The sequence below is a fragment of the Caloenas nicobarica genome, chromosome 6, assembly GCF_036013445.1.
Source record: "Caloenas nicobarica isolate bCalNic1 chromosome 6, bCalNic1.hap1, whole genome shotgun sequence".
Classification (NCBI taxonomy): Eukaryota; Metazoa; Chordata; class Aves; order Columbiformes; family Columbidae; genus Caloenas; species Caloenas nicobarica.
Window position 1 is genome coordinate 30068798 of NC_088250.1, and position 71433 is coordinate 30140230.

Consider the following 71433-nt stretch of genomic DNA (forward strand, 5'->3'; position numbering starts at 1 on the left):
GAGACCAGGGAAGTGGCTTTGTACCTTAGTGTGATACAGTGACCAGCACATGGTGCAGAGAGAAGAGCAACTCTGGAAAGCTCTGGGTTTGAAGCTTTCAAGAGGTATCAAAAACATAGGGCAGCCAGTTTTATTTTCCCATTCTCTTGACAATGTTGCTTAAACAGTTGAAAAAAATAGAGATCTCACTGTGCTGAAGTTTCAAGGGCTCTAATGGCATGGAAATGCTTGCTGCTCCATATGACTCTGCTCCCAAGCTGCATTGTCTCAGGTAAGCAATGTGGTGGCAGCTCACACTCACATTGCTTCCAAGGGTGGAGCTTTTGTTTGTCCCGTTTTCTAGGTCCATCCAAAGGAGCCTGGGTCAGTCACAGCATGTCCTGCATGTGTCTCTCCGGAAACTCCGGGTGGATTTATGTTTGCAGTTGATTTGAGGATCACCACTTTACTTTTGTCAGGAGTGCAATTCCCATTGGCTTCTGGGAGAATCTGTTCAGCTGAACATCTAGACAGACATTATTATCATTTCTGCTTCTTTAATGTCTGGATAGTCCCTTGCCATCTTCTTCCAAAACAAGGCCACCCATGAATCAGTTTGAATGCTGCACGCACTGTGTTACTTCCACCTGACAGGGGACAGCTGTTCTGCGTGCACGGCTGCGTGTCAGAAAATGCTTGGAGTTGAGGTCCTGAGGCTGACCTGCCTCAAATAGGAGTCATTGCCCTGTATTTTTTTTCTGTCTGTAATCTTTCAAACCATTCTCCCATCTGACTGCTCTTTTGTAAAATCTCATGAAAGCTGGTTGCAAAGTGCTATCATTGCAATTTTCAAGCAAAAGGAGAGAAATGGTGGTGGCAGATTCAGTGCAGTGTAGCTGAAGGCAGTAACATGCATTACATTATAGTTGACCTTTCTATCTCTGGTCATATTTTCTTTTTTTATGAGTAGAAAGATGACAGTAAGTCAGCTTAGGTTAACTGTTCCTTTCCTGAAGAGCCATGCCAGTGTATCAAGAGATGGCAATGTGATGGACAAGTTAATTGTTAAGCATTGTATGTTCGCCAGTCTGAATCCCTCCTCATTAAAGCAGTTCACATCAGTGCAAGTTCAGATCCTAATGTAGAAACAGCGTCCTTCACAACCAACAGGGATGAGCTGGGCCGCAGCTTAGTTTCTAGGCCTGTTCCAGTTTGCAGAATAACCCATTTCCTTGGGCAGGAGCAGGCTGCACCTTCTTAAGTTGGTCAGTCAGTTTGGTCCACTTAGCAATAGTAGGATGGCTGTAGCAACCTGCCTTGCTTTGTCCTAGAAAGCTGTGTCTCCAGGGACTCTTAAGTCATCTTCTCTGCAGTCAGTGACAGATGGGCCTGGCTTTATCTGCTTGCTTTTTCCTTGGGGACGCAAATGGAATCAATAGCTCATTTTAGGTGGGCTTCTGGAGAGCTACTGAGTGGCAGTGCAATTGTATTTTTATACCAGTGTGGAAATCCAGGGCTGATTACCTTACCCATCAAGGCTAGAATGAGCACAGAGACTTCCACAACTGATGGAAAGGGAAAAGACCAGGGGTGGAGAGTTTGTGGATTAATGGCAATCCACATGTTGAAGAACACAGAGGCAAACCCATCTGTCAGTTGATAGTGATAGCTCATCACCATGGTTCTGGAGTGACTTGGAGGACAAGCATTCTCGGACTGCATGCTCGAAGCAGAAGGTTCAATGAAGTGAGCTTCTGTTACGTGCCCTGAAGCCAAAAAACATTTGTTTCAGGAACAACCCAGTGCTAGCAGTGACCTTCTGCGTCCTATCCTTTGGGCCAGGTGCTTGGCTCTCTTGCTCTGTGTAAGCCAATCCTTTGTCTTGGTTTTGGCTTTCCTTTGCCGCCTTGTTTTTGGCTCACCTTGGTTCATCACATATAAAATGACTTCCACCCATGCTGCCTGTTGGGGTGGGGCAAGAGCCAAAAATATGGCAGAGCAGAAGGTACCACATGCATAGCCTGCTTCCACTGGCCAGATACAGCTGTGCAGTCCAAGCCGGTGGTCCCAAAGCTCTTTCCTTAGCCTATGAGCAAGCAGGGAGCCTCTTGCCTTCAACAACTCTTTTGCCCAAGAAAGCACTTTGTTACTTGTTCTACAGCAAAGTGTTAAGCGATGCGGACTTGCCCCTCTCCAGGCCAACTGTCCAGCCTCTGATGGAGGAGAGGAGCTGCTTACTGTGCTATCTAAGATGTGTTTGGCCATCGTGCCATTTGGGCAGATCTGCTGCACTTTGCTGGCTTGTACATCAATATCAGCTGCCTCAGGCAACCACCCAGTGCATCTGCCACAGCTTTTATTGGCATGGTCAGAGTCATCTGTCCTGCATGAACGGGGCTGACCAGCATCTGGCAAAACTCTGCACCACTGGGATCTGTTGTAGAGAGTGAGGCAGTGACTACTTCAACAGCATGACTACAGAGCAGGATTTGGTCACTGTAAGCAATGGTTCTGCCCTGACATGGTTGCCTTTGAGATTTGAGCTGGAATGAGTCAGTCTCCTTCCCCATTTAAAACCATCTGGATCCACAGTGTTTGGTAGATCCACAAGATCTGTCTCATAGGCAGTTTTTTGGGTGCCCATGGCTTCGTTTTCAGTGGTGAGTGCTCTCTCCATGCAGAAGTTTGCTTTGGCAGCCACCACATAGCTGAGGTATCCCTGAGAGTCTGCCCCAGCAAGGGAGGGCTGGCTGGTACATGGGGCAGATCTGGTCCATGCTGGTGGCAGGTCTTCTTCACCCTGTGCAAGTAGCCATCCTTTTTGCTTTGCCCTTCCCTAACAGCAGACACAACTGCAGAGCTTGTCCTCCTTGACTGGCTGGTAAATGAGCTGCGCTTACTGGAGAGGCAGCTGAGGAGCTGTGAACATGTATTGCCACGCACTGGCAGTAACCTGCCCCATTGCATGAGCTTTGTCCATACCAGTGTACCATTAGCAAGGTGGAGAAGCCTCACAAAAGTGCACCAGCTATGCAGTTGTCTCTGACTCTAGAAGACCTGGGAATGTAATGGTCTTAGAGACTCAGATATGCATATTTACACCCTGCCAGAATGCCTGAGGTGTAGAAAATCTTCCTATCTTGAAGCAGAACAAGCTGCCTGCATTTTGAAAAATTGAAAAACATGGCCTGACTCAGTTTTTGCCATGTTTTATTTCAAATGCAATGTTTTATTACGTGTTTGCAGATCTTTAACTATAACAACTAAAATCTTTGCAATTACATATTTGAATAATTTTAAAACTTTATTCTCCCTCTCATTTCTTACACAAATACAATCTTCAGAATTACCCCTGCAAGCCCATGTTTTTTACCAGTCTAACTGAATCCCTACTTCTGCTCAAAAAAAAAACCCAAAACCACCCTCCCCATCCCCCCAAAAAGAAACCCAAACAACCAAAAAACAATCAGTTGATATAATCTAAATCTGCTTGATTCAATTAGAAAGAGCTTTTGTGGAGCTGCAAAGTCAGGGAGTTTATCTCTTGGATGCTAAGTGGTAGTGAAGAGGTTGCCACTGGACATAAAATTAACCCTAGGGCCAGTTTTTCCTAGCTTCTAGCTCAATTTTAAAAAGATGGTAATTCTCTCTTTGGTTTGAGTCAGGAAATCATAGTAAGAAACCTTGTGAAGCACATAGAAATTACTTGATAGTGAGACATCAAACAGATATGCACATCCACATGTTTTGTCGTCCTAACTGCAGGCAAAGACATTAGCTACTCATTCACTAGCAGTTGATTCCAAATCCCTATAAAGGGCTTGAAGAAAATGTATATTCTTGAGATTTACTCTCAGCTACATCTCCCCTCATACTGGATCTTGTAGCTGCTTGGCTAATAATGTGAGGCACGAGGGTACGAGCAACCTAACAGCTTAGCACCACAGTAAATCTATTCACTCCTTGCAGGACGTTTTGTTTTTTAACTGGACTTTGCTCCAGCTCCACATCCCTGGCATGCAGAACCATCTCGCTGGTGACAACCCACTGAAATCAGTGGAATTACACTCTTATACCCATGGGTCTGGTCCTATAGCTCCTCTTGGTTTTCTGCAGCCTTGAGTGCTATACCAGAGCTTCAGCCTGGTGTGTGACCTGCCATTGGGCAGGACGATGCCTCCTCCAAGGCCAGCGTATTAAAGTCTCTGGATCTATACATATTCATATGCATTTTGATGATATATGGTGCCTGCAATTTTTTAACAGTTCAGCCCAAGGAGGGTTGAACTGAGGTGCAAAGGAAGCACCCCTATCTGGCCAAGGTACAGCAGAGGAAATATTTGCTTTTACTAATGATAACAAACCACACCAATTACTCAATTAAAGCTAAACCCACCTCTACAAGACTGTCAATTTAAGAGGCCTTTGGGGTTTTTTGAAAAGGATGAACTCCTAAGCTTTGCAAAGAGGATTGCTCCTATTTATTCTGGGATTGAAATTGCCTCTAAATTTGCAGATGCTAATTTTGAAAAAGAGAATCAATCATTGGTTTTTAATAAAAAACTTGCTTCGTGTGAGGTGGAGGGAGGGACTGAAAGCATTCCCCCAGCTGGTTTGGAGTTCATTAGTGCACTGATCAAGGAAAGTGTACAAGAAAAGTGCAGTCAGATGAATATTCCCTATTTAACCCCTGAACCAGTAATTCAGAAAAAAAGCAATTTCTTCTAAATCTGAGTTCCAGGTGACTGCCTTTTATCTGAGCTCCATTAAATTACTCCCCTGCTAAATTCTTATGAAATAGGCCATTTTCTCCAGTAGCTGTTGACTCTCTGAGATGGTTTTGAAACAAAAACATTCTGGTTTTATTAGTAATGATCCATCTTTCACCCTGGTGGTGTGAGGGGCTTAAGGAAAGCGTTTGCTCCAGGGTGTCGGCTTTCCGCACCGAATCACTGTTTCTTCACTGGCACGGGGACAAGCTGGGCGAGCTGGTTCCTGCTTGTCTCCCTGGCTGAGGGTAGCACTGGGGTACAACAGAAAGATGTGAACACATCTGGTAGCGATGCTACCTCCAACCAAGTCCAGAGGCAGTGTTCTCAGCCTCACAGTCACCACACAACCTTGTAGCTAAATCCCTCTTACCCTCATGCCCACTACAGTGTCTCAGTGAGGTCTCCTCTTTTCAGTCTCAGTTATGATAATTTCTTCCTTCCTTGGTTGCCCCATGTGATTCATGCCCAGGGTTTATTTCTGTGTGGCAACAAACAGACATAGTTTTTCTACAGTCTCCTGTTTATTCTGGATTTGCACACTGCAAATTTCCTACATAGGCCTTTTTAAAAACACAGATTTATTTGTTTTTGCTGACTCTGGTCAAAGTAGCTCTTCTGAAATCCCATAGGGACAGAGTATTAGGGGCAGACAGATGTGGTGAGCTGGGGCTGCTCCACATACTGAGTGCAGCTGGCTGAAAATAGCCTTGACCTTTTTATAAACTGAAGTATTGTCCAGCCTTGTTTTCACTGACCCAACACGTTAACGTGCTGGGGACTCTGGGCAGGGAACTGTCTCAGCATTTCCCAGTTGGCATTTGCTTGGAGCACGTTTCCCTTGACAGATTTCTTTCTGTGCATGAACTCTGAGGAAGAATGAATATTTTATAAAGCTCTGTCTATGATTTTTTATGGCAATTTGAGCTTCACTCATGTTGTACTGCTTCTCTTCCTTTCTTTCCTTGGTGACCTTGCAGTCACCTCATCTTCTCTCTCTGCTGACTCTGAGGAGGGCTCCATATCCATGAGCCAGTGTATGTGGCTTTGACACTAGTTACTGAAGTCTCAAGGGCAATTCACGTGGCTTGAGCAGACTACCTATAACAGGTGTGTAGAAGACCCCAGAGGCCTGGGATTCCCTGCCAGGAGCAGCAGTGGGAACTGCACGCTTGTTGTGGGGTTTTCAGGCCCCTGCCTCCACACCAGGGAACCTGGAATCCCCCAGACACTGAGGGTTTGCAGGGTCCTCACCATGGAAACCAGCCTGGTTCCCCGGGCAGCAAAATAGAACCGAGGTCTGGGGCCCCAAACGTCCTCACTGCTGTGCGTTCTGCCAACACCCAAGGAGGTGATTTTTCTTTTCAAACCATTTTACTACAGGTTGAACTCCACAGACAAGGTAACTTCTCCTGCTTCTCACCAAAACACATGAGAGGAGAATCAGGCTCTTAATCTCAAGGGAGCCAATGGCATCTAATCTCATCCTCCGAATTATTCTGTCACAAGCATCCTGAAAGCCAGGTTTATTTCCTCTAAAATGATCAGTACAATGCTCCTCAGTCAACCTTATTTGACAACTAAAATGCCACAGGTGGTTCAGCAACCCGAGCACTGGGGCTGAAAAAATTGCATTGTCTGGAGCCCTGTGCCTGAACTGCGAGGGAGCTGCTGGTGCCTTTGAGATGCTGGGGTGCTCTGGGGATGGGGGCATGCGTGCCTGGCCAGCCGTATTAGGCTCTGTCCTTCTGTAGCATAACAACCATTGGGAGCAGCAAATTTGAGTTTTACAGCAGATTACGGAGGCAAAGCTGAAGAAATTGAAAACTTTTTTTCCTCTCTTGGGCAATTCAAGAACCCAGGTTATTTTGCCTACCAGGCTCTTCCTGCTTGGCTTGCTCCTAGTTCACTGCAAGCTGCATTTCAGTGGCAAAGTGATTCTTGCATGTGTAGAAAGTGGGGGTGCCTGAGAAGTGTTTGGTACTCATTTGGTAGGCATTAAGCTGAGTACGGACTCTTGAAAACATATGGTATCAATTCTGATTGCTGATCACTTTCGGTAATTTGGCTTGATACATCCATATCCTTTGAGTTACTTTCCACTCCCCAATAGGGAATGTGAAAAAAAGAGGAAGCTCTAGTGCTCAGACAAGCTAGTGCAACACAATCCCTGTTTTAGCTGTCTATCCTCCCTGTAGGACCAGCTGTTTCTACAGGACTCGTGCTCTGGAGCGTGTGCAAGTTTGAAAGAGACCCCACCAATAACTCTGCACTTACAAAAGGACTGAGTGGTACAGAAAATACAGAAGACTCCTCTGAAGTACATGACTGATGAATTAAAGAGTTAACGAATCCTCAAGAAGCTTTAAGTTTGCATACAGAAATTGGAGAGGGGAGGTTCACCAGTACATTCCTCTGGCCAAAACCACAGATGAAGATTAACTGAAAGCCTTCAGGGACAACAAACAGCACAACGTTACTGTGAAGCCAAGAGCTTATTTCGCCATTTGTTCTCTGTACATCACCATGGTATACAAGTGCTGCTGTGGGTACAAGAAGATATGATCTTATATTCATTCCCTGCATTCACCTCAGACACATCCTGAAGTATAAACAGTTCATACTGTTCTTTTTTTTTTCTTTGACCACTTCACTGCTTCCTCCATGGAAATCCCTTCATCTGAGGACACTCCGCCGACACGTTTCTTTGAGACTTGCTGCAAATATTTCCGTAAGTAATGTGCTTTGATTGTGTTCCTGTTCTTTCCGCGTTCCCTGGCTGGGAGTGCTTGAGCAGACAGACGTTGTGTGAGGAATGTTTGTGGGAGGGGGCTGTTTGGGGCAATCATCCAAAAAATCCATGAAAGAGCTTCAGAATGAGAGTTGTGCAAATGTGCACCGTGAACCTGTTTCTAAGATGATGTTCATTCAGGTGAAAAACTCTGTAGTGTATGATATAAACGATGTGTCCTGTTTGCTTGCTTATATTGCAGATCACTAACGCTGTCGAAGTACCTGAAATTGTTTGCAGAAACTACTTGACAAATTGTTCTGAAAAACAAATAAACCTAAGAAAAAACCACCTCTTTTCACAGGGGGATAAAAGCAAAAGGCAGAAAATGAGCAAGCTACTATTATTTTTTCCAAATTAATCACACATCTCCAGATCTGACAGAATAACTCCAAGGAGGCTGGAGTCTCTTTTTGCTGTATTTTCAGCCAATGCTGGAAGCAAAAGTGCCAGAAATCTCTCTGCAAAGCCTGTTCTGATGAGATTTCCAGCCAGTTTCATGGATCAGGTTGGTTTGGATTAACCATGAGTAAGCCCTTGGGCAGACCCACCAAATCATGGGTTCATTGATCGCAGACATGCCTGTGTGTGGGATCTGACCCACCGGTCAATAAAGGCAATGAGAAACCTACTGGGGCAGCTTACCTGATAGCTGCGGAGCCTCTTTGTGGTTCTCTCTAAGGCAGCTGGAGTCAGCTGTTCCCAGACACTGTGAGTGTGCATGCGAGTGAATTTTGCTTATATTCACCCAGTTTATGGGGGTTTGCATCAGGCCCAGGGACAAGTTCTGTCCACCATACGCTGCTCATTTAAAAAAAACTGGTGAGGCAGATGAGACCTAGTAAGAACCAAGGTTGTCTTTTCCTCTCATGGCTTTGATGCCTTGTTTCCCAGCAGTAATTAACAGGGACGGATGCCTGCTTCTTCTGGGATTGTTTAACTGTGGGACAGTTTCAGGCTGTCCCTGGAGGCTGTCTCCACAAGTAACATGTTTTTTAAGTCATGCTCCTCTATTGATCCCCTGTCTGAACAATTTCCAGTGGTGCTTGCACTGAGCCCAAAGGTGTCTGCAATCAACCCTGTAACGATATTTGAGGAGAGCACTATTTTAAAAGGCTGCCTCTCCTGAAGCAGCTGTGTTTTTTAAATGTGACAGGCCACACAAGAGCACCCAAAACAGAGACACACTTGATAAAGCTTGGGAACTTTTAATCCCTGAGCCTGAGCTCAGCCGTGCTTTCTGATTTTGATTTGGGAGCCTCTGATTCAAACACATACTTTTAACCTGGTATCCAAGCCTGGAGCTATGTCCTCTCTCCAATCCAGAGGAGGCTAGAAGTCTTAAAAAAATTCAAATTCTGTCAGAAGATTTTTGCCTCAAAATGAGTTCTCCAACACAGTAACAATGACTGATCTTGTGAGACTGTCCCCTACCTTCCTTTGAAATGTTGTCCCCCGTGCCTGGGTTCCTCCTGTGTACCCAAATCCCAACCTCAGTCTAAGCTAGGCAGAAAGTTGCAGCCACTGCTTCAAGACTGATAAAACCTTTCATACCCTTTTGTATCTTAAGAACATTTCAAAATAGGAAAGTAAAATATCGGAAGAACTCAAGCTGAGATAAGGAAGAGTGTGAGTTAATGAAGTTTGAGTCTTCACCAAGTAATTAAGGGATAAGTAATTTAATGAGCTATGCCTGTGGACCCAGCTGAGCTGTATTTGGGTGGTGATGGTGAGTTTAGAAGGCACCAAGTCCCACTAGTCTATTTGGGTAGTGTCATTGTGGGGCTTGGGTTTGCTGAATGCTCCTCAGGGGTGAAGCCTCAGCCTTATGGCAAAGGGACTGGTAGTTTTTCCTCAGGTTTGTGTGTAGCATAGCAGTGCTGTGGGAGTGTAATTGCAACATATATAAGAGCTGCTTGGTCTCTGGCTGTTTCTCGTCGTCCTGCAGCTCTCCTGGTTGTATTTGCTATGCTGCCCTCAATGTATGTTGCCCTTGAATGCAAATACTGTGAGTTCTTAGTAGACAGGGAATCCTGGTATCTTTGCTGTTTGTTTGGTTGGGTTTTTTTGGCTTATGAGCACAACTGGAGAATGTTTGAAGGAATGGTTTGTATTATAAAGAGGGAGGGGAATATAGGTTTCTATATTTCTTGTATTACAGCTTGGCAACGTATCCTTACCTTATGATCCTTCTGAGGAATTAAAGAGTTAATGTATTCCCCAGCATCTTTATCATTCCTGCAGAATAATCACTGTTTTAAAGATGCTTGCCTTGATATTACAATGTAATACTCTGCCTGACTAAACCCTAAAAATCTGGTGTCTGGTAGATAAAAATCATTGAGAATGATCGTTTCATTTGAGGCATCAATAACTTCAGTAGAGCTGTTAGGGCAACAGCTCAGCTGCTCAGAAAATGGCAAAGATCATTTTCTTGTGTTAAGTAGCTCTCTTTGCTTGCCCTGTAAACTCCAGCTGAGGCTCCTGGGGGTCAGATTTTCTGGAGGACATAATCCAGTATTGAATGTTTGGGGCATCAGGGCTACCAATTCTGCTCGTGAGGCTGTGCGAGGGGGTAATATGTGTGCTGAGAAGTAAAAGTACTGACTGAATGATCATTTTGGAGTTGTGGGCCTAGTTCTTGTTTCTGTGGCTGGTTTTCTGCACAGACGTAGGACGGTTGCTTTTAATCTTTGCCCTTACACCAGCTCAATTGCTGGGCCAGCCTTGCAATAGGTGGGAAAGGATAGGAGTGGTTGGAGCTTCCCATCTGCTTCTTCAAGCAGTCTGGACAGCCCCACAGCTGGCAGGGGTTCCGTCTGGAGTGACTTGAGTCAACCAACAGCTAAGGCAGCAAGGCATGATAATCCCTGTCTCTGCTTGGGCTGTCCCTGCGCTGCCGAGCAGCTGCAGCACCAAACTCTGCTTGTGGACCCAGATGCTCTGCTGGAGACGGGACTTGCAGGGAGCATCCTCAAGGCACTGGTTTTCCTTCAGAGCTTTTCTTTTAGAAAGTGGATAATCCCTTGTCACTTCTTCCCAGCCTGGTGGGAAAGTTCCTTGGGCTGACAGCCCCCAATTTGGGGCTGATGTAGGAAGACAAGTTGGAGTGAGCCTGTGTTTGAAGGGGTTTGTGTTGATTAGGGTCAGGGGCTATTACCATAGGACAGTTAATTGAGGGAGCATCAATAGACAGCAGGTCATCTCTTTCTCTTTTTCTCTCTCTCTCTAATTTTACTTTCCTGCCTGTTATTTAATAAAACTACTGAGAGGAAGACTGGTACTAACTTTTATCTTTAATTCTGTGACTGCAGTAAAAGCCAGTATTAGAGAAGTCACTGAATACAGGATAGAATTGGTTCTCTAATAATAGTCATCATCATCATCACTTGCTTTCCCTCTTTGAAAATAAATATGGTCCTTAGTAGAAAGATTTACCCATTGCTGTCAGTCAATCAACCAGGACAACTTGTGTTCCGAGTACTTGATTAGAATAACTTCAAGGAAAATTGCTTTCCTGAATCAAGTAAGGATCCATTAACCTGATGAAACAGGGTTTGCTTATCTGAGAGGTTAAGACTCAAAACATAGCCTGGGCTGCATTAGATGAGGCCTCTATTAGAATGGCATAAAGATGGAAAGTATTCAAAACACCATCTGTCATGTCTAGTCAATCAGATCTAGCATAAGAGAAGAATTATTCCTCTGACTTCACTGTGGTAAGATTGCCTGTTTGTTAACAATGGGAAGTCTCAGGAATGCTGAAAACTGGTTTTATCTCCTAAATTATTTCTAGCTGTCTTTATTTCAGAGAGAATGGATATTAATCTGATTTTATACAGCAAATAAATATTTGTAGATGAGTCCAATGCTAAGGCATTCCTTGTTCGATCTCCTTAGTGATTTATTGTTAGAGGTAAAAATGAATGAGACATGGAGAAAAAGTGTCTTTTTGTGTACACTTTGCTTCTGAGCGTGATTATTTCTATAAACAAATATCTTGCAAGTTGCTGAAGTTCTTTGAAGACAATTGAATATATACCGCTTGAGTGGCACTTTGTGTCTTAGAGGAGTGGCCTGGCTAGATCTTCTCATGTAGCCTAGGCATAGCTGGAGGTCATGACAAAGGTGATTGTAGGGTGTTTTGTGGTTTTTTGGTTTGTGGTTTGTTTTTGTGGGGTTTTTTTTTGGCATAGTTTGGTTTTTTTTAAGTTAATAAATGTCGATACTAATGGATTTCTCTGTCACCAAGTACCAATGTGCTCTCCTATGTTTACTGAGGAGCACTTGGAGACATCTAAAGGCTGAATGCCAAACAGCAAAGGCATGTTGAGCAGAGGGAAGTTAACACGTGCTGTGAGGGCAGCATCTGGGAAAGGCCAAGCACCCTTGGTTCCACTGGTGTCAGGTGAATCAGAGGCCACTGAGCTCCTAGGAAAAGTGAACGTCTTTGGGGGCATTACAACAAGGAGGAAGAGGCACAGATTAATTCTTCTTCCTACATGAGTATAACCTTTTTCCCCATCACACTCAGAGGGAATTTGCCAGGAGTGCTGGTGGAGAGCATACTGTCCTTGGCATGGGAGGGTCAGGACAAAATTAATTGTACTAGAAAGTGTCGTGATCCCTGGAGACCCAAAGGCTGTAGGTTTAGAGCAACCTTAAAAAAAAAAAAAAAAAAAAAAGGTGGGGCGTGCAAAAAAGATCTCTAGTTTTGTGCCTGTTCCTTTGGGACCTGATGCAGGGAAAACTCACATGACTGTGTTTCGTACTGGAGCTGGTGAGAGCTACTTGCCCTTACCATGTTAGCAGGTTGATCCCCTTGGTCGCTGCAGGGCAAAGCTGAAAAGAACAGATGGCACTGCAAGCTCGTTACGAAAATGCAGGAAACCAGAGTTAATGAATTTTGGATGAGCCCCTGATCTGACTGGCCATTGGTGTGGCAATGGAGGGAGCTGGCTTGGGAGGACCTGATTAACATCTCTGTGGAAATGACAGTCCCTAGAATGCAGAGGGTCGTGTAGTATCCGTCTGTGCTTGCATCTGGAAGAGGTCACTGTCAGAGAGCTGAGATCTCTCTAGATTAGATCTACAGTTTGCTGGTTTGTGTTTGTTTTTTGTTTTGTTTTGGATTTTTTTTGTTTGTGTGTTTTGTTTGGTTTTTGTTTTGTTTTTAATCTTTTATCAAAACAGAGGTATTTTAAGGATTTACATGTTCTCTGTCCCTGGCAGTTTGCCCTGATGAAACACTGATTACACAGTTGCAATCTAACTTAAGCTGTAGGCAAAAAATCAGCTGAGTGGTGAGATATGGTGAGAATACTCTCTCTGTGATGGCAAGGATTTGAAATTGTGCAGTGTGTTATGTCTCCTGACATAGAGGATCTCACAAAGAATAAAACAATCAGGCTGTTTACTGTGGGTGTATGGAAAAAATTGGGAAAGTTGTAATTAATGCCTTCCATGAGATTCTGCTAGTCCTGTAGCCGGATTAATGAATGAAACCATTTGACCCAGATGTACTGGAGATTAGTGCTGCTTGACTGTGGTTTTTTTATGGCCAGTAGAGTTAAGGCTGTGGAACCTGAAATATGTGCTCAAGGCATGTGACAAGTAGCATGGAGCTGAATGTCAGGGTCCTGCTGCCACATCCTGCAGCCCAGTCATCTCCTTCACTACCGAATAGACGCCCCCCGGGCACTGGGCATCCCTGTGAGCTGACTGGTTACGGGATTCCTGCTTTCTCATCACCAGCTGCCCCTCACGGAAAGAGAGGCTAGCAGTGAGTAAAAGCAGCTTTTTACTCCAGAGCCGGGTGGGACAGGGTGCGGGACTCATCACCAGAAAGGAGCTGCTGGCCAGCTGAGGAGTCAGTGCAAAAAGGGAAATTCTCAAGGCAGTCTCTGTCCCAGAGGCTGGAAATGGGCACGGAGAAGAGGGCAATGCACCCAAGGAATGACTGAGACACCAGATGCAACTGTCTTTCAGCGTTCCTCCAGACCCAAGGCTGCTTCAAGCTGCGATGTCTTCAGTAGCTGAGCTATCCCTCAGAGCCTGCGACAGAAAATCAGTAGCTGGTTTTTCTCTGCTGTGATGATTCTACAGGCAGGTCTGCTTGATGGATAGACTGCTGGGCTGACGTGCAAGAGGTTTCAGCGGAGTCTGCCTTCTTCGGCATGGTTTTTCTCTCTTTTGCTCTTCTCTGAAATGGAGATACTGATATCTTCCCAGTGAAATGCCCCAAGACCTGCACCTGAAAGGCTCTCTGTAAGATCCTGCTTCTGATACCACCAGGGAGAAAATGTTTTTGAGACACCAAAAAGTCCTCAAGTGCTTTTCCGAAGCCCTGCCACAGCACATCCATCTTGCTTCCAGCTGCAGGAACCTCCCACCTTCTTACTGCATGAAGGGGACAAGCCAGCCCCAGGCAAGTGGACTGGGTAAACCTTCAGATTCTTTGGTTTCCAGGCGCTCTCTGTTATTCAGAGGTTTTGAACAGAGAGCCTGGGTTATACCTGAGCTGGAGAGCTGTGGTGTTGGGTGTCTGAGGGACTAGCACACCTTCTTTGTTAGGGGCATAAAAAAGACATTCAGAATTGATTGCTTACACCCTTGCAAGTCGAACAGCACTGACTAGTGTGTTAGAAACTGAGCTCACATTCCCCTGTATACCTGTCTTAGCTCTCCTTTTTTTGATTTGTTTTTTTTTCAGGGCACTATATCTGTTGCTGACTTTAGATACCTATCTGAACAGCAAAACTGGCTATTGTTTTAACTAGGGTCTGTCTCTAAGAAGCAGTTGGCATTCCTAAAATGCTTTAGATCACTGTATAAAGGGCAAACAAAAGCCAAGTGGGAAGGGCAGAACACAGAAGCATCGCAGGGACTGGATGTGTTCCCATGGGTCCGGATTGCCTGGGGCACCTGGACGTTCATTTCTCTATGTCTTGAGTTTACTGAAACCAGTCAGCTCTGAGTCAGGACATGGTACCTTATCTGACAGCATCAAGTACAGATTAGAACTGGAGAGGAAAATATCTGGAAAGGAATTCAAGAGGTCACTTAGTCTGTCTCCTTACTGACAGCCTGAATAGTTAAACTATTCCTGATTTTTCTATGCAATATATAGCTTCCTTGGTATTCATTTATGGTTAATCAGTAATCTGTTCCACAAGGCCACAAGTCTTACTCTGGAGCCAATTTCCAATTTTTTTTGCAGTTGTTTTGTGATCGCCTCATCTTGAGAGCCTGGAAGATAATTTAAATTTGCGCTTGTATTTTATTTGTGCTGAGTTTTCCTCATTTCTTGCCTCAGCTGATCAGTTCTAGCTTCCCCTGTGTTTTGCTTGGACATTCCCTCCAATGAAGAGAAAAATTGTAATTTTTCAATGCTATGACAGTCTCTTAAAAAGTTGTTCAGAAAGAAAAGCCCTTTCCTGCTGTGGTGTGGTTTGGTTTTTTGTTGTAGTTTTTTTTTTTCTTCTCCTAATCTTCTAACGGAAGTCACAAGCATTACCAAGTAAAGCTTTTTATTCTTCCCAACAACTATTCTCCCTCCAGCTTTTCTTCTCTGTTGCATTGTCTGGCCTTCAGTGCTCATGCTTCTTTTCTACTTGTTTTACACTGTGCTTGCCCAGAGTCTCAGACTGCTAGCTTTGCCATGCTGTGCTTTGTACTTATCCATGGTACATCTTCTTATAATATGATTAACGCTCCCTGGATCATGGCCATACATCCTACATTTGGGATTTAAATCCTTCTTACCATCTATCTTCACTTTAATATATCTTGTGTGAATAGCCTGCTCTTTTGTAGCCATAATTAAAGTTTTGCTTCAATCTTCCTTTCACAAGCCATTTACAATTTACCATTGTCTTCCTATGAGTTTTTTGTGCTGCCTTCCTTTCACTTCAGCCTGTGCATTCCTCATTGCTCTATCAAATGACTCAACACCTGTAGGAATTTATTCGTCATTTCATTTTGGAATTTGGTCTGTGGTCAGCTTAGGCTGCTCGCTATTATACACACAAGTAGCTATTGCTGCACGTTTCTCTTCACTGTAAAGTTTGAATGTTTCTTAGTCTTTCCATAGTGCATCTTTCTAGTCCCCCTGCCCAGTTCCCTTGGGTCAATCTTGTTCAGCCAATAACAGAGTTCATTAGGAACTACCTATTTGTTCGTAGCCTCGAATATATTTTTATGTATTGAGGAGATGATAAGAGAGATGGGGCCATGAAGCAGGTGGGACTGGGATTTCAGTGCAGTGAAGAGGTGAAGAGTGCAGATGGCTTCAGGGCCATGACATGTGGTGATGGAAACCCTGTGTTGCTCTACTGCTAAACATACAGAATTTTACTGTGAGACAGTTCTGTAGCTGCAGAAAATATCTGGGGCTTTCAGCTGCAGAGGAGATGTCTTAGACCCTCTCTGAAAGGAAGTCACAGTAATTTAGAAGAAGTTACAGGGGAAAAGCAGAAATAAATAAACAGTAAAAATGTGGTAGCAAAAATGTTGATTCTCCTTCAGGCAGCTAATGGCTTCAAAGTGAAATAGGGTCTAGGAGGACAACATGTCAATGTTATGTCTGCATTCCTGTGTGACATGTGAAGAACCAGGAACTGAAGCCAGTCTGTCAAAAGGTGATGAAAAACCCTCTGTCCTCACAATCTGAACTACTAAAAGACGTGTATAGTTAAGGCCAACTCTGTAACTGGTGCACGGTATCAAAAGTTTGGATTTATGATCAGCTGTAGATCCCTCCTAGTCATGGGTCCAGTTGCTGTTCTCATCCAGGAGTAGTGGTTTTACTAAAAGACTCTGTAGCTGTGGTGCAAAGTGATTGATCATGAATATCCATGAAAGATGCCAAGCAGCCTTAGAGGCTGAGTTCAAGGAGAAAGGCAGATTCCTTGTGACATCTGGGAGCTGAGCAGAGATGACTTCAGTTTGACTTCAAGATCAAAAAATAAATGAAAGTTTAACTATTTTATTGGTGATCAAAGGACCGCTGTTGTGAAGTGGAACATTAACAGCAGGGTGAGAGTGAGCCAGGATTGCTCAACGAGATTCGTCTTCAGGCGCAGCAGAGCTGAGGTCGCCCCATGCGCAGGAGGCATGGCGGAGGGGGACGGTACGCTGCAGGCTGCAGAGGAAGCCCAGGCTGGTGAGAGAACTTTAAAAATATTTCTTCTTGCTGATAGTAGAAGAAACCGAAGGCTAAAATGCACCAGGAGGGATGAGAACGTTTTCCTGATTGTTATAGGTTGACAGCGACCAGATGACAGGCTCTTAAATACAGACTAGGTACTTGATATTGTTAGTGGTATTGATCTAAATACCTTTATAATTTTGAGTCTGTAAGGGCTAGTGAACAGAGCAGAGGTGCATGTCTGAAGACCTCTGGCATATTTTCCTGGTTGTTCAAGTGATTTGATACATCATTTTCTTAAGTTACTTTGAAGCTTGAGAGAAGTCTGCAGGCAATGGAAACCAGTCTTGATCTGTCTAAATCAGTTAAGCTATGCTTTTTCCTGTAATCAAAGAATTGGAGAAAATAAGCCAGAAGAGACCTCGAGAGGTTATGTTGTCCATCCAGGGCCATGTAATTAAGCCCAAACTGTGGCTGGCACACGTTAATCTAGCTGCTTATAACCTTATCTTGGAAAGAGAGAAAGAGGAGAGAAACACAGATATCATCAAAGGGCTAAGTGTATGGCCAGTGTATATGAATTCAAAATAAGACACATTAGTAAGAGACCCGTGTGGCTGAACTGAAAATCAGGAAGGGATTGTACCACAAGAATAATGCAGATAAAAATGAAGAGATCAGTAGTGTATAAACAGATTAATGTGCACAGTACTGCAGCAGGAAGCAGTGAGAATCTGAGGACTGTAAGTGCAAAGGGAAAATGCAGATTGTCTTCCTGTGGATTTGAGAACCAGAAAAAAATTAAATGCTGGACTGAAAGTAACAGAAAAAATGTATTCATGGGAACTTCTGGCTCTGCAAGGCAGCTGGTAGCTGAATATTACATTTAAGCATGAATTATCCCACAGATTCCCCACTTGCATGAAGGATAACTCGGAAAAGAGGAAATTTTACAGAAAGGAGTCCTTGTTTTCATGCTTACCAGTTGAAGTTGTTTCACATGTGATTTTCTTAGAAATTTGAGAGGGTACCTCATCCATCTGCCTACTCTGGGAAAGGACCGTTCTTTAGCTTGTCTCTAATACGTTCTGGTGTAACAGGCATTAGTGACTGCCAGAACCCTTCAGCCCCAGCTGTGCCACCTCTGTTCCAGGGCTCTCCTGTCCTTGCAGAAAGGGAATTTATCCAAAAGCAGCCCCCAAAGTTCTTTATTGAAAATAAAGTCAGTTATTTTGTCCATTTTATCCTCAATGAAAACAGAGAATAGTTGGTCTCTGTGGCTGCTTTTCCCGTCAATGGGTAGGCGTAGCATTTGGTAGTCTTCTTCCCATAATTTCATCTTTTTCATTCCAAAGCTGCAGAGTAATTTCTCCCATTTAGCAACATCATTTTGAGTTCATACCCTGTTCTCCCCCAGGCTTGCTTCCTCCTGGTTTTGGACACAAATATGATCAGTATGCTGTCTGGGCTGATGTTCTTTTTGCTCATGGAAAAGCTGAGGACCTGTGTGTTTCATGCCCTCCTAATCTGGTGGAAAACCATTGGTAGCTCCTCTACGAGAGATTTCCCAGTTGCCCACTATATGGGTATTTCAGCTGGACCCTCTTTTCCTTGTAAGACATTAGAGGCTCTAGAGTTAGGGTATATCACATCCACAGCTGCTCTAGCTGTTACACCACTTATGCTAACACCAAAGAATAAAAGTCTGGTTTGAAAACACTTTTTTCCAATCCAAAATGTCTGTTTTGTAATCCTTGTTCTCCTTTTCATGCTTAGAAGGGATTATCTGATCAAGTATCTCTCTGGCTATGGAGGAACATGCCTGAGCTGTCCTAACCTGCCTTTTTAAAGGCAGTGGTGATGCCTGTCCTGCTTCTGTCCTTCACAAGGGAAGTGGTTCAAAAACTACATTCACCACTTGAAGGTGAACTTCATCAGGCTCTAATGATTTGAGCACATTTGAGGTATCCAAATATTCTTTAAGTGGTTTTTTTTTCATTTCACCAGTATTTGTAGTGGTTTATTTTAATGGTGTTATGTATCTTGTTGCAATTTAGGGGTTTTTTAGTGAAGACAAACAAAAAGGACACAACTTTTCTGGCCTCTCTGGATGAGCTTTTGTTTGCTCGTTTTCTAGTTTAAATAACAGACTTTCATTTTCCTTCCTCTTTCCCCAATATTGACAGCATTTCTAACACCTTTTCTTATTGCCTTTTGTGTCCCCCTGCTAGCTGTAATTCATTTTGTGCCTTAGCTTTGCAGCATCTATTGCACTATGCTTGATCTGTTTGTTTTTACTTGTCTTCAGAAATGCCACCTTATTTCCATTTGTGGTACAATTCCTTCCTGATTTTCAGCCCAGCTGCACAGGTCTCCTTCTATCAAGTCTTATTCTGAATTCATTTATATCTGAGGTGCTTTCAGATTTATTCTCTTTAACTCGTTCTTGCTGTTTGCCATGAGTTACCATTTATTACCAGATATTTGAATTCCTTTTCTCCCTTTGTGTCTCAGAAAACCTTCTGGCACTTAATGAGATAAATATCTCTGCAGTGTATTTGACAAGTAGCATGTTAATCCCACTGACTGATATGGTTTTTCATGGTAGTATTAAAAAAAAAAAAAATCATTTATCTTGTGACACATGCAGCTGTGTACACACAGGAAATATAGCTGCAGGATGCTGAAAATATTAAGGCATCACACTGCAGTAGTGTGGGAGCCTTGCACAATGAACGGCGAAACCTTTTCTGTCTTATTTTTGTATTACTCCTTTAATAACTTTGCTCCGTTCACTCTACTTGCCTGTGCATGGCAGAATACAGCAGGTTTCTACTGGGAGTTTTCTGGCATACTTGGGATGGTAAGAGAGATCCCCAGAGGGCTCAGAAATATTCCTGCTGCCTCTAGTGCAGGGTCAGACTTGCAGGACATGAGTACATGCAGACCTGGTGTGCAGGAGACAGGAACAACGTGCACAAGCCCTGTCCCTTGCCCTGCTCCCAGTGTTGGTTATGCTTTTGGGTCACTCTTGCCCATGAAATGGGTTTAACAAACCCCAGTTGCCTGGAGACTGTTCGTGGCACCTGAGAAGTGACCCAGGTGAAAAACAAGGTTGTGTTGGTGTGCAAAACATGAGGAGGGCTGAAGATGAGGAGCTGGTCTAATGAAGATGAGGAGCAACCAATGGCAGAACCTGATGGAATGGCAGGAAGATGTGCCAGGGGAGGTTTAGGTTGAACATTAAGAAAAGGTTCTTCACCCAGAGGGTGGTGGACACTGGGACAGGCTCCCCAGGGAGGTGTCAGGGCCCCAAGCCTGACAGTGTTCAAGAAGAGACTGGACACCAGCCTCAGACACACGGCGTGAACTGTGGGGTTGTCATGTGCAGGGACAGGAGCTGGACTCCATGATCCTTGTGGGTTCCTTACAGCTCAGGACATTCTGTGATTCTATGGTCTGTGACACTACAGGGGAGGTACCAAACTGTTGCTTTGCCACTGCTGCAGAAGAAGACAGGAATGCAAAATGGGTAGGCCTTCCTGGCCTCATCTGAAGTTTGGGCTTCATGTTTAGCTGCCCAGTTAGCAGGAGTGAAACAGGATCTTGGGACATATTCAGGGGAAGCCATGCCAAAGCACATGAGGGAATGTGGAGAGTAACTGTGCTTCATCTGTGCACTGTCACATCTGAACCCCTTATCTAGGCGTTCTCCATGTCTTGCTAGCAATAACTGAAGCCATATTAAGGGCTGAATGCAATTTAGGACTGTATACATGTAGGAATAGTTACAGTATTAGTAGTTACTAAAATTACATTCAGCCCTTCGAAGGCAACCACGAGGCTGATGTGGACCCCGCTGAAAATGAGTTTGACATCCGTGGTTTATGGAGACTCCTCGTACCAACTGCGGGTTCTGGGTGTAGCCTGTATTTTGCTGATAAGAAAAGGGAGAAATATTTGGGAAAATTTTTTGAACCGTTTGCCTTTTAAAGAAGCTAAATGTAAGTGGAAGAAGAAAAAGTCCCCTGCACTGCTCTGGGAATACTGCAGAGCCACAGCCATTGAGGATGGTTTATGGGAAGGTTGTGAATTTTGCTCTGTAACTGCAGCTGGCACTGGAAGAATACTGATGAAGAACTCCTCTATGGGAAGGGCATGGAAGGAGGGACAACGGGGGACCTAGAGGGAGCTGAGCTCACATAGCTGTGAGGGGAAACCAGGAGCTCCCAGCAGAACGTAGGATGCATTTGCCACATAAGGAGCCCCGAGGTGGCATTTTGGATAATAGGAAGTAGAGACGGGGCCTGGGGCCACTCCTGGGTGCTGGCTGTACCCTCTGGATTAAACTCCCCCATAGGAAAAGGCAAGGTCATTCCAGGGAGCTGGTGTGGGAATGAACCGGGGGTCACTTCACTCCTGGAGTAGCAAAGAAATGATTAAACACAGTGCAGCTTCGTGACATCCAATGTCCAGGAGCTGGGTGTGATGAGCATTTTAGTCGTTATGACTTGGGATGAATGTGTGTCTTTGGAGTGGAAGGAGATCCCTGCAGAATAAACCTGTCATTACCACACCAGGAGGGAGACACACACTCTAGTCCTAAATCCACAGGCTGTAGGGGTATCTGGGACCCGGGATTTTTATTCAGCTCACATGTGTTCAGCATACAGGGCTGTGCTGGGCTGGTGCACGTAGGATAGCTGGGGACATGCCAAGCAAAGAGGAGGTCTGTGCCATGAAGTGCTGACAGCCCAACCTGTGAATGATTTAGACTGCGTTCCCTGACTGCTCGAACTCTGGAGTTGTTTTTCCTGGTAGCATCTCCCTCCCCTTTCTGCCCTGGCTGCACAAATGTGCTCAATTAGGGTTAACTCAAACTGAATCAAACTTCATGCCTGAGTTTGGAAATCTTCCCAGTCAACTCACCACAGCCACATAGCATGGTGGGAGACAAGGCGAGAGGGGAGATGAACGCTTTTCAGAGAAACGAATCGAAGGAAACTTTGTTCACTTTTATTTCTGCAGGAGATGATTCCCCCAAAGGAGATTTTCCTGTTCAGAAAAAATCCCCGGTGAGTGTTACGGCTGCTCTCCTTTGCTTTGCTTTCTGCTTAGCTTACTCTGAACATTTCAAGATCTCTCTGTTCTTTCCTCTGTTGTGCTCTGGCTAGAGACAAACACCCTTTCTTGCAGAGGGTTGAAATAAGCATTAACAACTCAAAGCAAAAAAATCCCTCCGCTAACCTGATTATGTTAAGAAAGTGCAGCTTGAAGGGAAAAAAAATAACCCTCTGAATGTCTGGGAAAATGGGTTAGGGTTTTGATTACTGCCTTTTTCCTGAACATTACTTTCCTTGTGGGAAAGAACTTGCCTCTCTGAAGTGGAGGGGGCTGTTGTGCATGGGAGGGAGGGAGCTGACCTGTGCATTTGCTTAGTTTGATGAGACCCGCCAGGGAAGTGTCCCCAGGTGCTGCGGGGCAGAAGGAAGGACAGGGACTGAGGACAGGCCGCTGATGTGTGTCACAGAGCCCCACTGTAGTGCCAGAGCCCCAGGTTTACATCTTTAGCTCTGGTTTAAAGCCAAATTCAGGTGAATGCTTTTCTGCCTTACAGCTTTGATGTTTGTGTGGGTTTTCAGGCTAATTCTGGTTGAGTGCTTGACCCCTAAAAGCTGTACACTGTATTGACCTGAGGGAGAACAGGGCTTGTATAGCACCTGCTTTGGTTTGCAGGACAATATGGTAATACTTGCTCTTAAAGCTCAGTCACGTCATTAGCAAGCCAATTATTTAACTCACAGTTTTAAGTACTCTGCAGACATTAACTATTGGATATTCGGATTTCCTGGGAAATATTAATATTTGTCAGCAAGGAGAGGTAAAAAATGCCTCCTGTAGCTGGCACTTTAAATGACCTTTCTTTTTTTTCAAAGACCGAGTCTATCAACTTCCGCGGTATCATTAAGAGCTCCATAATCCCGCAGATCCCAGGCTTACAGCGGTAGCTAAACACAACAGACTATCTGTGCGCTCATGAATCTAGGTTTAGCCTCTTTGCTTTTGCTGGGGTTCTATGCTGAGCAAAGTCCACCCCTGTGAAAGTGAGCAAACTGCATCTGGCTGTCTGCATGGATGAAAGCTGCCTGCTTTTGGATGTCCAGGCAGGCCCCAGACAGGTCAGTGATACAGCAGAGAGAATGCATGAGGGTTTCTGTGTGTGCCGGTGCCATCTCATGACGTACAAGCCAGACGGAAGCACCCCTGCTTGCAAGTGGTTGCTCTGTGTTTGTAAGCACTTACTCAGGATGCTGGCTCAGGCACTTGGGGAGGTTTAGCTGGGAAGCCACCACCTCCCCCTCTCCTTTCCCTGCTTGCCCCTGCTTGTCTGCAGGAGGTGCCCATCCCAGAGCAGGAGTGGATGAAATGGGTCACTGCCAGATTTTCTGTCCCTGCAGGTTGCAGCGTAGCATGTGACACTTTAAACTGCTGCAGTTAAATCCAGCAGGGCTTATGCATCGGGTGCGGAGGCGTGAGTTCAGATAGCAGGGCTCCCGACACCTGGCCATCTGGCTTTGAGCAGTCATGCTCTGCATCTCCATCAAATGTTTTTAAATCTCATGAGTGCTGATAGAGAGGTCTGTGAAAGAGAGGAAGAAGAATATCCCTGTTATACAATTTTACTTCCAAATTCAGAAAATGCCTCCAAGAACCCACAGGAAACATAATTTGCCTCTTATGGCTTTTCTTCAAAGTTGTTGGAGAAAGATATTCTATGTGTGCATATGTCTCTGTTTGAGCATTTACGGCTTACCCTGTTTCCCTCAAAATAAGACCTACCCTGAAAATAAGCCCTAGCATGATTTTTCAAGATTTTTGAGGATGGTCTAAAATATAAGCCCTACTCCAAAAATAAGCCCTAGTTACAGTTCATTAAAAAAAAGTCAATTTAAATAGTGTCCAGGCAGCTATACATGTAAAAAAGTAATAAGTTTTGGAGCAAAAATGGATATAAGACCGTGTCTTATTTTCAGGGAAACAGGGTATATATGCCACCATTTTTAAGCTAGTCTAAAAGCAGGAGTCCCCATTGCAGTTTCTGAGGGAACCCACTCTGTCTGACAATGATGGTTTCAGAGTAAATAATAATGAAATGGATAATTATGTATTTACTCTGGTAAAGCAAAGAGGCCAAGGGTTTCTTAATAAAAAGCCATCCCATAAATAGTGACAGAAAAATATATATTAAAAAGGACAAAAATATTTGTCTTTGGAGACGCTGGTTTAAATAATGGAAAGCATTTGTGTGGTGTGTTTTTGTTTCTTTGTTTTTTTCCTCTCTGGACAGCGAGTCTCTTCTCTTTTGTTGCTCTTGTATAATGTTGAGCAAGACAGCATCATTCAGCTAGACTCCTCCAAACTTGATGCCATTGCTTTGGGAATCCAAATAAGCTCAGTTCTTTCGGTGGTGAAATAAACCTGAGCGCAAACATCTATTTTGGTATCTGTATTTGCATTTGGGACTCTGGGAAGAAATACAGGAATTCATTATTTCTGACACAAAGCACAGAAATGCATGTGAAGAGTTCATCTAACTTCACTGGCCTGTACCATGGCTGTTTAAAACCACAAATATAAATGCAGCTGTTAATATCAAACTCCCCCTTCATCCCTCACCAAGTGAATGGCCAGCACAGCCCTTCCTACTAATTGGCAGAGGTCAGGCAGTGCTGTGAAAATCTGCCTTCCCTGTTGTGAAGCAGTGGAGCCAAGCAGCTGGAAGCTGCTTAGCTTGGACCACAGTAGGGTAGCAAGAGGGACGGAGGCCCGTGCAAGGTCATGCCAAGACTCATCAGTTTAAGAGCCTTGTATTTCACTTGGAAACTGCTGATTTTAGCTGGAGTAAAGTCAAGATTCACTGAAAGAGTGGCCACACTCAGATGGGTTTGACAGTCCCATTGCTGTTTCATTTAATAAATTTTTGATTTGATTAATAAATTGAATTATCCATAGCTGTGCCAGTGTTCTTGGAATATGAAATGGATGCCATGCCTCAGGGAGGGCTGGACACAGGGCTGATGCTCTTCAGTGAATGCAGTGGCACAATTTGGTGTGAGTGAGGTGCAGAGATTGAGGGCAGTTGTCATACAGGAGGAAGCAGCTCCCTGGGGTCTAACAACTGCTGAGGCAGGCTCTGGTACTAGGAGGTGGAGCAGTTTTGGGGCAGAGTAGCAGCTTTATGTGAAGTATGGGACAAACGGCATTCAAAGGTGTTTTTTCATCTTGGTGAGTTTTTGCATTGCAGCAGAGAGGTGGTAGCAGCCTTCCACTAGAGTTCCTGGAGGTGTGAGCGTGGTGAGCTGCTGACAGCCCACTAGCCCCCATGGTGGTCCTTACTGGTCCCATATCAGCTAGGCTGATTCACGGGGGAGCCTTAACCAAAGCAAGATATGTGTGGGGTCCCCTCCCTCCTTGGAGTCCAACCCACAGGCCAGTCAAGCAACAGTGGATATCTGGTTTGTGGAGTGGACTCCTCTCTACTGCCCAGGCACTGTGGGGATATGTTGCTGGTGTGAAGGCTTTCATAGAGCCGATATGTTCTTGTTTGTCTCCTGCAGAAACTCTGTGGCTCCAATTATCCTCTAAGCATTGCCTTCATTGTGGTGAACGAGTTCTGCGAGCGCTTCTCCTACTATGGCATGAGAGGTATGTGGCCTGTGTCCGGGAGGTGACTTTCCCATCCTTGGGTTTCTACACACACTGGCCTGGTGTTCCAGCATTGTGCTATATGTGGTCTTGGCTATTTTTCAAGGTAAATTAGTATTTTGGGATGCAGGTACGAGTAGTGTGTTCTAGCATTGATGCTACAGCTGCTCTGAGCAGAAGCTGGGACTAGAGATCTCCAAATGTACCTTCCAGTCTAGATTTTTATATGACTCTGTCTCAAAACTGGCTTTCCAGTGTGTGACATCTTTCATAGCTGTATGCAATCAGTGTGTATGGGAATTGAATTGTATAGGCATCTAATTTGCAAATAGAAAATGTGCATAAACAGAACTACAGGTTATGGTAAGATAAGCTAGAAAATGTATTTTCCAGCTAAACATAAATTTTTATGAGCAAAGAATGCCTGATACTCATATATCTCATTTTAACTTTTCGTCTGTAAGGGATTATGAGGAACAGGTCTGAAAGCACAGATCTTTCCGTGACAGTGCTCATAGCTGCTAGACAAATCAGTGGTTTTCTCACCACCGCGATGTAGTTTCCTGCTTACCTGCAGAGATACACATTAATCATCTTATGTGATTTGTTTGTTTCCTTTTAGCTGTCCTGACATTATATTTCTTAAGCTTCTTCCACTGGGATGAGAATCTCTCCACCGCTGTGTACCATGCCTTTTCTGCACTATGTTATTTCACACCTGTCATTGGAGCCATCATGGCAGACTCATGGCTGGGGAAATACAAGTAAGTGAAGACGACTTTCTAATTCAGACAGCATACATCCGCACCATGCAGCCTGTGCAAGGGCAGTGCTGTGTGTGCTTCCAGTTTTGAGCTAGCTCAGAGCGCAGCAGACACACACTTGCGAGGGTCAGCTCCTCTCTGTTAACAGATGAACAGCTGATCTGTTTGCTCATGCTGTTCTGTGCTCCTCTTCACCTAAGGGCCAATAGGCAACAAAGTTGGAACAAATTAAATGTCGCAAGCACGCTTTTCCTCCACTGCCCTGCCCTACCTACCTTGAAGAAGATGAGGTGTAGGATGACTAACCCTCAGTTTGCCAAGATCTGCTCCTGAGAAGGATTCAAAGAGGGTGAGGAAGCAGTGTCATCCTCTACATCTCGCGGTTTCAGATGAAATGTCACTAACTACGTTAAAGTTATTTATGCTTTCAGAGCATATGGAATATGTGAGCACCCAGAGAAACCTGGATTCACTCAAATCATCTCCCTTAGTATACAACCAGGTAAACATTCCCTGACAGTTTTCCCTTGCACTGATAAGTTGTGGGGCCATCATCTGCCCCAGAGTGGTGGTGAGCAGCTGGATATAGGACTTTCTTTGCTTGGCACTGTTTATTCGTTGTCTGAAGAGTCTTGGCTCTCAGAGTGATGAAATGCAGCTGAACTCTTCTCTCTAGGACTAAGCACATCTGGCAGAAGAATCTCAATGAGAAAAAAACAGTTGCCATATGCCTTTCCAGCAGAAAGTTCTTAAGGAGATATCAATGTTATTTTTTCCCTTGTGCTCAATTGTAGTCATTCTCTTGTCCCTTTGAATGGCAAAAATATCAGTGGCAATTTATTAACTTCACTATTTAAGGTCACCTAGCAATGTTCATTGTTATTAGAGGATATCTGTCTTGCAGCATGATGTGAGAAGGTAAATCCTTAGGCAGACTTCTGTGCATTAGGTAGGAGACCTTCCCTGGAGTAACCCCCATAACTTAATGGGAGGTGGCTTTTGAAGTAGTAGCTGGACCTCGACCAATACTGAGGACAGAATAACAGATTAGAGGAGCTTTTAGGAATGATCTGATGTGGTTCTCAATTAGCTTTTGAAACCAGGGTTTGGATGTGTTGAGGGTCGCTTCCATACTGAAAGCTCATAGGGCTTCTTTCAGTGCCTCTGTCCTAAGAAGTCCTTCCATTCCCTCTGTGTGTGTCTAGCCTGCATGTAAATACATGGACATGTCTTAATCCTGAAGGTGATGAAGGAATAGAGTACGCACAAGAGCCTGATCCTCTTAATCAGATTTCTTCTTCTCCCTCACCAAGATATTGGAGGCAGATAAATGAACTCAGTCCTTCAGAGGTACTTGGGATCTAAAACAGACTTGTAATGGGGAAACCACACTCCTAGTTCAGATGTGTTAGTCACATGCGTTGAATATGGGCAACAGACCCTATAGATGTGTTCTCGTCAAGGGACTCACTTAAGTGCATGATACAAAATGCAAGTTATTAGTAACCTGGGAGCTAGCTGGATGTGAAGATTGCTCTTCTATTTGCAGCCTTCCACATGTGACAACACTGGAACATTTTCAGTTTATTCTGCTCAGCAATCTCTATGAAGAACGCAGGGGCTATCCCTCCTTAATCTGAACCCATTTGCCCACCTCTTCCTTCCAATGCACTCTGTTGACATGAAAGAGTTATAGCTGCCTGCTATACCAGTGGTTTGAACAAACCAGTTTCTTGTGTGTCTGCTGAGTAGAGCTGCTGTAACAGGAAGCGCAGGCACACTCAGTGTTCAGATCATACATCACCCAGCACCTTCAGTCACTGCTGTTTGCTTTCCTTACAGGACGATCATCTACCTCTCTATCGTGTACGTGGTTGGCCATCTGATAAAGTCAGTCGGTGCAATTCCATCGCTAGGCAACCAGGTCGTTCATGTGTAAGTAGCTGTTGAAACCACACTGCTGTAGTAGGTTGTGATGGTAGCTGGCTTACCCAGGACTGTCATTTCTTTCACCTCCATCAGGTCAGCAGTTTGGGGGCTATGCATGGCTTGTTTTTATCAGGGAAGGGTTTGGGATATCTGAGTAAGAACAGAAGGGTGGATCTAGAGTGTGAATGTACCAGAAGCAGTTGGAAACCACCACAGAGACTCTAAGCCCTTTTAGATAGGGACCTCTGATCACCCTTCCCTGCTTTATCATGCTACCAGAGTTTGGCCTCCTCCATCCAACTGCTCACACCAGGCCCATTACTCCCTCGTTTTCTCATCAGCTTGGCTGCCCAGCCCAGCAGAGTTCCCTTGTGTGTGTGGAAACACAAACCCAAAGATACATTTTTCTGATGTGACAGTTTCCTTATGTCCCAGACCTGGCCAATCCTGACACACTGTTCCCTACACATGTAAACTATCAGGCCAACAACAGTATTTTGAGGAGCACTAGGAGGTAGAAAGTACCCAGGAATGTGCCTAATTCAATTATTCAGTTTTTCTGAACTTACCCCAGAATGCTACAGTAAAATGCCCTTTTTTTTTTTTTTCTCGTCTCAATTATCTTTGCAGTCTTGTTCGCATATGAGTGAAAAACCATCCCACAGACCTTCTATCTCTAATGTGTCCATTGGGCCTCAGAACAGTAAGAAACTGACAAAACCAGTTTGGTTAATTGGCTGGTACTGAGTGCAGAAATGAGGATAATTAATTTGTTTTTCGCACTTATCTGGCTCATTGTCACCACCCGTGTGCAAAACACAAGGATACCGGAGGAATCATGGTTGGGTGACACTAAAATGCTCTTATAAGTACTGGAAAGGTTCTGCAACGGTGATATTTTTGTTTTTGCATGAAGGATCCTGTCTATGGTTGGTCTGTTCTTGATTGCCCTTGGAACAGGAGGTATCAAGCCCTGTGTCTCTGCATTTGGTGGGGACCAGTTTGAAGAGGAACATGTAAGATTTCTTTTCTTTCATAAAATCTGCAGTGTCTGCTTACTTTATGAGGATGTTTATGTGATCAAATCCTGTTGTACTGGAATAAGGGACAGTTTGCTAAGAAAAGACGTAGTAAGATGTGAGGTAGGATGGTTTGCACAAGACTTGGAAGAATCTGGATGCTTCAGGAAAGGAAAATGACCACAGAACATGACTTATATTGGGAAGGATAGGTCATAATTGCATCAAATAATCTAAATATTAATTGAACATTGGAGTAGTTGGAAGATCCTATACCATGTATTATGGAACTCTAGCCATTTCTGAACCAGTTTAACAGGAATGATTATAATGCACTGCAATGGAATACAGCAAATTAAGGAGACAATTGTATTATTAGCCTGTGCTTCCTTGGGAATTTTTCCTCAAAACAGTTGTAGTCTGTGTTTTAGACGTTGTTCAGAATGAACTGTAGGAAATTCCAGTCATTTGAAAGTAGTCCTGGAAAGTTCTGAAGAGTTGGGAGTTGTGCTCTGCATCCTGTGAATCATAGTCCAGTTGCTTTGTGTCCTCATTCTCCAACACGAGTGCTTAACCTGTGCTAGTCTCAAACTCCCGTTATGCAGCGCAGTGGCTCAACCAGCGATAAGATAGTTCTGACCTGCTCTGCTTCTTTAAGGAGGTACTAATCCTCAGTAAAAAAGCATAGTTTTTAAATTGACCCAAAATGAAACACTTAAATTTATGTTCACTTAATACACAAATAAAAACATCAGTTTTCTGAATGACAGTATTCAAATCAGCAGCTCCTGTGCATGGCATGGGTTCTCAAATATGTAGAAAGCCACTGCTACAAGAAAGAAAATGAATGTTTGAGTCTGTGATGTGTAGGTTTAAATTCAAGGAGGATTACTTGGGATTGATAATAGGAAAAATTTTCCAGAACTAGATCTAGAAAAGTACTGGAAAAGACTAGGAGCTTTGGGAGATGGAAATTCCCAACAATGGAGACATTGAAGAAGGACAGTGGACTAATTGTCAGTCAGGAAAGGCACCAGTAGACTTGGACAAGGGATGGGAGCCCCATAGGGCAGTTTGCTGTTTGTCATGTAGTCAGCATTTAATGAATGAATAATACAGACTAGAATGTTTATTTTAAAATTTTGGGAAGATTTGTGCTTTCTGCACATGAACTGTGTGATGCTGAATTGATGAAGCTTATGTTTACTAAGGAATAACAAAACCCAAGATGGTTCACGGTCACTTGTTCAAAGCAGATCCTTCAGCAGGCAAGTCCATCCTGTGCTGTCAGTTGGACTTGGTGCTTTTGGGGGTGCTGCAGAAGAGGGAGCAGCAATCATCTGGTGGTCACCAGCCTCCCCAGTCGGCACAACTCTGACCAAAAGCAGGCTGGCAATACAGTGTGTGTGCTCTGGGAATATGCAGTGTGCACACCAGCATGTGGGCATCCCAGTTTACAGTGCCAATAGTTGTCCCAAAAGTATTCTAGCAGGTGTTACAGCAGCATTTTCAGAAGTGCTGCTTCCATGAATATTAATGATTAATAATGTTTATCCAGCATCTTTCAATTACCACCTAATTACAGTGTGATAATATGTACCACTTATCTTCAGAGTGTTTTATAGACTTCAGCTAATGAATCTCAGCCCCCAAGTCAGGCACATACTTATTATTACTGAAACCTGCAACCACAACTGAGTTAGAGAAAAACCTGAATTGCCTGTGGTTGTGTGGGCCTGCGCACATTCTCTGCATTCAGAATATACCTCTCCAGCAAATTTATCAAATACTAAGGCTCAAACATTCACCTGTGTGTTGCCTTCAAGAAAAACTAATTTAGAGAAAGAGAACTCTAAAAGGCCTTGTGATAAGGACAATGCATTCTCCTCTATTCATTCTTTTCAGAATAGACAGTTTTGTATTTTACCATTTTGAAATGAGTTGGCCTTTCAGAAGAAAAAAAAAAAAAAGATTTTATGCTATGTGACAGGAAATTTAAGTCTTCAAAACTGGAACGAGAAGTTCTGATTTTGTAAGGAGTGAAAGGTTTGGGGCCGACCAGAATATTTGTCCTCTCCAGAGTGATGTTTGAGAGGATTTATCATGGTTTTTTGTCTTCCACTCCAGGTAGGATGAAATAAGTTTCTGAAAATTCCAAATGAAATGACGCATTTGATTCCCCTGTAGTTTTCAGGATACTTCTTCAGCTGAGCCCTTAAGCGCACAGGCTTAGTTGTTCCATTTGGAAACTAAGGATGTGGTAGTTCTGTATATAAAATGAATAAATAAATTGCCCCTGCTATTCTCACGTAGAGACAACTTTATGTTTTGAGGTAAATGCACACCATTGGTCTGGTTTTCTTTTAAGTACTTTATAAGTGCAATAGTTTTGCATCTGCCACTTTGAGAATAGGGCTACTACAACCAGTGATGGAGACTGGTTCAGCAGGAGGTCAGACAGGGAAAGTAGATTTATCTGCAGGAGATTTCCAAGCGTCTTTGTCTGTAGGATTAGGAGTCCAAGCTAAAAATGCCTGAACAAAATTTTATTTACGATATGTTATTTGAATGCGAAGGCTGCTGTGCATATTAATTAAAGACCAAAACTGCTTTCAAACAGTGTGATATGGTGTTTAAGGTACTAAATAGCTTTCTCTTTGTTTCTTTATTTTTGGTTGCCAAGGAGATCAGGATTATCGTGTACGGTACCTTTTCTCAAATTAGCTAATCCAAATCATGTTGTTCATGTACGTCTGCTCCAAAGATTAAGAAAATTAGGAGGCAATTCCTTTTTTCTGATCAGTGTAATTTGCAAGCTGCTGGGTCATTATTTTTGCACTCACTTCTGCTTTTCTCTGACCATTATTTTTCCATCACTAGAATCTCAAAATGTGTGAAATAAGATGCTCCAGATTCTTCATGCATCACTACTCACTTCTCTTACCAGCACATTCTTTTGGTGATTGTTGCTCTAGACTTTATCATGAGTTATTGTCAGCTCTCAGAAATTCTGAGTTGCTCAGATATGAAAGGTTAGAGCTGTGGCATGAGAATTTGACCGGAAGAGGGCAGGACTGTGAGGACTCTACTGCACCACCCACATAAAGCCATGTTAGAGCTACTCTGGAACTGGAAGAGATCGCTGAGGTTGCACGTTTCTCTAGATTTCCTTATTATGACAAAAAACTAGTCACAAGGGTAGAATGAAGTAGAAAACATACTTTTACTAGCTTAGCAGTAGAAAGTTCCAGGTAATCTAAAACACTGGTAAGGACAGAAATGGAGTATAAGAGATAGTAAGATCCAGTGCTGTTTGCTATTAACCATGGGAACATGCCATAGAGATGACTATTATAAGGCCTACTAATCCTTTAATCTATGATAAATCACTTACAAGTAATGTATGGATTAGCATGTGTGGGACATGCTAGGAAATAAAACTGCAGAAGACCCAAAAGCTCAAGTTGGTGAGGTCTTCATAAGTGTGCTAGACCAAGGCAAAAAGTCTCTAATCCAAGTGAGGGGACATCCAGACTTGTGGTGGGTGGCAGCAGGAGGTGATGGGGCTCTCACGCTCACCTTCCCAGTACCTGCTTCACAAGGGGACACAAAGAAAAGTTTGTTTTGATCCCAGGCTTCATTCCTTAAGAGCTGTTCTCTTTTAACTGCTTCTTCACATTTTCTCCTGTTTTCTAGCCTTGTGAATATCGTTCTCTCAGGGAACAGAAGGAAGCAGGACATATTAGGAGAGGGGACAGAACCAGGCTCCTGAGGAGCTTGGTCACACTCAGCTTAGTTAAAGCTTCACATTCAAATGATGCTCAGGTCAGAGAGATGTGTCTCCAGGTGCTCTAAGGAGCGTTCTGCCAGGCACCAAGTAATGTCCTGAGGAATTTGCTCACTACCTTTACAGGACCTAGTGACAGCTGGGAGCGAAGCCTAGATACATATGGAGTATATTGGCTGCCTGGGCTTGGGCTGTCCTTAAATGCTGGTTTCACTGACTCAGGTGTCCCATAGCTGGTGATGCAGATGAGTGTGGGGTAGGTCAGGTATCCTGCTCTTATTTGTCCAGTCTGCTGCTCACCCCCGTCCCTGGCACAGGGAGGGGATTTAGCTCTGTGTGTGTGACTGTGCATCTACATCTCCCCCACAAGCAAGGAGAGGCGGCTCTTAGTTGAACACCCTCACACATTAATCTCGTAAAAAGGATCAAACTCTGCATCATGTTCTTGATTCCTTCCAAATTATGAACTCCACAGGAAGAAAGATGATCAACAGGAATCCTTTGTATGAGCTATAGTATGTTACAACATCAGTTAAATTCTGAACTCTTTTTTTTCTTACAGTTCATCCCTCCATCAGACTCTTGAATTTGCTCCCGTAGATTTAATTTACCCTGTTAATTTGAGGTTGACTGGCCTCAGTTTGGTAATCTATCTGATGGATACCTCTCATTTGCTGGCACTCTCTCATTTATGTTGTCATTACCAGCTCCTCAAAATACACAGATTTCTTTTTCTATTTCTACACAGGAGAAAAGGGGGAAAGAAAAAAGAGCTCAGACGTGGGAAAAAATTATGAGCTTGTCAAACTGTGCCAAACTGGATTGAATTAGGTGACAGAGGTTCTGAATCATGCTACTTGTTCTGAATAAGCAAATGCTCTCCCCTCCTTCCAATCTCACAACACTCTTCAAGCAATGGCTTTTCCTCTGAAATGCCAAAAAGCCCCCAAGCACTTCTCAAGTAACGTAAACTGATTTGTGTGAGCATTTACCATCACCTGAATGCAAGCTTGTTTGCTTAACATTTTATGCACTGCGTGTCAATATTTACCTAGCCTTCCTAACAAGAGAATTGATAGTGTTCAATTTGCAAGCCTGATGCTGTGTGTTACCCATGACATTGATGTTGTCTTCTCTTGTTTTAGACCTCGGAGAGAAACAAGTTTTTTTCCATCTTCTATTTATCCATTAATGCTGGAAGTTTGATCTCCACATTTGTAACTCCTGTATTAAGAGGTCAGTGTTGATTTAGAATAAGACAATAATTTAGCTGCCCTCTGACTACTCTGCTGGACATAGTTAGGCTCTTATGACAACCAAATGGCAGAAATTACATTATCTGTGGAGTGACCAGTGTATTGCATTTATGCCTTGTTAATCCTGCCATAGCGGCATAACAGATTTATAGTACTAGCAGACAAGTCACAGAAACTATATTCCTGGTTGTATTTCAAAGGCAATCTAAGCTGTAGAACTAAAGAATGAAAGGTGGAAGGACCTATATGGTCCTCTAATTCCTCCCCATTGCCAGTGCAGGATTATTCTCCCGTCTTGCCTGTGGGCAGCCTGTGGATGGGAACTGATTTCTGCTGCCCTGCGCAGGTGTCAGGGCTGAAAAACTCAGCAGGTTTTGAAGTCCTACCTTCTCCCTCCCACAGGGTATTGCTGACTTCTGGAGGGCTCTGTGCTGGCACCCAGGCATGTCTGTGTGGCTCTGCTTGCAAAATTGCAGCCCTGAGCAACTTGCCTTGAAGACAAAGCACAGGCCCATGCCCCACTTAAGACCTACTTTACATTCTGTCCAGCTTGCACAACTCCTTTTAGCCCCTGAGTCTCCCTGCACTTACTTCATTGTATTGCAGCGCGTAGAAGCCAAGGGGGTTGGCACGCTCTAAATACAGACACAGAGGCAGAGCAGCAGGCCATAGACAATGGGGACAGGGACAAGGTAGCCTTCACACTTCGTAGCAATTTTTTCACTGGATTCCATGGCCTCCAGGAAGCTTTTTTTTGTTCAGAGTTATTTTAACTGGCCATTCATTTCACAAGGCTGTGGGCAATTGTGCTTGTCTCATATTTACACCATACATACGGGCAAAGACAAACGCTGTAGGTTGTGCTTTTTCTCTCACTGTTGTCCCCAGGTCAGCGTTTTGTTGGGAAGGGGCTTTTGCTCAACATAGTCAGTGATCAGAAGAAAATCCAGTCCCCTTCCTAGCAATAGACTAGTTGCAACAAGGAAATGAGGTGGAGAGGATGGGGAAAGAGTAAAATTCCTGCTAAGCGTGAAAGCTTTTCTTGGAAGAGCAAGAAATGCGATTCATAGATATTTGGCAGAAATGTGGAGTACATACTTCTAGGTGGAGAAGTCCGACTCATTTTGCACATCAGAAGTTCAGTGTGCCCATAATGTCTCACTGGCCAGCTTTGTTGGATTTTAGCTAATTTGCTGCAAATGAGTAAGTAAAGGCTATGCACACACAGAGCTATGCAGCTGACTGTGACTGAGCAGAGACAACAGGAACAACTGAAAGTTTCATGAGTTGGTTTCCTGCTAAGTATATTGGCTTGTTTTAGCCATTTTGTTATTACTCTGTGTAAGAATGCAGTATTTTATAGACACTGGCATACAAACACAGGCCCCACTGCTGGCTTGCTGTTTGCAACTGGACTTCTAAATTCACGTGGTCCGAGAACTGACCTGGTCCAAGAGGTGCAGGGTTTATGTAAACCACAGCTCACATTGATTGAAGCTGTACTGTAACAACCCTGGCTTTGTGATGGGTTGTTGGAAGACCTGACATTTGGAGCAGGCTACCTCTAGTGAGATTGAGAAGGTGTCGAGAAAGGGACCTGGAGCATTATGACCAATCCTGTGCTTCCGCTTATTTATCAATAGTAGGGATATTGGCTTCCACTTTTTCTACTCTAGGTCGCTATGAAATCAGATTCACCTTTTTAGCTGAATAATTCATGCAGCTGGCACAAATAGTGTGGAAATACAGTACTGGTTAATTAGATCTAGGCAAATTCAGAGTGGCTTCAGTTTATTTTAAATGTTACAGGTTTTTTTTCCCAATTACAGTTCCTACTACTTCTTTCTGCCTATTTGTCTGCCCTCTCCCTTTTACCATCCTCATCAATATCCCATTATCTGCTACTTTTGCTGGCAGATGCTAACCCTGCTTCCAAATTGTCTTCATCAAGGGAGGACAACTGTTCGAAGGAGATTCAATTCACGGTGTCAAGCACCAACAAAGAAGATTTAAAACCAGGGGAAGAGACTGATTTAGGGGAAGCAAATCAAAGGCCCTGGTAACATAAGTCTGACTGTAATGAGGTGTGTTTATTTCTGACTTGTTTTTCAGGGGATGTGAAATGTTTTGGAGAGGATTGCTATGCACTGGCTTTTGGTGTTCCAGCAGCACTGATGGTGTTGGCACTTGGTGAGTGGAAACAATAATGCCTGTAATAGGAATTACTATTTTTGAGTTGATGGGCAGATGAGAAAATGCACAAATTCACTAGCTCTGGATGGATACTGTGTTGGGAAACTCAAGGGTTCAAGGTCATCCAACAATTCCACAGTTGAGAACAGCAAGAAAAATCACTAGTTGACTTAGTGGTGGGCAGACTGTGGTTTTACTGCAATTCTTTATTGGGATACTGATGAGAGGGTGGTCTGGTGGATGTTTCACAACACAATTGCCTTGCTCTGTAAAGCAAATGGAGGCACCAAAATAATTCTCCTGATGGCTTGCGGCTTTGCCTATGAGCAGGTTTGGCCTTTGAACTGCAGTCTGAGCAGTCCTCAGAGTTCCCCGTCTTACAGAAGAGAAGCTTAGTGTGCCACTTCTAACCTTTCCACAGGCTCTTTGCAGCTTGGGGCCATTTTTAATGGCTCAGGCTTTTGCTTCAGAATCTGTGCATCACAGAGAAATTGCAGAAGGAGCTGAATGAGATGTTACTTTATTTTGAGCTGTTTCACTTTGCTTGGCTGAAGTAATTCCCGCAATTACAGTGACAGCTTATTATTATGTTGCAATAAAAAGCCCTTATTGTCCAAGTGTCAGGAGGCAGCCACAATCACCCTGCTTCCTAAAGCTTGCATCTTAGCCCCATTAATGTACTTGTCAAGATTTCTTCTTCAACCTTTATAAAATACTCAGCAATTTCCACATTCTTACTGTTAGTCTTTGGTAGCCAGTACAGAGAACATCCCATTAGCTTTAGTTTAACAGTTGCAAGCTGCTGAGGGGAGCAGTCCCCTTATTATGCTGTATTTGAGAGGTTTTGACACAGCATGGGGTGACTTCTCGTTCAGCTTGTTAGCTTAATTGAGAGACCAAGCAATTATGTGATTTTCACCACAGCATCTGTGATTTGAAGAGTTCGTCTACCAGAGAATGTGAATATTGCTCTTTCTCCTCAAACTTCCATCAGAGAGAAGAGCCAGGACACTGGAGAAATGTCATCGGGCCACAGCTAATGTTACAGCAATTATTTTCAAAAAAGTGCATGGTCACGGATGTGAGAACCTTTGCTTTTCCCCTGTGGCCTGTTCCTATCAGTTTAAGGCAGCACAGGCTCCTCTGTGATGAATGTTTCTAGCAGGGTAGTAGTTGCCCAGGGGAAAATGGAAGTGTAAATATTGCAGTTTCTGTGAGGGCATCAATCGAAATGTGTTTTTAGCTGATGTCCTGCTGCCAGATTCCAGGGCCTGCCCAGCAAAGCAACTCTGTGTTCTTTTGTAACATGCTAAAATGCTCTTGGAAGTGATATATTTGACCATGTGTGCAGCATGCAGAACTGGAGAAAATACCCTTTCAGCCGTGACTGGCCTTCTCCCTGTGATGACGGAAAGCCCGGATAGATTTAGAGGCAGAATAGAAATCTTATAAAACAAGATTTTCTGAGCCACTTTGGTTTCTGAAAGATGGGGGAAGATTAATACTGTTTAATACCAAAAGCCAAACCTAATGCAGGAACCCCAGTTCCCAAAGGAGTCAATGGCATTGCCAGAAGGTATTTCAGAGCACCTAATGAACCACCTTTTAGAGGTGTCAACAGGTTCACAGGGAGATGCTAAAAATTAGGTAGCAGCTACCCACCCTGGGGGACGTTGGACAAGTGTCTTTCACTGTGACTCGTCAAAACAGACTTCAGAGGTCTCTCTGACAGTTCTGCAAGTCGAAACTGGGTGCAAAGGGTCTTCTCAGTCAGAAAAGAGAAATGATGAGTTCCCTGCCGTGTCCCAGACCTTCTGTGATAGGACAGAGGTGCCTTCTTTTCTCCACTGGCTGCTGACTGACCCGGACAATTGGGTTAGTTTAAAAGGTGAAATATGGATTTCATGCTCAGCTTTTACTATGCTTCTCTCTGCTAACGTCTATGGAATTGCAATGTGCTCAGAGGCTCTCAAAGAGCAGAACAAATGGTATGTGATCACACAGCCCCCCCCCGATAGGATTTTGAAGGCTTGGTCCAATATTCTTTGTGCTTTGAAGGAGAAAACCAAGACAAAACAATATCTTAAATTGTATATCCCTTTGTGGAAACCATAAATGGACATAATTTCTGTTAACACCAGTGTGTGATGCAGTGACCTTTGTGGCAGTTTCCATTTAAATGTGTGTGAGAAGGAAGTACACACAGCCTGCTTTGGATCTCACATGGTTGCAACAGCTCAGGGCTTATTTCCAACATCAGGTGCAGCAATTCAATGTGGATTGTATTTTAAGTTTAGCCTACAAAAAGCATAGATGGGGGAAATTTCAGATCTTTGATTCTCAGTATGAATCAGGTGTGCAGGTGCTTGTTGTGCAGATCATGAGAAGATGATGCTGACTACTTAGAGATCACACTACCTCTTGTAGGATGTTGTGTTTTCTTCTACCTGAAGGCATTAAAGGAGTGCTATATATTTGTTTTGTTCAAAGTGCAATCCTGTAAGCCTCAAGGCCAGAGGATTTCAGTTGAATACAGGGGTAGGGAATCCTTCCCAGAAGACAGTGCAGGATCAAGCTTCGGTCATGTGAATTCCCATTTGGATTACAATATTTTTCAGTTGTGTTCATTGCTGGAAGTGGACTGTACAGAAAAACACCACCACAAGGGAACGTCTTACTTGAAGTGTGCAAATGCATCGGCGTAAGTGTGTGCTATTCTCTCTTTTTCATGCATGATTCTGAGGCTGCAGATCAGAAAAGTGCAAAGGGAAAGGGGAGGTCACATTTGGAGTTCTTCTGTATGGTGCTTCTGGATATCTTGCTAATGAGCTGTAAAGAATAAGAGCAACATTTACGTCCTAGCTTGTTCTTTCAACATTTCAGTTGTTTTTCCTTAGTGCCATGAACTGTTCAGTTGATGTCAGTAGCATCACTAGTGGCAGAAACTGGCAGAGACTGAACTGAAAGGAAAACTCGAACTCACAGCATATCAGATATGTGACTCAATTTTTTCAGCTGAATAATTTTACCAAAGTTTATCAGTTCAGCAGACAGTAATAGTACATGTTCGAATTATGCACATTCAGCATGCTCATGTAAATGCAAGAGACACCTACTGAAGTTGCATTATAGCTTTATCAATTATTTTTCACAGTGTGTGAGCTGAATATAGTACGAGAAAAAAATACTTTCTTATTATTGGGTGGATAACGATGTTTGTTTTTCAGGAAGCTGTTGCTAACAGCAAATGTTTTCTTTTTACCCAGGTCAATCCTAGTGACAGATTTACCTTGGGGAAACAGGACAGTTCTTAAGGACAGGATTTTTAACTGAGGTCTGCCACTCTTATTGCCAGGGTGGCTGTATTCAGTGGCTGGAGCACACAGCACAAACAAACAAATTACAAATCTGGTGTCATTGATATCTCCTCCAGTGAGAAACCAACCTGAAAGCTGATCTGGGAGTGAATGGGTCATGGGCTTCACCAGAAGTATGCAATAAGAACTAAAGAACAGGAGAGTTCTAGTTTTGACATTGCTTTGGATAATGAGGCATTTCTTCCCCAGCACAGTGATCAATCTGACAAGTGCTCTTTGGAAAAGAAATGAAGAAATGATGTTTAAAGCTTTATCATGTAGAAGGTTTTAAATCAAGCAAGAAACATTCTTTGGAGGGCTAGTTTCAGATTTGTCTCTGAAAAAGACAAGCCCATGAGGTAGTTCATCCCCACATCAGGCTTTTTAATCAACCAATGACACAGAAAATTTCCTGCAGAGAGTTGGTCATAAAGTATCCAATGCTAGATTTTGGAATTGTTCAGCAAAACTCTTGCAATTTTCTCGTGCTGTTTATGTTTGAGGATGGAGGGGGCAGCCTTGAGCTGGGAATGTGACAAGGGCAGATATGCCATGAGGGAATTACTCGCCTGTTTTTCTCCCTAGTTTGCTATTAAAAACAGACTGAAAAACCGCTCCCATCATATTCCAAAGAGAGATCACTGGCTGGACTGGGCATCAGAAAAATACTCGGTAAGTGATGCTCTAGCTGGCAAGTTTGGAGGGGCAAGTGGGCAGATGGGCAGACGGACACGGGAGACAATAAGACTGGCCTGGCCACAGCACTCCTCATTGCACCAGGTCTCATTTGTCCTGTCCCTTCCCACCTCTGTACTCTTCTGACCCTTAATAGATGGTTTAGGTGCTGCACTGAAATGCAGAAATGCAAATATGAACCGTAACCTGAATGGGTACAATGAATAACTGCCATGCAGAAAGAAATAGGAGCTCTTATGCTCTGTGGTTTGAATCACCTGTTGGCTTTTCACCCTCATCTTACCTTTCTGCCTGTTCTCTTTATAGAAACAGCTGATTGGGGAGGTTAAAATGGTGACACGTGTCCTCTTCCTCTTCATTCCGCTGCCAATGTTCTGGGCCCTGTTTGATCAGCAGGTACAGTACAGTGGATTGCAGGTCTGCCCGTCAGCCTGGATTTGCACTCTCGTCCTCCCAGAGTAACATCAAAGCATCCTGGGGACACAGAGTGCTGTGTTCCTACCAGGTGTCCGGGGGCTTGCCAAGGCAGTACCCACCATCACTGCTGGCCATCCCTTCACAGTCCTGACAGGTATCTGGCACAGAAGGGTGAGAAGGAAGAATGTACCCTGCCTGCCAGCAGGTGTTACAGGGAAGGGAAGGAATAGATGCAAAATAAGACTTCCAGCACTGTTGTCTTCTCTGTCCCCATGTTTTCTAGTCCCATAGGACATCTTGAAGGCTTCACAGCTGTCTGTTTTCTCCTTAGGGATCCAGGTGGACTTTGCAAGCCACAAAAATGAATGCTGATTTTGTAAGTACTTAACGTCACCAGGGCTGGTAAGACTAATAGTAACATCACTGCTCTTGCTTTTTAACCGGAGTCTTGCAGTACTAAGAGCATCTGCTTGATGGGTCTGGGTGAGTTGCACTTTTGGTGATTAGAAGTGAGAGGCTCTGTGCAGCCGTGTTCAATTCATCACAGCACATCTTGGCAAGGAGCGAGGGTTGGGGAGCCATCAGCAGCCTGCAAGGCCAGGAGTGCTGGTCTACTGGCAACCAGTTGCTCTGCAACCTTCAGCAGGTAGAGTTTGCAGCCTGCTGCCCACACTGAGGACAGACAAGTCCACGAAAGTTCACACAGCCCCTGTGAGGTGTAAGCAGAGCTATTGTAGTTGTGTATTTCTGCTCTGGATTACTTGGTGATACACTGAAGCCTGTAAAACCGGCAGAAATCTTTGCATATAGGGTAGAGATATGATGAGGATTAATTAGTTAGCAGCCATAAAGTTCTTCAAAAATGTGAATGGCAAATAGTGCAGGGTGCAGTGGCAGATAAATAAGGATCAGCTCTCTGCCTCAAAATTCCACCATACAGGGCTGGTTTACAGATATATATTTTAACAGGCCATCTGGATCTTACCTGTGAATGCTCACACCAGAATTTAGGCTTACAAATGCCCATTTTCCAGATTAAAATTGACTTAAAACCCAAAATTTGAGCCTTTCTGTGTCATTCCTGTTAAAAATTGGGCTCTCAGCATGTGACACTCATTAGGCTTAATTATTTCAAATGAGGCATGAAAAAGACTACACCTTGAGTAATATTTATCCACCTCAGAAAAAGAAAACAAAGTTCATGTGGTTTTTGTGATATGTGTCTAAAAACTTAATTTTCTGCTGTTTTGCTCACATGCACTTGGTGATTCATTCGCAGAACACCTAAGAATCACCAGGTGTCTGTTCTTAAACTCTCAGTGGTGGAGAAGGACACATTCAGGGATTTTTTTTTTTTTTTTTTTTTTTTTTTTGGTCACACCAAATTGCATAGGTTTTTGGCCTGTGTTTCAGTCTCATTCCCTCTCTACTGGTGAGTTGTCCTGACTAATGAAGGTTAGAATAAACTGCAACATTGGAGTGATCCCACCACTAGGCTTGTTGGCATTCAAGTTTGTAATATTCCATGTTTTTCCCTCCCGTAGAAAAAGGGCTCAGCTAGGAAGTCTGAAGTCAAACAGAGAATGATTTAGTGTGAGATGAAATCTTTGCAGGCTTTTTTCCTAATGTCACATTTGTATAGTGTGCATAAAGCAGCAGAAGAGGATGTTTGCCCGATATTTTTAATTGTAAGTCTCCTTTGCTGTGACCAGTGGTTTCCACTCTTCCAGGAGGCAGAGTTGGGCAATCATTCCAGATTCAGCTCAGGACAAGGCTGGCAGACAGGGAAAACCCCCCACAGAGCTTTCTTGGAAAGATATTATTTCCTTCCTAATTTCCCCCCCCGCTTTTCTTCATCATAACTTCAAATGATAAGCACTGCATGGAGTTTAGACAAATACCAGCCCTAATGTGGAGACAGCTCACTGGGGGACTGAGATCCCTCTATCCGTCCCCATTGACCTTTCCCAGTTGTGGCGACTGGGTACAGTGACGCAAGGGGAGGCACCTCTTGGAGCCTCGAGGACTCTTGGCTCAAACTTCTTAGTCACAGTTGGACAGTTGACCCAAGCCCATTTGGTGCCCTGGGCAGATGGAAGGAGGAGAGAGGTGTTTGTGCAGCCCACTGGCTCAGGGATGGTCCTTTGTCATCCTTTTGGGGTGCTTGGAAGAAATGGCAACAGAGAAGGTCCTGACCTTGAGAGCACTTGCAGGATTTGGTCTTTTCCCATTACAGAAGGAAGGAGGAAGCTCTAAGCCCAGATCCCAGCTGGGACGCTAACATGCCCATTCCTCCCCATTCATCTGCTCCATGGCTCAGCCAGTCTGAGAATGGGTCTCAGTACCTGTTACAGGCTGTGTCCCAGCTGCCATATATCAAGGTTTGAGTGTAGCTTCCTCCTGCAAAATTATTCTCATCAAACACTGTGTCCTTGGACAACAAGTGTCCAGAGCACAATATCAGCTGCTAAAGCGAACATAAAGGCTTTGAGGAAACAACTTTTGCTGCTGAGGCCTCTCCTGGACTGGCTGCTTATTTGCCATATGCACTGTTATATTATGGTGTTTATGAATCACTTGGAATATCTTTTTGTTTCAGGGAATATATGTCCTTCAGCCTGACCAAATGCAGGTAAAAGATACTATAGGGTAGGGAATAACCTTTAGAAATGTATTTTCTTTTTCTCTCTCTTTTTTAATTTTTCTTACGGGACCACTGGCCTTTCTCTGCTCCTTTTGAAGGTAATAGCAGTGTTCCTGCTGACTGCTGTGGCGTGGACTCTGCCTTATTGCTCACTAGCTGTTTTGAAAGCTTAGTCTTGGAGTTCAGAAGACCCAAAGGATGTCCTAACATGGAAGTTGAATCCTGCAGAACAGTGCAGAGGTGTGGGGAGACATGCCATCATAGTAGTGCTTGAACTAGTGTTGGCATGCGGAGGATACAAGCTGTGTCTCCTTTTAACATGCCCCTGCTCTGAGATGAACATATTACTTGAAATATGTTTTCTTCCTCCCTTCCTGCAGGGCAGATGAAAATGTGAAGGCTCCAAGACAGTGTCGTGTTGTCACAGTTAATTACAATTCTTACGGTGAACAGCTCTGGGGAAATTCAAAGCTGTTCTGTTCCCTGAAATCTTAATTCAAAACTGAAACAGCATTTCTCCCTGCTTGTATTTCCATGCTGTATTTTCTTGCTCTGCCACCGCTGGCTGGCAGACAAGCTCTGGCTGTCCCAGGAGAAATATAGCTCCTGGGGGATTACCAAGCTGTGTGGAAGTGCGAGAAATTGCAGTCTCACAGAGCAGTGCCTGTTCTTCTGCTGAAGTCCCAAGATGTTTCCATTATTGCTGATTTGCTGTAAGGTCCCACTGCAGCACTGAAGGTCACCTGCTTCTATTGTCAGTGGGTTTTGCACTTCTTAAAAACGTAATGTTTCAGTTCTCTCTTCAGGGAAATTGGGACAGTGATGCTTGCTTACCTCTTGGAGGGGAGGATATGAACAAAACTTATTCATGCCTATTAAAACTAAATAGCAGAGGCTGTCAGAATGCAAACTACGATTATGTTTTAAAAGGAGGTTTCAAAGTGTTTGTTCGTGTCCTTTCTGTAGTGGAATTATTTCTGGAGGACAGTGTTTTATGAGTTTAATTACTGAAAGTTGCTTTCTAGTCCCTAAACTCCCATTCTTTTGTGTTGCAGTTCTTAAATCCACTTCTTATTCTTGTCTTCATCCCAATTTTTGATCTTGGGCTCTACCCGCTGATAAACCTGTGCAAATTTAATTTCACGTAAGTACTTGAGGACAATGCAGATGCCTCAGTTCTTATTCTTTTGCAGCAAGTGTGCAGAATAGGTTTTAAGGAGAAGAAATAGAAATTTCCATTCACCCTTTACAGTACTTGCATCTAGTTCAGCCCCAACAGGCAGCGTCACCCTCTTCCATAGGCTCTGGAAATTCCAGAGGGGAAAATTCAGTGATGTTGGATTCTGATTTGTACAGATTTTGCCTGACAGCAGGTAAAGAACAGTCCCTCTTTGAATATGATCAACAAGTTCGTTGCCTTATCTCCTACATCACTCCTAAATAATTCCCTCCCTGAAGGATCCCTATGGGGCCAAAATCACTGTCCCATGTGGGCTACAGGTGGTGCTGTGAAAGCAGATTCCACACTAGAACCTAAACCAATAAGTACATAAGGGAATTTCCATATGACCCAATCAGAACTAAAATTCCGGAGAGACAAAACCAGGGTAAAACAGGGATGGAAGGAGCCTCAGAAGCCTTCTCCTTCAGCCTGCTGACCCTCTCCCATCACGCTGAATTACTTGCACCTAAAGACATAATAAAGACATTGTCGAGCCCTGCAGCATTGCTGCTTGGAGGACACACATCAGAAGGCGTGTTTCTCCACGCTGCCTCAGTGTGAGCCCTGGAGTGAACCCCAGCTCAACAGAAAAGTTCCTGCCTGATGGCTGGTTCACAAACCAGTTCCCCCAGCAACACGAGCTCACGCACCCATCAAGGACCGAGTGCCACGCACTCTGCGTCCCCTGGGTGTGGGATGCTCATGGGCTTCTGTCACCTTTAGCTGTACAAGTGGCTGTGGAAACACTGTAGCCTGCAGGGACTGAGTTTATGTAGCTGTGAAAATTTGTGCTACAAAATCCCAGTGCAGCATTGCAAGCAGTAAATATTTTCTTATCCCAGGGTACGGATCTGAGAAGCAGAGTTTGTGTTTCTAATCCGGATTTCCCACAGCCCAGTCAACCTGCAATGTGAATCCACTACAAAGAATGGAGACCACTGAATATAGAACCAGATTTCTTTCAAATCTCAACAACTCCATACGCAGTTTGGACCTGCCATTCTGGACCTATTTTATTCTGCTTTATATCAGATTGTCTCATGTTACTCTGGTAGAGTTGCACTAGTTTTGCTCTGAGTTCAGAAGCAAGCTCTTTATTCTCGATAAATGTAAATGTATTGGCATGAGAAATAACCCAGAATGATGCCACAGATGGTCAGGAACATTGATGACACAAACTATACATTTTTCTTCTCCTCATTCCTGTTGCTAAATAGCATGCTACTTTTCTTTTGCCCTTCCCAAGAGGGACTTGAAGATATATCATTTCTAGTGCTCCTTCCAACATCACAAGTTAACATAACGCCATGAGCTGTTCCCACTAGAAGAGCTAGGAATGCGATAATATGAAACTTGCAAGCAAAGAGCTTTTTTTCATGGCATGTCAGTTTTAATTTGCCTCAGTGCTGGCCTCATACAGAATAATACAATAGTTTTAAGTTAAATGATTGGCAATTTAAAGAGCACGTCATCCCCAGTGCCACCTGTTGGACAGTTTATTACATGGTTTTGGCACATCTTTGGCTCTGAGAAATGATATTCTATATTTTAAATTACTTTTTATTTTTTTTACTTAATGGCACCTCTTTCATTTGCTCCACAGACCTATTAGGAAAATGGCAACAGGTATGATCCTTGCAGGGATGGCGTTTGGACTTGCAGCCATTGTAGAAGTCAAAATAAATGTAAGTATAGCACAAAGGGTTTCTCAGGAATACTTTCTTATATATGCCTGTTAGATAATCCTTTCAACCATCGTATTCCTTGATTATAATTTTGATGTGTTCTTTACAATTAAGCATACTGATGCAGTTGCTAATGACGATTCTTACTTTGTCTACTTCCCTTCTCTCTCTCTGTCTCTCTCTCTGTCTCTCTTTCTCTCTTTCTAGTCCTTGCAGTTTTGCTGTGCCTTCATCTATATTGGCCTGTATTCTAGATTTCCATCGTCAAAGTGCTTGGCAGACATCTAGTTAATGCTAGTGATTAATTCCTAAAAGGTAGTCTGTTCTCTCTCCTTTTTCTTGCTGTAGTTTGCCTATATTTTACTGTTTGACTTTGGCTTTTTTTTTTTTTTAATTTATTTCCTTTCCTGCTTTAAGGCGGGGATGTGGTTTTTACAAGCCAAATGGATTCTCTGCTGAGGCAGGTGACTGCAGTCACTTCTGTAGTCACAGGCATCAGGGATGGCCAGGCATCCTAGACAGGACAGCAGCAAATCTATTGTAAATTCATTGTTAGCCCCTGCAGATTTGTACTGTTTGTTTCTGGCCTGTGACCAGGCTTCTGCAGACTTTGGCTGACCTTTGGCTCACAAGTTACTGTAGGATTAATTTTTAACACTTCCATGTATACTTTAAATGTTCTGTTAGAGTGGCTGGCACACAGCCCTGGATTAACATCTGCTGGTTCCTCAGGTGAATCCACTGACAAGTCTCCTGCTGAAATGAGACTTGGTGGGTTCAAGTCTTCTTCCTGATCTCTTTATGTGAGCAAAGAAATGCTCTCATTGCCGCCAGCAGCAGCTCTGGCTGAGCACTGAAATTCTGCTCTGGCTGTGGGTGACTCCTCCAGGCAGAGGCAAGGTGAGTTAGATGTTCCTCCCACCTGTGCATGGAAATTTTACTCTGAAGGCCGCTAAAAGCTTTACCAAAGAGGGGGATAGAATGGCCCACCTTGGCTTGGCTGTGCGTAGTGCAGGCGAAAAGCCACAGTAATGGGATTTGCTAGGTACCATTTAACAGGCCTGTTGGTCTAAAGCAGCATATGGGTACAGGGAAATTGGTGTTGCCTTATCTTCTCTGACAGTGTGTCTCCCCATGCAATAATAGCTCCGAAGTATTGCTGGCAGCTACTTTAGAAAATAAAGTGAGAAAAATAAAAGAGAAGTTTAAAACAAAAAATATTTTAGATCTGCAGTTAGTACAAGGCTGACACTGATTGAAGTACTCTTTCTAGGAAATGATTCCTGACAGCAAGGGGTACCTCTGTGCTGAAGACATCATCCTCCCTTTCTCAGAAAACAGGGAATAAGATCTATACAGTTGGCTGTTAGATAACATCGTGTCAAGGGATGCAAAAGCACCGATTACAGGCATGGAGCTGGACTGGGATTTGCAAAACTGCATAGCTTCTGGCCTAATTCTTTTCCCAGTCACTGACTGCAGTGGGAAATAGTTATTCTGGTCACTGCTTTTGAAAGCTAAGCACAATTTTTTCCATTCTGATATGATAGTTGGTTAAATCCAGGCACTAGGGAGCTGTGTAATAAAAACAGCGACTTTGTTATACCTGCCCAGCAGCTGTGGAGCCTGACACTTAGTGGTGTGAAGAGCAGTTTTGGGGAGGAACAATAGGTTGGCTACTTGAGCTACTATGAGCAAATCTCCCTAAGGAAGATTTATATTCAGTTTTCTCTGAGTGCAATGTCTGATGAGGAAGGGATGGAAAAGTGTCATTATAGAGAGGAAGACTCTTATGGCTAAAAAATGAAGATATATTAAAGTGCTAATAAAGCATACAGATGGCACTTAAAGCCTTTTACTTTAATTAGGAAACCGATATGCCTCGACTTGTCCCAGAAGAAAGTTTAATTCGAGTCCTGAATTTGGCAAAGAACCCTGTTCAAGTGACAATCCAAGACCGGGACCTGTTTCAGCAGCCCGTGGAGGCTTTTCAGGTAAGCGTATATGTGGGACTGGAAGGCCTGAATTGCATCTCATTGAAGAAAGGATGGGCTTTCTTTCAGGCAAGTTCTAATAAAGCCCACAGATACTAGAGCTTGTTCTCCTACACTGCCCTAGAAGTGTATGAGAATAGCTTTGAAAATGGAACACATTATCTCTGTTGATGAGACAGAAATAGAAAGTTTGGAGACATATTTCTATGGCAAAGGAGGAAATGGCTAAATACATTCACTTTTAATTAGGAATAAAGGATAATTGTCTTGAGATGAGCATGTAGAGATGTTCAGCTCACAACTCTCGGTGCTCTGATCAGGCATTGCTGCTGGGATCTGGATGGCATTTGAAAAGCATTTAGCTGCAAGGGAGGTGAGAAATGGGAAGGTAGTTAATTGGGCATGGGCACTGCATTGTTTCCTGTTTCAGCCTCTAGATTACTTTGCAGGTCAGACTAGTCTGGGACTCAGCCCAACAGTCCATTAACCACCAGCTGCCTGCAGTGTTCTAGATGTGGTCCCATCGAGGCAGCGCAGGGCCAGAGGAAGGGTAGCTGTGTGGGCAGAAGGTGCACCCTGGTCTTTGGGTTGCATCTGGCAAGGGAAGGTCCTCCAAGCTCTGGCTTGACCAGCCTGAACATAGATCAACATGGATCCTTTGCTGTAGAAAGCAGCTCTGACTGTTAGCTGCTTTTTACAGGCTCCCTTTACAGGGTTGCACTTGGTGGGAAGAGCCAGATCATTTTCCATCTGAAGAAAGAGTGTAACCAAGTTTGTATTTTTTTCACAGAACCCAGCTGAGTACTCAAAATTAATATTGAATGGAGAGCAACAGAGCCTTCGCTTCACCCTGCGACATCAAGGATTGTCTCTTGCTTTTAACTACACTGTGAAGGAAAAATCAGTATACAGCTTAATTGTTTTTGAGGCAGAAGGAAGCCTATCAAGCCGCTTAGTGAGTGTGGGAGTGAAGTGTAAATACAGTATTAATTCAATGGCTGTGATGATACAATGGGGTAATGGGCTCATTAATTCATTTGCTCAGTTGCAGTGTCTGATTGCTCTAAGCCTGACTCCTCTTAGCTAGAGGCACTGGATCTGTACACATTTCTGCTGGTTGATTAATAGAGGCGTTATGGCATCTGAGAGTTGCTGGGCACACTTTAATCCAGTGAACGCTGCAGTGGGAGAGCAGAGTCATGCCTGCTAGGCAGCAGAGCTCGAGAAAGCCGAGGAAACAGAGTTGGACATTTTCCCCAAAAGATTATTCTATAAAGCAAAGATGTTAAAGAGGCTCTAGGGCTGGGCATGGAATAAAAGCATCAGTGGAATGATTCCGTGTTTAGTTATTGCAAGTGTTTATTGAAAACGCACGGGAGACCCATTTGTTTTGCTGAACAGAATAAATTATTAAGCTCATTCTGGGGTCTGCAGCAGAGCCAGCTGCATTTGGACTTTCGTGTATTGCTGCAACAATCAGAGAGAGGCATATGGGATGCATATAGGGTCAGATTCTGATATATTTTACATGCAGCTGTATCCCAAGAAACAATCGTGAGATGTATGGTGTTATTCCACATTGTGGCAGGTGTGTATGTATGTGTGTAAATACCATCAGAACCTGTCCTTGTGTTAAAATATCAATTCTCTTTGCAGCTCCTCAGCCTCCTACCTTGCAGGGTTGCCATACTAAGCATTCAGTATTGTACGGTAGAAATCACGTAACTGTTTTAAAAATGAGGAGTTTTAAGAATTAATTTTTTCCTAACATCGGGGTTTTTTCTGCTCTAAGGTTTGAAGCCTGGGGCTCATTGTCACATGCTGTTAAGTTTCCCTCTGACCCTGATGACTGTGTGCTGTTAACTTAAGAAATGGATGCTCACACAGTGATTCTCATACAGTCCTCAAGAAGAGAAAGCCCATGACAGCGTGGAGCAATGCAGTCTCTGAGCCTCAGTATTTCCCTGTGCTGCCCTAGCTGTCCAGCCTATGCTTAAATCAATGCCTGCCCTGGCATGGACAAGTTCCCATGCACCAAGGAGCAGCAGTGCTGTTGGGTGGTGCTATTAGACCCATCATCCTCAGCTGTAGATAAAGGAGGTGCGGAAGACAGTGTGGTAAGCGATGCTCACTTTTCCAGCATTGCAACACCAGGAAGGCACTGCCAGCATCACTGCTGTGTTGCAGGGCTTGCTCTGGAGGAGCCATGGCCCACGCCAGCCTCCCTGGCTGCTGGATCTGGCCCCCTCACTCAGGTGAGGGTGTTTTCCAAGAAGGACCCAAGCTGATATTGGTTTCTTCTCATTTGTGGGCTGTTGAGAGGGCAGAAAATGAAGTAGAGAGCTCTGGGGATCATTAATGAAAGCGAGTAATAATTTGGCTGGCCTGTCTGCAGCAAACTAGAGTATTAATCTCATGTGTCTCCTATGGAAAAAAGATGTTTATTATTTATTGCTCTGACACTTATTATTCACTGTGGCTATTTATTATTTAGGGTATACATAATTTGTACATCAGCATATCAAACTGAAGTACTGAAATTCTGGATCCTTGGTCTCAGAAGCTCAGGGTTTTAACATCAGGAAGAAAGTGTGGAGAAAGGGCTAGAAAATTTTAAGAGAAAGCCAGTTTCTGAAGGTAGATTCGGTCCCTTTTGCCTTGCCTGAGTTCCTTCTGTGTGAAACAAATTGAAATTATCCTTCCAGCTTAAGTGGACATGGCACAACTGTGGATTTCTACCAGCCAAGAGCTTTGCTATGTTTTCTTTTTGTTTGAAGGGCAGGGCTGCGTCTTTACTTTTTTCAGCATTGTACACCTAATAGGCTCTCCTCAAACAACCCTCTTTTGAGTATTGAGGGTCAGGGAAAAAATGAGTGATACACGATGATCAGAATAGTAACAGAGTGGTTCTTCTTGGCTTTAGGCTTCTGTGAAGTCTATGACTGTGCCACAAACCAAGGTCTGAAAGTTAGGCAGTTGCAGGTTTTGTAGGAGTAAGGCATCCATGTTTAATTGTAATTAATCATTGAAAAAGGCTAATGTGGATAGTGCTCCCTTGCTATCTTCAGATCAAGACAAATATTTTTTGGAATGTGTTACATGCCTCAGTAAAAGGGTGACTGGCTGAAACTCTATAGCGTTTGTTACACAGGAGATGAGGAAAACAAAGTATGATCTCATCTTAAGCACTTGGTGGAGCTGAAACTTTGTCATTGGCTTCATTGTACCAGGATTTCACTTCTGTGACCTGATGTAAAGCTCATGTGAGAACCCAGCCGCTTTCCATGGGCTTTGCAACACATATATAACCCACAGACACTAGTATTTTCTGCTACATCTTGTTTATATGACAGCATTAATAAATATGTTTGATTTTTTTTTTTTTTTTTTTTTCTCTTCTCCTCTTTAGATTACAGACTTGGAAGCAAAGCCAGAAAATGGTTTGGCAGCTGTTAGGTAGGAATGAGTTTTTTGAGGATTTGGAGATGGTGGGGTGAGGGAAGCTGCTTTTGTCGAATACAAACTGTATGTAACATAACCCAGATGTTCTCAGGTTGGAATCTAGTCCACACTTGTCATGCAAGACTGAGGTGTCAGCTGCAGGGGCTTGACAGCGTGTCAGCTCCCACACTTGCCATGCAGAGCTGAGCATTATTGCTGCTTACTGCCTAGGACAGTCTGGGCTTAGATGGCAACATGAAAGATCTCCTCTCTTGGAAGAGAGGTAAATTCATCTCACCTTGTCCCACCTCTTTGGGAAAGAAAAGGAAGAAGCAACTGGAAAGGAGCTGTTGCCATTTGTCCTCTGCGAACTGGCCAACCCATGACGTTTGTTTATCTCACCCAACCTCGTGCACAAATGCCTACTAAATTGCATACAGCAACAATTTTACATCCTCGTAGACAATTCAGCTGGGCATTGGGCTCTGCTTAAGCAGCTAGTCTGCTTTCCAAATTTGAGCTAGTCCATGAACAGTCCTGTTCTGGTTGTGCCAAGGTGCCATTTTCCCATGAACATTTTTGACAGAATCCCAAAACTTCCCCTTCAAAAATTTTAAGTGGTTTCACTAGGAAAAAAATTTTCCACTGAAAAGTTACTTTTGTTAAGCTCTTGACTATCATCAGGGGTTTCACACCCATTTTAAGAACAGAAAACCAAAATATTTTAAATCATAGATCAAATGAAAGGATTTTGTTTTGCTAACAATTTTTGAGTTGTCAAAAGGAAACTGTCTCTTGTGTGTGAAAAAGTACATAAACACTGGAGGAAAAAACCAAACCTGAACATTCCCATTAAAGTTTTGGTTTTGATGAAAATATCTTATTTTACTAGAAAACTCTTTCCCCACTGGTAAAAACCTCCTTGGAATGTATGCCAGCGTGGTGCACGTGCTCATCAGGACACACAACTTTATAGTTTCCTGGGGTGGGCTGGCACTCTGTCCTCTCCAACAGCCATGGAGCAATCTTTGAAGGTCTATGAGAAGAGATTGCCTGGAAGTCCCAACCCACAAAAAGTGAGGGTCACTTTTCGCAGAAGTAAGAAGAGTAAAATTACACAGCAGGGAAAACTAATTTTAATTTGAAAAACTGGGCAACGAATCAGGTGGATGTATTGGTAGCTTGCAGGAGAGGCTGTCGCACCCTCATGGAGTTAGAGAATGCTTTGGGAGAGGGCGCACGCTTCTTCTAGAGTGTCTGATATTATGCTTCTCCTGCCCTGTTTGGCAACCCAATGAAATATACTTTCTTTGCAGATTCATTAATGGTTGGAGCCAAGATGTCAACCTCACTATTGACAGCAAACGGTTCATTGCTGTTCAGAAAAACTACAGTGCTTCTGAGTACTTGCTGCTGGAGAGGGACAAGTAAGTTTCCCTTGTTGTGCTGAAGGTCCTTGCTGAGGCCTTTGCTTGGATACAGTGGGGCTTTTCTCAGGTGAAAAGCAAAACTTTCATTGCTATAGTCTTGGCATTTGGTTGTGGGGGCAGATGTTTGTAAAACAAGCAGAATTATCGGCTCTGCACAGAGCAGGTGCTCCGGGCCACTTGTGCGTGTGCAGAAGCACCACGCATTTAGTCTGCAAAGTGTCCGAGCCAAAGGACAGCAAGTCAGTATCTCTGTGTGTGATATGCAGCAGAGCAGATTCAGCCTCCAAACAGTGTCTGGGGTAGCTCCCTTCCTGTGGCTGTTATGGCTTTGGTAAGATAAAATCAATAAGGGACAAAGCACGGAAATTTTATTCCCATGACGTGAGTATAATGACATTGTAATTTAGGCTATAATTCAACTTTTCTCAGAGGTGGGTTGGGGGAATTTTGGAAACCCAAAAAGCCTTTTGAAGAAGTCCAGATATAGCACTTAACTTTCTATGAGCTTTTATTCACATTACATTGGGGCCCCAAGGGAAGAAACTGGCCATTCCTGTGCATCTGTCAGCAGAGTAAGGTGGGATGTGCTCCAGTCCTCTCTACCATTTGATGCATGCTCTATTTTGATATCCTCTCTGACCCAAGCTCTTAGCCTTAGGATGCTCTTGGGAAAAGACAGTTGGTATTCCACACTACAAAGCGTTGGTATGTGGGCTGGTAGCATCATGTAACGTTACATGGCTTTGCAGGCTGGGCTTGTTAGATAGGAACTCCATATGGCCTTGGTTTGGCAGCACTGGAGTTGGCTCTTGTAGGGTATTTCTGGCATTTGCAATGTTTCAAAACAAGCTTCAGGGCTTTTCTCTGCATCAGCTCCATCCAAAATATTTATTGCTGCAATTTAGTAGGATGCAGCAGCCATTGTGGCAATGCTGCTGAGCCTCTATGCTATCTCAAGCATCCAAAATCAGAAGAACAAATATGAAGGCTAATTTGCTCTACTGAAAGGAAATAAAATGGCTTGTGGGTGCATGCGTCTAATTTCCTGAAGGCTGTGTGAGCCTGGCTAACTCCTCTGGCCCACAGTTCCTCAAGGAGTGGAGAAAACTTTGGAAGGAAATTAAACCTGAAGGGGAAAAAATCAGTGCTAGGAAGAAGCAGAAACCACTTAAAAATGTTAGCAGTAGCCTAGGTCATTAGGTGAACTCCAGTCGGTGCCCACATGTTTCTTGAAAGATTAGTCATCTGACATAAACATGACTGCAGCTTTGCCCCATTTTAGAGGCCTGTTTGACGGCTCTGTGTTCTTTGTCTGTGGGACTAACTGGGAAATACTGTATTTCATCATTGTATCTAGATATAATAATGGAAAATGCATAACTGAAATGGGAGAATTCACCCTGGAGCTCGGGCTGCTTGACTTCGGCGCATCATACACCTTTGTGATAACTAACGTAAGTGTCTCTGACGGTAACAAGCTCCTTCTGTTCTAGTCTCTGGCAGTGCTTTTGTTCTTATGTTTGTGACTCTCACTTGCTCTCTGCACCCTGCCTCTCAGTCCATTATACAAGGGCCAATAAAACATTTTGGCACCTACATAAGTGAGGTGGGTGGGTACTCATTCCACTTTAGACTGTGATCTTGTCAGATCTCATGGGCTAAACAAGAAGTAAGGTCTTTTCCTTGACGGAGATCCTCTGTGGAAAATCGTGTGATCTGTGGTTTGTGCTGGTCTCATGCCACCCTTGTTCAGTTAACACTGACCTATCACACTGTGAAGAACTATTATTGTCTGCCAAGGGTTTGTTGTCGTTAAAATACTGTATCTGGTGGTACCTCACTCCTGAAAAACTCTGCACAGTCTGCTGCATCCTTGCATTTAACTTACCGATCTTCCAAGACTTGTGGATTGTGCATGGAGGGAAGAGGGACAAACTGTTGAGGGAGGAGGTTGGTGAGATGGACCATCTCTTTTTCCTCCTCTCATTGTCTGTACAGCTCATGTGGAGCCTAGCGTAAAGTCAAGGCATGGTTTTATGAACCTAGCCCTGATGGGGTGTGAGCACTGCTGAGAGGGTGGATTCCTTTCCCTGCCTGCCAGCCTCTTAGGCACACTGATCCAACCCTGGTCCAGCTGGCAGGAGCCATGGAGATGAACATGATCAGCTTAGCTCCTATTTTAACCTTTCCACTACACGGGCACACAGACAAACCAGGTGTGACAGGACACACTGCTAAGCTGCCCTCTGGGACTTTGACTACTGTGTTGTGATGAGCAGAGCAAAGTGCTGTCAGCTGCTTCCTGGCAGTAACATCTCCCTGCTGGGCAATTAATGGGAGCTGTTCATGTCTGCAGAGTCCAAATACGTAGGGGAAGAAATATAGCTGCAAAGCACCTGGCTTGCCTTTTTTTTTTTCTTCAGTAGCTGGAGTGGGAGGCATGGTCCTGGAGGGAACAGGCAGATGCTGCCATCTGTGAGTGCAGAGATTTATGTACATAAAACACATACACATTTGAAGTGGTGTTGGCCAGACTCTTCCTCCATGGCTGCAAGCCTCTTTTACCAGATGAGAAACCGAGTAGAGAAGTTGCATGAAGAATATTACACTAAGAATATTGCCCCAGAGCCTCTTCTAATGCAACTGAGTCAGGGCCAGTTGAGGTAGTTATATCCCATTTCACTGAAAGCAAGGATTCCAGTTCCTGGTCCCATTTACAGAAGTCCCTGCAGTAGCCATGGCTGCTCTGGGGTGGCTCTGTGCCACAGCCCTCCTGGACCCTGTGCTAATCCTTTAATCTTTTTGACCCTCTGTTTTTCCATCTCTCTCCCTTTGGTTTCCTCCTTGTGTAGAGAGTGAGTTTGATCTGAGACCAAGATCATTTTTAATTATTGCAGTGGTATGTACTGAGTGCTGCTCCTCTGCCAGGAGTGCTATATGGAAGAAACAAGAATGCAATATATTAGTCTGCTAATGTGGCTGAACTGTGATATCTAAATCATGGGGATGCTGCCTTCCACCCAGCCTTCCTCAGTGTGCAATTATAGTATGGTGCTTGTGACATTTCTTTATGGGCTAAAGAGCAATGCACAGCTCTCCTCTCACCCCTTTTAGCCTGCTAAAATACAGTCTCTTGATTTGCCTCCCAGCATGGTGATTAAGTAGGTCTCGTAAACACCCCTTGTATTTTACCAAGTACTCTTCTTAAACATGGGGTGTTCTGCCTGAAATCATTTCAGCCTAGTGTTTTTCTGGCTGCTTGTCAAATCTCTCTCCACCTATCTCCATCAGAGGCAATATTAATTACACCCGGAGAAGCAAACAAAAATAATTAGGAATACGGTTACCATAACTATCTGAATATATCTGCCATGGGGCAGTCTCTGTTACTCTTGACCTGGATTCGTTTTGGGTGTTAGAGTTATTGTAGGGGAGCTGTACAGTGCTGATGAAATGGGAACAGTGACCACATGGATGCAATGAGCATTTATCCTCTTGTCCTCATCTGGCCTTGGGGATAGCAGCAGTTCACTGGCCCTGCACAAGTACCCCACAGGCTTTTCCCAGCCCCACTACAAAGGCAACTTGTTTGTTTGCAACAACTCATGCAACTCTTGACATGAATGAGCTGGGATGCAGGAGTCAGCCCGTTCCCAACAGGCTTGGAAATGGCAGGGACCAGAACCAGAGATTTGCTTCCAGGGCAGAGCTTTGCTTCCACCTTTACTTAAAATTTCATTTTAGTAAACTGGCTGTAGGGGTCCAGGCTAAGAAGGATCTGATCTTTAAGCGGCTAATCAATGTACCTTTATTTTCCCACTAGGTTTCTGGAGGTGCTGTTAAGACATGGAAGTCAGAAGACATCAAACCCAACAATGTCCATATGGCTTGGCAGATACCACAATACTTATTGATATCTGCTGGGGAGGTGATGTTCTCCATCACAGGTCTGGCCTTCTCCTATTCTCAGGTACTCCATTTAAAGATAAGGGGCTTACAATTAGACTTCAGAATTTATTCCTGCATCTGCCATTGACTTGTAATATGTCCTTTGGCATGATGCTTATTGACAATGTTATCTGTGTTTCAGCTAAACTTTGGATTATAACACCACTTGCTGGGTGTCCTTAAGCTAAATTAATTCATGCTCTGAAGATACCCATTCTCAGTTATATTCAGGAAACTCCTTTTCTGGTAAAGTGGAGAACATAGAAAAGAACTGCATAAAAATGCATTTTAATGTGAAATTTCTGAATACTGTAATATCAGACTTTTCTCTCAGTGAAATATTTTGTAGTGGGTATTTTCCAGAGATAGAAAGGCAAAGGTATCTCAAGGACCACGGAGTGGCATGGGGGCTTGGAACCTGCTTTAAGCTGAGAGATTGAAGGAGTCTAAGCCTAACCGAGTCTGTAACAAAGGGTAACGAGTGTGCGAGGGATGATTTAATTGTGGTATACTGTGTTGTTTGTGAGGAGAGAGGACTGAGACATTACAAAATCAAAAAGCTAAAGCTACTTATATTTATCCTTGGAGCAAAGTGCAGATGTTTATTAACAAGGGCCATTAATACAGTGGGACAATGTGTCATGTGGTGTGGAAAATTTGTCATCAGCAGGAAGCCTAACATCAAGATCCAGTCTCTTCTCCAAACGTGTTACAGCCACATGGCACCAGACTCCAAGCTGCAGGGCTTCTTTTGGGGCTCCCTGGGCTTACTGATCTAACAATTTCAGATTATGTAGGCTGGGGATGATCAGGATCCAGCTCTGCAGCCACAGCATCATCATCATCATGTGTCCTTCTGGAGGACATGTTTCACAAGCTCCTTGGATGCAGCGTTGAGACTGACCACAGAGATTAACCACTCTGCACAGAGGAAATTCCACTATCTTCTCCTAAACTGAGCCTGGGAACACCTACACCAGATAGGACATTGCAAGGGTGAACCAGGGCAGAAGGGCACAGTGTGACACCCACTGATCAGGCCCTTTTCCTCTTTTCAGTCTCCAGCCAGCATGAAGTCGGTGCTGCAGGCGGGCTGGCTGCTCACGGTGGCCATTGGGAATACCCTTGTGCTCGTTGTTGCCCAGGCTGCACCAATGGCACAGGTATGGTTCAGCTCTTAAAACAGAGGTAATACTTTAAAACAAGCCCTAGATGGTGCTTCTGGATGTCTGTGTCCTAGAGGCAGAGCTTCTCCACACAGCCCAGGCTTCTGCAATGAGCGGTGGCAGCCTGCACACAGCAGATCCCAGCCAGGGCTCTGCGTTGTCCCCAGCAGTGATGCCCTCTGGAGCAGTGGCTTTCCCTGAGCCTCCCAGTGGCAGTCAACAATGCTGTGACCTGCAGTGTGGTGACATTGCTGGAGCTCAGCTCCAGGCAAGCAGGCTGGATTTGGGCCTGGAGCCTGGACACGATGCCAACCATGTGCTGCAGTTGCTCACCAAAGGCAGCTTGTCTCTGTCCATCTAGGAAGTGGGCAGGAGCCTCCTCGGCTGTCCAGCTTGGGACTCCTTCAGGGCCAGCTACCTGTGGCACCCCTGAGGTGTCGGGCTTGCACAGACAGGTTGTGGTGCAGAGCTTGTTAAATTCAGGCTATCAGACTTCTGGGATGGTGGCATCAAGGTGTGAACAGGGGCTTGTTGCTGGCTGGCATGAAACTGCCTCTACCAAAGGCATTTTGTGGGCAAAAAGCCCGGACAGGCATGTTCGAGTCGGGACAGATTTGTAAGAAAAGATTTAATGAAACTAGTCCAATTTAACTGGTTTGTTTCAAGGCATATCACATATTCATAATTACATTATGTGTAAATGAGTTTACCAGCAAACAGGATGAGAAAGTTCCTATCATGTAAGCAATCTTGAAAGTGGAAAAGTAGTTTTTACCCAGCCCTTTAAAAAGCACTTGGAAGTGCAGAGAAATCCTCTGGACTGAGAGTCTGGGGTCTCCTGACCTGTTGTTCTTTTTTTCTTTCCCAGTGGGCTGAATTTGTCTTGTTCACTGTTCTCCTCTTTGCTGTGTGCATTGTTTTCTCCATCATGGGATATTTCTATGTCAGTGTGGATCCGAAGGACCTGGAAGAAAAGGAAGAAAAGAGAGAAACTGCAAGCAGAGGAAACATGATTAGTCTCGTTACTCAGAAAACAAAACTCTAACACTGGGATTGTTTTTATTTTTTAACTCAGTAGATGGGAGCGTAAAAGAAGCGTGGGTACAACGTTATTTTATTTTATAGCATTGCAGTCTTTATTACTCAAAATGTAGCCACCTTCTAAATGGGACCAAATAGCCCTCTATAAAAACAATGGGGGTCCTGAAATCAGAGCAAAACTCTCTGGGAAATCTCCTCTGGTATTAAAAGCCCTTATAAGTAAATACAGTGTAATTTAAAACCTGCCCATTGTTTCTAACCATGGAATGCTTTCCTGTGATTTTGTTCTAAACTTATATTTAGGGCAGCAGGGAGGAAGGGTGGAAGGAATGTCATATGACAGCAAAAATTGGAGATGTTGGGAGAAAATAATGAACACCCAGAATAGGAATTAGGGAAGAATAGATGTTACTGACAGAAGAATTTTTAATGCTGTCATCAAGGACTGGAAGTGTTACACACAATCCCAAAGGATTTAATAATGTAATTCTCCTTATGAGTATTTCACCCTGTTATTGCGTGTTATGAATGGTCCTGATTTATGACTTTTGCCTCCAGGCTCAGAAGTAATAACAGGGAATTAAATTCTGCAGGCTAAAATATTCCCAAAACACTACTGAAGAAGATATTCATGCAACCATTTGTCCAATACCCATTTTTTCCCATAAGTTTTTAGCAACTGATGATGTTCTTTGATTAGATACGATTACAGAATTGGTTTATGCTTTCTTATTTCAGAAATCCAGACAGTTATTTGTCATCTTTCTATATATTAAGCCTTTATTGGGCATTTCCTTTTACAGCACCTGCCACTGTTAGGATATGGCTGATTTCTTATCTCATGCTTCAGTTATTCTCCCCTGGGAGACATGTTGCAGCAGTTTCTATAAAATTCCAGGCATCCTGCAGTGAGTTAAACAAGGATGCACTTTATCATTTTTTCTGCCTACACAAGGAAACCATGGCATAGGAGATGTTTCTTTTTCCCCTCTGTTGTTGTGTCTCTCTACCAAACTTTGGATCTAGCTATTTTATTGGAATTGTGATATAATTTTCTGATTTTCCTCGCTTGCGTGAAGCCGAGATTTCATGTTCTGCATAGAAGTAATTCAAGCATTGCTGACCTACTAAAACTCCTAAGAGACTCCCTGCCTTCACCTGTTGCTCCAAGGCCGCAGTTATAACAGTTATGGCCTATTTTACAACAAGGTGGCCAATAAGATCTTCACGTTCACGGAGAATAGATTTTAAATGATGTTTCCTCTTGCATCGTGGCATTGGCCATAGGTGGTCACTAGTGCTTTGATTCAGGAGATCATGAAACACAAATTTATCTTCATTCCTGTTTAGGATAGTGCCAGAGAATATGCTTAGCTTGACATCTCTGCTACTTTGATGTGCCACCTTGAGTGTGATCTTGAGTAAGACTGAGAAAGCCCCACTTTTTGGTTTATAACTAGAAGACCTGCAACCTCAGATTGTTTCCTTTGCTTCCTGTCCCAAGTGATCACGAACTTCCACCACGAGTTCTGCATAAGCTCCTGCCTGCTGTGAAATAGCTTTTGGGTCTTGTGCCCGAGTAGGACTGTGGTCTCAGATAAATGACACCAGGCTGTGGCGTGCACACAGAAACGCTTCATGTGGTTCAGTCAATGCAAAGTCATTTATTAAGCTGTGGTTGCTGGATCTGGGCAGCCAAACTCTGTGACTCAGTGGGGAATGAAGGGCACTCAAAGCCATCTATTAGGTCATCCAACCTGCTCCTCAGAAGCCAAGTGAGGATTATTCCCTCTGTTCCTTTCTGGTATTGTTCTCCTGCTGTCATTCTTTGTCTGGCTTCTTTCTCCTCCAGGCATTGTTGTTTTCCTAATCCTGTTTTATGGCACACTGTGAATCAGCTCAGAGCCTGCTGAATCATTCTGCTATGATGCTGTTTGACCAGCATCCAATTTGAAGTACTAATAGAAAGCATTTCTTCCTGCCCCCTGCAAACAAAACAAAAATTCCCAAACTGAAGGAATGGACAGGCTCCAGTAGCACTGAACAGACACAATTTAGAATTATTGGAGCATTTAATTTTTTATAAGCCTTGAATTTGGAAGTGTGTTGGGGTTTGAGGGCATATGTGGTGAAGAGACAATTGAAAATTATTGGAGCACTTTTCTTGGGAAGCACTTGGTGCATCACAGCTCAGAGTGGCAGGAGGGAAAGCAAGGTGTCCAGAGGACATGATCTTTAAGACTACACATGCCCAAGAACCTCTTGATTTTTATGTTTTATTTCTTTACTGGCAGCACTACCAGAAGCTGTCACACACTCTGAGCTTAATTTAAAGGAACCATTCCAAACTCATAAAAGATACATTTAGGATGTCATCTGTATCTGCTTTTTAGATTCCTGATGCCAGATTGCCCTTTTCCAAACTTCTCCATGTTCCTAACCATCACCATAATGCTAGGGGGAGAAAAATTGCAATTCACAGTTGGGAAGGTTATGAACAGGAAAGCAATGCTATAAATAAAGTGCTAACATGAGGCTGGGGGCTGCTTGTGCAGCTCCTCTGTGGAGTTGCTTGCCCAGGCGAGTGCAAGGCTCTGTTCACGTTTCTCTTCCAGCTGACAGAGTTACTACTTCCCACCAGCTCATCATCACCTCTTGAATGCTTTGTCCCCTGCTGGGGCTGCTGGTGTGATCCTTCCCCACTGTTTCAGCTGCAGTTGTAGGATTTTGCTGATTTGACCCATTTATTTGAAACGCACCAGCAGCTTGGAGGGATTTCCACCAGGCATGCTGACGAGCAGCCAGGAGCAGGTGGGGGCTGTAATGAAGAGCTGCCCCTGCTGTAGCTGGAGAAGGTGGCAAAATAGCACATTTAGCATAGCAATTTTAAAGCCACAACTCCATCCTCAGGGCCCTTTCATCACTTTTTAAAATGAACTCAAGACTGGATCAAAGATATAGGGCCTGAACCTGTGGAGCACAGAGGTCTGTGGGGTTTTCTTCCATACAGTCAGCTCAGAGATGAGGCTGTGCACAACTCTTAACACCTGCTCTTAGAACAACGTTCCTTATTCCTCCCAATTCTTTGATTCAGGATCAGAGGGGGAAGCCAAAATAGTGACAATATATGCAAAGCTGTGTGAACCCCTATAGAGAAACAGCAGCCTGCTGCCTATTCAGCTTTGCCTGACACTGAAGGGAGTCTTAGGCTGTTGGTGGAGTTCACCCTGGAGCAGATTAGGGAAAATTCACACCAGCTGTTTTGGAGGCTGACCTACAGAAATTATCATTTCCAGCTAAGGGTCAGTAATGAGCTGTTGGGGATCTGTAGGTGTGTTGCTGCACAAGCCTTCATGGAGTCCGCAGGGGGTTGGCTTCACTGTGGAAATACGTGTATTTGTATGTTTTTCTGAAGGATGCTTTCTGATAAAGTCTTTTTGTGCAGCAAATTTCCCTTCAGTTGCACTGTCTGTAATTCAATGTGTTTTTCCCCTTAGCAGGTTGTAAGTGTGGCCAGTGTTATTTCCAGCTTTGCATGAGATAAGCATAAAAATGAGATTTCAAACTCAGCAAAACAACTTCTTGGCTGTAGGTTCCTTAAATTTACCTCTCTCCTGAGGCAGTCAAATGCCTTTAGGTGGCAAGCTGCTTTGTGCAGCTCAAGGGGCTTGCATCTATTTTTTTTCTTCCCTTTCCTCACAGCCCTGCCATTCCAGAAGATGAGTTTTGGAGGATTCCAGAAGATGGGTGCTGAGAGGGCTGCATGGCACTGGCTCGGATGCAGCTGGTGTGTGCTGTCAGCGCTGGCTGGGACACAGGAGCCTGGCCAGAAACAGGAGCTGGTTCCTCTTTGGAGACCCAAATGGGGCCAGGCAAGGTAGCTTGGGGCAGGGCTTGCCCTGGTGCAAGATGTGGTTTTCCTGACCAGTGATCTGGTTGTGAGTTTTATTGTGAAGGTGAAACAGGAGTGGGTGAAAGAAAAGTCGTCACTGGCCTTGGCTTTGGTATGAGACACTGTGCAAGGGGGCTGGAGACTGACGGGCAGGGAGGAAAGAAAGGGTTATTTGGTCAAGGTCTTCCCAGCTCCTCAATGAACAGCTGAAATTCCTTGCGTTGAATTAATTGGAGAGAAAATGAGATGGTAGAAGTGGAAAGCTCAGATGATTAAATAGTGGATGGCTTCAGAACTTTCAGAAAAGCACTTTCCTAACTAACTGGTGGTGGAAGGCCATCGGGGGAGTTAGTCATTCATGGCTTGAGAATTTAATTTTTTTTTCCGGAGTATTGCAAAAACCAGCATAGAGACCTGCATTGGTGGGTCTGCAGCGACTGGAGGAGGAGGCAGCTGTGTTCCTGGTGATGCCCCCACTATCCTTGGCAGCCACCACCCTGGCTTCCCCTGGGGACAGAAAAAACAGCTGACAGTGTATTACAGATGGCAGTAGCACAGAAGGGAGAGTTACAGTTTGGGGTGGTTAATGGGCAGTTTTAGCCAGCACCGCACAAAGAGGAATAATGTCTGTGTTGTATTTCTTTGCATAGCTACAAGAAACACTTTCTAAAACCAGCAGCTTAAACCTGGGAGATCAGCTCTATGACAAATACCACAGTTGCTGAATTTCGGATGGTACGAGACTCTGCATTTCTTTATCACTATATTTGTTATTGTGATATAATTTGAAAACAGCATTTAAGAGATGTTTCTGGTCTCAGAAGCTGACAGATCTGGCCAGGGTTTTGCATGTTGATAGCTGAGTTTACACTAGTCTTTCACGTTAACCTGTGCAATAATCCTGTAACGTACAGGTAGATGTTGTGGGACCTTTGGATTTCCCCAGAAATCTAGAGGGGGGGAGAAAAAAAAAAGGGCAAACCAACAAGAAAAACCCCAGTGAAGCTGGCTAAGCATGATCTGTGACGTTGCATCAGTGTCAGAGCCGACCAAGTGCTTTGTAAAGCAAGGACTCTCATTCATCACTTGCAAAGTGCTTCCCAGAAAGATAAAAACGGGGAACACTATTAAGCATTTTGCCTTGAGAAGGACTCATGTTGCATTACAGAAATTGCATGAAGAAAAATAATTGCTTTACTTAAAATCCCTCTTTCTTTGCAACAAGGAATTAAACAAGTTGTTTCTTAGTGAGTTTTGAATCAAGGAGCTGCTGCATCTTCTCAAGGTCTTTCCATGCTGTGTTTTACCAGCGAATCAACATAAATCTGCCTCTAGTATCTGTAGATCAGAAGATTGTCAGGATGCAGAGCAGCCACACTACAGGTTCTCATCATCAGCTGATAAACTTTGATCTCTGTTTTTAATGAATAGTTTTAACAGTTTTCCTGCAGGGCTCAGCCAGAGAGACTTGCAGTCATAGAATCGTTTCAGTTGGAAGAGACCCTCAGGATCATCGAGTCCAACCATAACCTAACTCTGGCACTAAATCAACAAGATAAATAGCAAAAGTCTCAAAAAAACCCCTGCTAAAGCACTGGTTTAGTGCTTAATTAAGTTTTTAATATGCTTATAGAAAGTTAAAACCTAAACCAGAACGTAGCAGTTCAGTCTGAGCAATGAAGATCTGCAGCTGGAATCCAGCAGTGTGGCAACCAGCAGCCAAGTTTAAGACACAAAAATCAAGAAAGCACCACTTTTTAGATTATTTTTGTCATTGCATATGTTGTTCAGTCTGCTTGGCCTGTCCTGCTCAACTACCCACGTGTGTAAGGTGAAGAAGCTGAACTGACTGTGGAAGCCACTCACGCTTCCCAAGCTGCAACTTGGTTTTCCTCTTGTTGCAGACTCCCAAGCTGGCTCCAGACAACTCCCCTCTCTAGCAGCCATGCCCCTCGTTCCCATGTGCTGATCTTCTCTCCCCAGAAGTCACTTGGATTTCTCCCTGATGACTTTGCCAGCCCTCAGCACTTTGCTTATTCCTCCTCTCATTCAGCCTCTCTACTGCCAGCAACAGCCCATCCTGTGTGAGGCTGCCTACTTTCTTATAGCCAGAAAAGCTGCTTGCCCACAGGACCACCATGTCTGGGGAGATATCACACAGAGCCAAATGTCTGCTGGCAACAAGGCATCTGCCCTGGCTTGCTTTGGCTCTGGCCTCTTGTCACAGCATCGTATGATCCTGTGTGTCTTCTGTTGGCAAATCAGTTCAGAAGCGGCGGGGTAATCCAGCATCTCTGTGCCCCTCCGATCTGTTCTGCCCCCAGTCAGCTGTGTGTTGTGCTGCGCCAAGCTGCAGGGGCCCCTGGACTGACATGCTGCTGTTACGAGCCATGGAGTGTCCATTTCTGCTGCCTGTGGCCCTTGGTGGCCGCGGCCTGCTTTAGCTGGCCTTTGTTTATACATTATTTGTGGTCAGGCTGGTCTTTCCAGCCTCCCACTTGTGCTGGAGGCTCTGGAGCCACAGCGTCACCCCCCAGTCAGTTTGTGAGTCTGTCTTTTGTAGAGAAGATGGAGAAAGCCACTCAGGTTGGTTCCTCACAGTACAAGTGTGTGGCCAGTGGGCTGCATCAGCAACCACAGATCTTGCATCAGCAACCACAGATCTCACGTCAGCGTGGATGTGGTAGCCAGAGAAGCGGGGCCAGCTCCTCTGCCAGCAGTGCTGGCACAGAAACTGCTGGTGTCGGTGAGGCTGGCTCTGTGGCCTTCCCAGGCTTGACCAGGCTGTTTTAAAAACTAGCATCAATATTATGCTGAAACACCCCCTGTGAGGGGTCTGGAGTCCAAGTCTGATGAGGAGCAGCTGAGGGAACTGGGGCTGTTCAGCCTCCAGAAAAGGAGGCCGAGGGGAGACCTTATTGCTGTCTGCAACTACCTGAAAGAAGGCTGAAGAGAGGTGGAGCTTGGTCTCTTCTCCCAAGTAGCAAGTGATAGGACTAGAGGAAATAGATATTAGGAAATATTTCTTCATAGAAAGGGTTGCGAAGCACTGAACAGCCTGCCCAGGGAAGTGGTGGAGTCACCATCCCTGCAGGTGTTTAAAAGAGGCATAGATGAGGTTCTTAGGGACATGGTTTAGTGCTAGATTTAGGTTATGGTTGGACTCGATTTCAAGGGTGTCTTCTAACCAAAATGATTCTATGATCCTGTGATTACTGTGGTGCTGCCAGGCTTCAGTTTCTGAATCTGCTGGGTGAGGAGCAGAGCCGGGTGCTGGCAGAGCTGCTCCTCCCAGCACAGGGACCTGTGCCAGTGCTGCTTGTCCGTGGCACTTTCTGCTCCTTCTTCATCTACTTGCCAGCCACGGTGACCAGGTCTCAGATAACCAGCATCTCCCAGACCTCTCTGTGTTATGTGCCTACCTGCAAAGGAAGTTTCTTTGAGTGGAAGTGAATTTGGTTGCTTTGAGATCTGACTCTACCCAAATCTGCTTGGAGCTGTTTGAAACCTTTGTTTGGGCACTTTCTCTGTTTAACCAGTGCATCAAGACACTCTCCATGTCGGCCTTCATGCTGTCCTCACCAAAGACGGGAATGGCTCCGAGATGCTGTGCCAATATGGATTTTTCCTGTCCATGTTAGAGGTGGAACAGGCCAGCAGCAGGAATTCAGCAGGTGCCAGGACCTGCTGCTTTTCAGACAGGCAAGCTGCTGTCAGTCACGGCAGCTCTCCATGTGCAGGGCTGTGCCTGGGCTCAGCAGAGGCCAGAGGATGCTTGAACACCTCTCAGGGGCTGCAGCTCCCAGGTCCCAGTGCTGACCAGACCACCCGTGCGCCATTTGTGGTGTGTCAGCGCCGCCTTCGCTTGCTGACACTTTATACAGACCAAAATCTGCAGAGCAAGTAGAAGAAAGTTCCCTCATTACATAGAATGCATTTAATTTGCTTTTCCCTCCTTCTTTCTCATCCATGGCCAGTGTCCTAGCTGCCCTGTTATTTCAGGGCTGGCCAGGGAGCTGCGTGGTCCCTCCGCCTCATCGCTGCCTGGGAGGCTGGGGTTCTTCCACTCTGCCCACCCATGAGGACTTTCCTGGAAGTTTTCCTCAAATTCAGGTCTCCCACTCCTCCAAAAATCACATACCTCATGTGACCAGGGATTGGTCAGATTTTTTAACCAGCCAGTCCCTTTTGTGGGGATTAGCCAGCCAGGGTAACCTTTGCATTTCATCCTTTGCTATCTGCTGGCTGTGGCTTTACTTTTGGAGCTAATGTCACTGGTTTTCTTTCATTTTTCCTCCCAAAGGTTGTCCTGAGCACCTGTCCTCTCTGTATAAAATAACTAAATGGTCTTGCCTGTTTGCAGGTGGCTGGTCCATCCGTTTTCTACTGAAACTTCACTAGTGCCATGAAGAATCTCTCTGAGCTAATGGTGCCAGCAAAGTCCTTTACATCCCTACCAGAGGAGTTCTTTGGCTCTTCTTTGCACCATCCTTTTGTACATGCTGGTTAAAACCAAAGGGCTTTTTCTTCATTTCTCACAGGGCAGAGCATTCCTCAAGCTTCTGTAATGCAGGCTCTGAGTTCCCTCTTCTGTTTGAGCTGAAAACTATTAAAAGCCATTGAGCATTTCAGAACCAGCTAGTTTTGTCTAGTAAAGTGGTGTTTGTTAGTTGTTTGGTTGGCTCAGTTTGTTTGCAGGTTTTTTGGGGTGTTTTTGGGTTTTTTTTGCTTGTTTGGTTGGGGTGGTTTTGTGTTGTTGTTGGTTGTTTGTTTGTTGTTGTTTTGGGGTTTTTTACTGTGTTCACATCCATTGCAGCTATGGAGTGAAATACTGCTCCAGTCTTCTTCTGTCAACCTTCATCTTTCCAGAGAAGCCTGGGCCTTTAGCTTTTCCATAAAAACTTTATCTTCAGTACCCTTAGTCCTAATGCTGTTCGTTGTTCAGCATTTCTTGAAGCCAGAGATTTGGGCTCCTTCCTTTGGGTTTTTGATTCCATCTGCACAGCATTTCTTAGCTGGTGTCACTGTATTACACCTCCTGGGGCCCAGTGACCTACTGGGCTGAAAAGGAGCAGAGTTGTCATCCTAGTGGTTCTAAAAGATGCGCCTGGGCTGAATCTGCTCAACTCTGAAAGTTTTGAGCCCTTTTCCAGCTTGTTAGAAGAAGAGCAGGCACTTTTTCCTGTAAAGGTGAGCTCTCATGCCTACTGCATGTGCTCTGGCTGGGAGGGGACACTGCCAGGTCAGAGCAGCTCTGCCATCCCCAGCACTTTGCTCCTGCTTCCCTCTGACTCTACATTTTCTCGCTTGGATTCATCTTCTCTGGCCCCCTCCTTGGTGGGTGTTTCATGGTAATGACATTCACTCTGAGAGAGCTGTTGCCTCCGACAATTTATTTGACAAGTCTCATGATGTTGCCTGTGGTGACAGCCACCACAGGGCTTATTTGGCCTCTTCTGTCTCCGCTGTTGTTCCAGGTTTCTACTGTGGTTTCTCTTGATTCAGACTGTCAAGCTCTTGCCAATTTTGTCTTCCTCATCCTGGCTTCCCATTATCAATGCTGTGCTTGGAGTCCAAGCGCCCTTCACGCCACAGATCTGCAAGCTAAGTAAACGTAGCAAATCATTAGGGCAGACTTTGACTGCTCCTGTCTCCATCAAAGACTAAGATTAAATTAGATCCCTTTGATAAAATGAGCTGATGGACCAATTTGGATTGCACGTGTGGTATTATGGGCCTCGCGGGGCTTGTGATTAAAAGACATAAGAGAATGCAATTATTTAGAGAGCTACCAGGAGATTGCCGTAACTCACTAGTCGCTGCTTTATCAGAATAAAAGAAGAGCCCAACTCTGCAGGGTGGGAGGCAGCCCCTGGGAAGTGTCTGTGAGCCTCTAATTGCTGGGAGAGGTGAGAGTCAAGTTTGTGTCCTGCAGGTTTTGATGTCTGTGATAATGCTGTGGGGAGAGGAGAGGGCATGGAGAGGGAAACGTCACTCCTACAGTTTCTGTCCCCAAGGCGCTTGCTCCAGGAGTGAAACCTTTCACATAGGTGGCTTCTTTATCTCTTTCTACAGTTGCTTGAGGTTTTTTTCCTCCATAAACTACAATTGTCTTTGCAGCAAAATAGAACTCAGCTGGGTTTCTTTGCTGGACTCTAATAAAATCCTGACCTCCACAGGGAGCTCAGTGCAATCTAGGCTGACTTCTTGCATCAAATCCTCATGCCTGGGGCTGGATCCTGACCCAGTAGGAAAAGCTCTGTTAGCTTAGGCTCTGCATCAAGCCCTGAATCTGAGAAACGTCTGGCTGGACACAAACATGAATTTGCCTGTTTTTTTCTCTCAGGTTACTGAGTCAGAGCATATGTAATTTTAGTACGACTATCCTTCTCTCTTTTTTTTTCTCTCTCTTTTATTCATGCCGCATTTTAGTTACAGCATTCAGAGTATGTCCAAATAGCTTAAGCTCAAATTGATCTTGTTTTTCAGCCAGGAAGCTTGTTTTTCATCTATTATAACAATAAATGTGCTATTGATAATAGTTTAGGTGCAATACAGCAAAGATTTGTGTTATACATCAGCTCTGGAGGGCCAAAATTTTCTTATTATCCATTATTGATATGACAGTTTGCAAATATTTAACAAACAAATTACCAGGTTTTCCCTGTTCCCCTCTTAGTTTGCAATCTCAGTCTTTCTGACAGCTGAATTCAGGATTAATGATGATCTTGTTTAAGACAACTGTTTGCTAGCAGGTTTATTCTCTAAAACTACAAGTGCAGTAGGAGAACTAGAGCTGGCATTTTGAATTAAATCTCATCCTTGAAGCAATTTTTTTAGCTTTATTCCCTCCAATTCTTCTAAGCAGAAATCGGATTTGCCTGGTAAAGTGCTTAGACCTGTTATTAATTTCCTAGTTTATGTAGTCATTTTAAATATAGAAGCTTAATGTGAAGGGCTGCCAAAAGGAGCTGTTTTTCTCTCCTAGCCCTGAGCTTGCTGAGTCTGTTCGGATTGTAAGTGCTTTAAGAGACAGGTCCTCTCTGAGCACAAGCACGGGAGCAAGGAGACCACCTTGAGCCTCCATAGAAAAGAGAGATCTAGGAGGACAAGCTGGATTTGGTCCTCAGTAAAGCACTGGAGGTGGCACTGGGAAACATTCAGTCCAGGTCCTGGCGCTGGTAAGACACATCCATGCTCTGCAGCAGCCTACTCTCCACCTGCTCCACTTCTGAGCACAGGGTAAAGGGTGTGAAAAGGGCTGAAGCCCCAGCATCTGCCTGGGATGGTTGTTCTTGATGGAGGAGGCTGCAGGTGAAGCAAGGAGGGTGCTACACCCCATGGGAAAGACTGATGATGCAGAGTTTAAGCAAGGGTTAGTTAACCAGTGGAGAAGCTGCCACAGAGGCAGGGACATCTTCTAGGGGAAAACACAGCACCAGAACAGAGAAACAAAGGAAGCTCAAAGCAGCCCATTCGGAGCACGTGCTGGGCACTGGGCCACTTCTGCCCTGTGGTTTCTGACCATGGGCTTTGCATACACAATGCACGAATTCACTGGTGTGTGAGCCAGGCTTTGGAGATGTAAAGTGCATTTGTTTTCAAGTAAAATCACCTTTTGTTAGCAGAAAGTTAGGTCCCTGAAGGGAGTAGTGTTTGAAAATTACAAACGATTAAAAGATAACACATTTGAGTATTTTTGTTGTTGCTGGTTTTTGTTTGTTTATTTGCCTTTTGCATTTAGGAAGCTGGACGCCACACCTAAGTTTCTCCACAACAGATTTGGCCACAAGTTTTTTGTTTTAATGCAAAAAAAATCTGAGGGTCTCCTTAAAAGAGGAGCCCCAAGGAGTTCTGAAATACCAAACATCACACCAACAAAAATGACTGAAGTTGGCAACTCTGAGTGTAGCACATCACATTGGTCTTAAGCAGAAATAAGCCAAATCAAACAAAACTTGATGGAACAGAATAAAAGCAGGCAGGCACTACAGCTTGGCTTGAAATAATGTGTTAATAGAAAGAGTGTTTCTTCATTACTTTTTATTTGATAAGCACTAAAACCACAGACTCATGCTAAACACATCCCTTGGAACTGGCAGTGGCCAGACAGGGGCACAGCTCTGTATTTGAGCATCTCTGCACGTGTGCTTTCAACCC

The 71433-nt window shown here is 44.1% G+C and overlaps 1 protein-coding gene across 1 annotated transcript; it reads left to right on the plus strand.

The window, feature by feature from the left end:
- Window positions 1-21630: 21630 nt before the first annotated feature.
- On the plus strand, window positions 21631-59385 carry SLC15A2 (solute carrier family 15 member 2). Its single transcript, XM_065637924.1, has 22 exons — window positions 21631-21762; window positions 25306-25393; window positions 26016-26157; window positions 28000-28092; window positions 29003-29102; window positions 34038-34128; window positions 36261-36338; window positions 38960-39042; window positions 40283-40369; window positions 40700-40789; window positions 41142-41186; window positions 43410-43442; window positions 44510-44598; window positions 46280-46361; window positions 48230-48355; window positions 49146-49310; window positions 51765-51811; window positions 53113-53223; window positions 54584-54680; window positions 57050-57196; window positions 58233-58337; window positions 59209-59385. Exons 1-22 carry the CDS (start codon window positions 21631-21633, stop codon window positions 59383-59385), a joined length of 2208 nt encoding a protein of 735 aa, XP_065493996.1.
- Window positions 59386-71433: the final 12048 nt, after the last annotated feature.

Bases quoted from the DNA above. Each gene is read 5' to 3' on its own strand.
- SLC15A2 (XM_065637924.1), top strand. From the start codon at position 21,631: ATGGTGGGAGACAAGGCGAGAGGGGAGATGAACGCTTTTCAGAGAAAC. The intron at 25,394-26,015 runs GTATGTGGCCTG...GTTTCCTTTTAG, and splicing joins CTCCTACTATGGCATGAGAG to CTGTCCTGACATTATATTTC. The intron at 41,187-43,409 runs GTAAGTACTTAA...TTTTTGTTTCAG, and splicing joins CAAAAATGAATGCTGATTTT to GGAATATATGTCCTTCAGCC.